The sequence below is a fragment of the Homalodisca vitripennis genome, chromosome X, assembly GCF_021130785.1.
Source record: "Homalodisca vitripennis isolate AUS2020 chromosome X, UT_GWSS_2.1, whole genome shotgun sequence".
Taxonomy (NCBI): domain Eukaryota; kingdom Metazoa; phylum Arthropoda; class Insecta; order Hemiptera; family Cicadellidae; genus Homalodisca; species Homalodisca vitripennis.
The window spans coordinates 118,169,916-118,242,004 of NC_060215.1; the positions used below are offsets into that span (position 1 = coordinate 118,169,916).

At 35.6% G+C, this 72,089-nt stretch overlaps 1 protein-coding gene and 1 long non-coding RNA gene across 2 annotated transcripts; both read left to right on the top strand.

Moving 5' to 3' along the window:
• The first annotated feature begins 21,517 nt into the window (after window positions 1–21,517).
• On the top strand, window positions 21,518–31,805 carry LOC124368582. Its single transcript, XR_006922968.1, has 4 exons — window positions 21,518–21,565; window positions 23,868–23,923; window positions 27,865–27,903; window positions 31,772–31,805. It is a non-coding gene; the product is annotated as an uncharacterized LOC124368582 (long non-coding RNA).
• A 4,058-nt stretch (window positions 31,806–35,863) lies between these two features.
• Window positions 35,864–51,708, top strand: LOC124369576. The gene is made up of 6 exons (XM_046827608.1): window positions 35,864–36,004; window positions 41,123–41,191; window positions 45,924–45,992; window positions 47,622–47,687; window positions 50,383–50,451; window positions 51,604–51,708. The coding sequence occupies exons 1-6, from the start codon at window positions 35,864–35,866 to the stop codon at window positions 51,706–51,708; spliced, it is 519 nt and encodes a 172-aa protein (XP_046683564.1).
• The last annotated feature ends 20,381 nt before the right edge of the window (window positions 51,709–72,089 follow it).

The window sequence follows — 72,089 nt, forward strand, 5'->3', positions numbered from 1 at the left end:
AGAAAGATTTATTAGTTCTTCTAATACCAAACTATCCTTTTGCAATTTCTGCTCTAGGAGGCCTGGATGTGTCTCATTGATGTGTTGTAGTTGATTTAAATAAAACACTAGCCACCGGCTATAATTTTGCTGATTGAAGTAAACAAATAACCTCACAATTTTTTCCGAGGACATAAAAGTACAGATCTAAATCTCCAACTCTTATACTTCTAATAAGTAAATGGTAAAGATTCACCACGCACAAGCCTCTATGGCCCATGTGGGACTAATTTCATTTATATTATGTGTACTGTGCTTGTTTGCAAATTTTGAAATAAAATTGATTTTGATTTGATTTTGAAAATAAAATTGATTTTGATTTGATTTGATTTATAAAAAAATGTACATGGCATAAAATTGTGCCGTTTTACCGTGTTTACCTTCTAAAGTGTCTGCTGTATATTGATCATACAATTGGAGAAGAATTTATGTTTCTCGATGCTGTACTTGAGGTGCGTCAGTTTGATGCTGCGAGAAAGCGGTGAGGTATTCAATTACAGATTCTTGGACTATTAAATTTTTGTTTTCCAAAAAAGAATGGAAGTTAAATTGTTGTAGTGATAACGCCATAATAGAATGTAATCTTTTACACCTATTATAATTTTTTCCGGTAATAAAACCTGAAACTGAACCTTCAGCAATCAAGTCTGATTCAGTCATGATATTGGTAAGTCCGCAATCTTCAATAAACGAGCCAACTGCTTAAAAAAAAGCCATTTCGATATGAAAGGCCCCCATGTGAATAAAAATGTTGTCAAACTTTGGAGATTCTTGGGTTTGAATGCAATAACTCGTTCGAGCTATATCCTCAGGGGTAGTCGGCTTTCGACTACACGGGAGGCCTCCCCTTTCTTCTGGGAGGCTGGCGACCCCGGGGTTACCTGAGCCTAGCTGTGAGACTCTCCTCACAGTCCTTCTAGAGCTAAGGTCTTTATTCTCTCTTTCGGATCTTAGCTCGACATCTTTTATCTTTTCTGGGCAAATCTCGCCCACCTCTTCTATTCTTCGATACCACGTGGGTGTCATTTCCTCCTTCTTTTCTACCGGCGCATACCGGAGAACCCGGGGAGTGTCCCTGAATTGTCGCAGGGACTGATGTGTGCTTTGCACTGCCGATGGTGTTTTCTCTGGTATGACGCCAGGAGCCAGCCCCTTCGGGCCCTAGTCAGGAAGTGCGCCATGGATGCAGAGGTCGGACTCTGAATTGCTACGGTCGGCCCCCGGCACGTCTGGTTTCCGGTGCTGGGAGTACGGAGGTCGGGCCCCAGGGAACTGGGGTAGAGGCTCAGTCCTCGAGGGTACACCCGTTCTCGATTTTCCGGGCCGCCCTTGTCGCACGATGCGCTGGTAAACTTAAAGTATGGAATCGCAAAAACCCATCGACAACGATACAGAGAAGTTGAGGAAGGAATTCCCCCCTCTCCCTTCGTCTACTGCAGACCCGTTTGCTAAGAGTAGTCGTTTATTGAGGTCCCCTCCTTCGCAACCTCATAGCGAGACTCCGCCTTCGGCATCTCTGCAGGCCATGGCTTCCTGTGCCTCACAAGAGACGGGTACACCGGTTATCTCTGACGAGTTTCAGTCTGAGGAGACACCAGTCAGAAGTCAGGAAATATCTTTTCCCTTGGTTTCCCCCGATGGGAAGAACATGGAGTATGCGGCGGACACCATCTTCACAGAGGTAAAGAGGATGAAAGACGTTCTTCTCGACATGCGAGCAGCTACTTCGAGACAGAAGAGCCTAAGCACGGCAGTCAGGAACGGCATGATCTCTCTGGAGTCGTCTCTAGATCTGATCGATACATTTGGGCAGGTCTGGAAGATATCGATGGAGAGACTGCAGAGAGAAAGCCGCGAAAAAGAGACTCAGGCCCCATCACCATCTATGGTGGCAGCAGCCTCTACCACGGCTGGGAAACGAACGGCCGGAAGTCCCCCTGAACATCCAAGGGAGGAAAAGCGACAGAGAGACGCCGGAGAGCCTGCTTCTGTCGACGCGACAGAAGAGAGCGAGTTTCGCCCGGTAGTCTCAAAAAAGAAAAGCGAAGGCCGTAGATAAGAGCGGGAAGAGGCAAGACCTACCTCCACCTCCTCCCCCACAAGTAAAGAATCCGGAGAAACTCCCGCGTTCCAGGCCTGGGAGGCAGATGGTGATTGTCAAGCCTAAAGCTGGCAAGTCATACGCCGAGATTCTTGGTGCAATGAGGGCTGGAGTTACTCCCGAAGAGTCGCTCACTGTGGTACGCCACATAAGGAAGACTGTCACTGGAGGAGTATTACTGGAAATAGCAAAATGCGACGACAGAAGGAAACTCCAGGAGGCGATACAGAAGGCGGTGGGCGACAGGGGCGATGTTCACTCCATTGTTCCTAAGGCAAGGCTAGAGATCCTAGATCTGGACGCCTTGACCACCGAAGCCGACATCTCGGACGCCCTAAGCAGGGAGTTTCCTGTCCTTGGTGGCGAAATTAGGGTTACCCTCTTCAAGCCTAATCGGCAAGAGCAGAGGAAGGCCGTAGTTGAGCTTCTCGAGAGTGACTCCTTGACAGTACTCCGAAAGGGGAAGATCAAGGTCGGGTGGGTCGTTTGCCGGATTCGGGGTCGTGTGGAGGTGGACAGATGCTTCCGCTGTCTCGGCTACGGTCACACCAGGAGGAACTGTTCCGGACCGGATAGGAGCAGTAACTGCTGGAAATGCGGCAGCGCCGAACACAAGGCGGCTGTTTGCACGCGGGCTCCTTCTTGCGTCTTATGTACCGGAAACCCTGGAGCAAAGACGGATCATGTTCCAGGATCAGGTGCCTGCGGGGTTTTTCAAGAAAGTCCTGGACGACAGGAAAGCCCGTGCTAGGCCACGTAAATGATCCGGTTTATCCAGGAAAATCTGCAGAGATGTCACGCTGCGGACGCAATCCTTGAACAGCTGGCCTGTGAGACCAAAGCCCAGATAGTGATCGTCAGTGAACCCGTCTGAACCAAACCCAGCTCATCTTGGTTTTACGATGGACTCGGCACTGCGGCTGTTTGGATCGCAGACAGTCGTGGGGTCCGTGTACTGAGTCATGAGTTCCGGTGACGGTTATGCCTGAGTTAAGTTGAACAGCGTTACCATTTACAGTGTGTACCTCTCCTCCAATTACTCCGCGCGAGAGTACCTGGAAAGGTTGGAAGCGCTGGAAGACAGTCTCCGAAACGTCCCTGGGCGTGTTATAGTGGCGGGTGACTTCAACGCCCGTGCGGTCGAATAGAGTATGCCCGTGACTAACGTGAGGGGAAGACATACTTTGGAGATGGTCTCGAGACTCGATTTGGAAGTCGTGAATAGAGGGACAAGGCCGACCTTCCGAAGCACTCTCAGTGAGTCAATACCAGATATTACGATGGTATCGGCCGATTAACATCCTTTAGTAGCGGAATGGCGAGTGATGGAAGTCTACACTGCTAGTGACCACGAGTTCATCGCTTTCCATCTTATCGATAATCGGCTGCCGCGGCGAGCGAATACCCGAAACACTCTTGGCTGGAATCTGGCTAAGCTGGACAGGGGAAAACTCGTCGAGCAGCTAGATCGTAGTGTCGAGGCTGGTGTTCCGGGGTTTCCCGAGTCCACTGTAACAGCTGAGGTTGAGGCTTATATCGACTCTTCCATGAAACTGTTAGAAGACGCTTGTAATTCGTCAATGCCTCGGAAACGACCTTACCGGGGCCGTCGCCAAGCCTTCTGGTGGACGGATGAAATCGGCGAGCTCAGGAGAACTGCACTAATGTGCAGACGTAGAGCGCAGCGAGCTCGAAACCGGCCTGAAGCTATAACTAGGTCGGCAGAGCAGAAGGCTGCTAAGAAAGCTCTGAGTGCAGCAATTCGTTTGAGCAAGGCACGATGCTGGCGTGAGCTCTGCCAGGAGGTGGACTCGGACCCTTGGGGAAGAGGATACAAACTTGTAAGAAAAAAGCTCGGAGGAATAGGGAACAGCACGGAAATGCCTGCTGGAATGATTTTGGCGATCGTGGAAGCTTTCTTCCCAAGTAAGGCGGGAGGAGAGAGTAGCGAGACCAGTTCCAGACGTTCCCATTTTTACGGAGCAGGAGCTTGTAGCGGCGGTGTCTACCATGCGCAACAACAAGGCTCCAGGACCTGATGGCATTCCAGCTGAGGTTTTGAAGATTGTGGCGGCGAGTTATCCACTCTTGCTGCTGAATATGTGTAATGCATGTTTGGTAGCGGGTGTGTTCCCGTCGCGCTGGAAGGTTGCTAGGTGGCGCTGATCAGCAAAGGCAAAGGTGATCCGAACTCCCAGTCGGCATACAGGCCACTTTGTATGCTTCACACCGCGGGGAAGCTCTATGAAAGGTTGCTGAAACCCAGGTTGCAGTCGTCCATCGAAGCCGCCGGAGATCTCTCTCCCCTGCAGCACGGCTTTCGAAAGCGACACTCAACTCTGAACGCCATTACAGAGGTGATCAGTGCCGTCCAGCAAGCCGAAACAGCTTGTCACCAGGCTCGGCCGATTGTGCTGTTGGTTACCCTTGACGTAAAGAACGCGTTTAACTCGGTGGGAGGACATGCTAGAGGCGTTGCAGCGGGACTTCAGCGTGCCCGACTATCTCCTGGCCATTGTGCAGGACTACCTGAAGAACCGTCGGCTGTTGTATGAAACCATAGACGGAAGGAGAACAAAAGAGGTCACTGCCGGTGTGGCTCAAGGGTCTATTCTCGGCCCAGACCTATGGAATGTTTCATACGATGGTTTGCTTCGCCTTAAGATGCCCCACGATGTCTACCTCGTGGGTTATGCTGATGACGTGGCTGCAGTCATCACGGCGAGGACTCCGGACGCACAGTTACGCCTTAATCAGCTAATGATTCGGGTCAATGCCTGGATGACGAGCCATGGACTTGAGCTGGCGGTCGCCAAGACCGAAATCGTTATGCTCACTCGACGGGGAATCCTCACTCTGATCTCTATGAATGTGGGGGGTGTCGAGGTTCGGACAAGGACTGCGGCGAACAGGGGCGGCCCGTGATATACGCGAACTAAGCGGCCGCGGGTGGCGCCGCGAGGAGAGGGGCGCCGTGGGGGCGCTGTGCACGTGCGCCCTGCACTGACTAATGCACCGCTAACCCGATACACACGCCCCACCCCTTACGCGAGTGACATGGAACCGTCCCGCATGACTCATATGTCTATTTCTGTTCGCAGTCTGAGTCTCGCAGTTACGTTACGGTCACTGTTAGCGCCGCTTCGCAAGCACCTCGCTGTGACAGCTGTCCTGTCCTACTATTTTTATATAATTACATTGATGTGCGTTGTACTGTAGTAAGTTGTAAAATTTAATGCCGTTTTTAATTAACAAGAAATGTCGAGCAAGAAAAAAAACATCTGGAGCATTTAACCGCAAAGGAAAGTTGCAGCAACCTAAAGAAGATGAAAAGCAGTGTGTAAAGCACTGCAAAGGTTTTTAAACAAATCCACCATTATGTGCGAGTGCATCAATAAGCGTAGAGACAACCGAATTAGATCAGGATGTTTGACAATAATTTACCAATAACTGAATCTGAGGTTCTGCCTGGACCGTCAACCAGTCAATTCCATAGTTATCTAGCTACAGAAACACCATTTCCACCATCAAATATTGATTGTGACGATTCTGTAGCCGCCACCAAAGTTGTGGATGATGAATTTATTAGTTGATACAGTGATGTCATCGTCATCTTCATCTACGTCTGTTCTTACGCATAGTCAAACAAGTCATTGAAAATTGTAAGTTGACTTATTTAACTTACTTAGCATTTTTAGGATAAATAGGTCCAGCAATAACCTCGGCCAACTTAGTTTGGATTATTAATCATGAATATGATATGATTAGGCCTACCGTTTCAATATGGTGGCCGCAAACAAAAAACACACACAAATGTTTAAGGCCCCTTATTTGACTTTTATTTAAACCAATTTTTATTTTATACCACCATAACATAGATAGGTGTAAAAGATGTTTTAAAAAGGTTTTACTATATTTTAGTTAAACCTAAATAGGAAGGCCTATTTATTATAGACTATAATAAAATATAGATATAAATATTGCATTAAATATTTGAAATCCTGAAAAGGGTAATTTAACAGAGTTATCACACATCATACATCTCTTGCGATTACACCACGATGTCCAACTATAATGTTTTGTTTTTGTCTTCCAGGAACCGAACAAGGACACAAACACATTACCTGTGATTTTCAAATGATTGTGGGAAGTGGCCACCCAAAATAAATGACGAGGTACGGAAAGTGCTTGTTGAACGAGGGCCTCAGCAAGTCACTGACAAAGAGTTTCCTGCGGACAGTAAAGGTAGGAGATTTTCTTCAAATCATTACACAAGGAAGCTGTGCAACGGAGAACAAGTTCACAGAAATTGGGTACTATACTCAATATCGAAAAATGCAGCATTTTGTTTTCCTTGCAAACTGTTTGGAAACACGAATTCTCTTCTTGCTAGTGACCAAGGGTATTCTGACTGGCAAAACCTACACAAGACTTTGACCAGTCACGAGAAATCCTCTGCTCATGTTAAAAACTGTACGTTTTGGCGTGAGCTCTCTGTACGTTTACGATTAAACAAAACTATTGATGAAGAACATGAAAGACTTATCCATGCTGAAACTGAACATTGGCACCAAGTCCTGAAACGATTACTGTGTATAGTACAGTTTTTGGGGACACAGGGGTTGGCCTTTCGAGGGAAAAAGGATGTTCTTTTTGAACGTAACAACGGAAACTTTTTAAAATTGGTAGAACACATAGCAAAGTTTGATGTTTTTATGGCTGAACATGTGAGAAGGATCAAATCAAAAGAAACAGACGTTCATTATTTGAGCAAAAATATCCAGAGCGAGTTCAATTCTGTTCTTGTCAGCCAAGATCCAAGATAAAATCTTGCAAGACCTACAGCAAGCCACATATTATTCGATAATATTAGACTGCACTCCCTTACGTTAGCCATACTGAGCAAATGACGTTTGTGATAAGATTTGTGAAGATTACTGAAAATGAAGATGTGGTAATTAAAGAACATTTTTTAGGTTTCCATTCCTATTAAAGATTCATCAGGTGAAGGTCTCACAGAAGCATTATTGAAAGAACTAAAGGAACGAGGAATTCCTTTAAAAAACATGAGGGGTCAGGGCTATGATAATGGTTCGGCAATGAAGGGAAAGCATGTTGGAGTTCAGAAGAGGATCCTTGATCTAAATCCTAGAGCATTTTATGTTCCATGTGGAAACCACTCCCTGAACTTGGTAATTAACGATGCAGCTCTGTCTTGCAATAGTGCAGTAGACTGTTTCAGCACCATACAAGAAATATATAACTTTTTTTTCTAGTTCTACTCAAAGATGGAGTATTTAGCTGAAAAAACGTTTCGAGTCTAACAGTCAAACCACTCTGCAACACTAGGTGGGAAAGTAGAATTGAGGCATTATTACCCTTGAGGTACCATATTGAAGAAGTATATGATGCATTATATGAAGCTTCTCAAGACAAGAACCTTGATGCATTTGGTAGACATACTGCCGTAGGACTAGTAAAAAAACTGCAAAGCTTCAAGTTTCTGTGTTGTATTGTAACTTGGCATGAGATCCTGTATAAAACAAACATGGTTAGTAAACTGTTTGCAAAAGGTCACAAATGATCTTCAAAGTTCAATAGATCTTCTTAAGAGTGTAAAATCATTTTTGGGAAACTATGAGATCTGAAGAAGGACTAAACAGCGTCATTACTGATGCAAAGGAACTTGCAGAAAAAATTGATGTTGCAGGTGACCTTTGAACAAGAAAAAACAGTTTAGACCAAGAAGAGTTAAAAAACAATTTTCTTACGAGAGTGAAGATGAAGCTGCAAGTTCTGGTAAAGATTTGTTTAAAGTAAATTTCTTCTTTGTTGTGCTTGATAGAGCAATATCCTCGTTAAAGGAGAGATTTGAACTGATGGAAAACCATAGTGAAGGTTTTAAATTTCTCTATGATATTGCTAGCTTAGGAAAAGCATGGAGTGAATCAGAGTTAAAGAAAGCCTGCAAACACCTTGAAACAGTTTTGAGCGGTGGTGATGGAGATGACAAACCAAAAGAATATGACATTAACGGAGATGAGCTGTTTGATGAGCCTTCAAATCTTTGGACCAATGCTGCCCCCCCTACAAGTCACCCAGCTGGAAGCGTTTGTCTTTTATAACCAAACGTGGTTATGTGGATACTTTTCCAAATAATTTTTGTAGCATTGAGAATCTTGTTAACGCTGCCAGTATCCGTGGCCAGTGGCGAAAGAAGTTTTTCCAAATTAAAACTGATAAAAACTTACCTACGATCAAATTTGAGCCAAGAACACTTAAGTGGTCTAGCAACCTTGGCGATTGAAAATGATGCCCTAAATGAAATGGAAACGGACATTCTACTGCAAGAGTTTTTCAAAATTAAAAAGCCAGACGAATTCCTTTTTAATTGCAACATTGAGTATCTTAATTGTAATTATTTAGGCTATTATTTTTTAAATTTGAAATTGTCTGTAATACAACCTGACGTTTAACAATGACTTGTACACACAATATTGATTGTAGTCGGTTTTGTGTTTTCCATCATACATCACATAACTTATTGTAGTCTACAATGTGTCACTGTATTTGTAAATGAACACTGGTAAATAAACATAAACTCTGGTTTGTCAGCTATTTTTTTTCTCCTAATTTGTTCCCCTTTGTTTACTATTTAGGTACAAGGTATGTGACCATTTACCGTTCTACGGTGTAGTGTATGACGGTTTATCGGGGGTGGGGGGGGGGGCGCCAAAACTACTGTTTGCTTACACACTATAAAATTAGCTAGGGCCGGCCCTGGCGGCGAAGTATCTGGGTGTGTTACTCGACTGCCGTCTTCGGCAGCGTATATCATCTTGTCCAATAGAAAAAATTGCGAGATCATTTTTTTCATGTTTTATTTCACGTTTTTTCCGTGATAAATGGGAAACATTACCCAAAATAAAAGTTTCCAAAAAGCACGTCTAAAGTTGTGGCACATAATCACATTCACTTTTAATTAAATCTTCAGCAGTGCAATCTTCAGGCAATTTCGTTGTCGTCGAATTTAGAGTTTCTTCTCGAAGTTGTGTTGCAACTAAACGAATTGTTTCTTTCAGTGACATGATTTTAAATAAATCACTGTAGTCAACAATATTGGCTGAGATTGGAGCAAGAAACTTCTTTCTTTCAACACAAATAATCTTCATCTTCTTCGCAAAAGTTTCCATTATCTTATTTTCCAAGTGACGATCTAAAAATGAGGTGCTCTTTACGGATTCTGATAATAACTTGTAATGTTCAATTAGTAATCTATGGTGTTCTTTCTATACATGTTCAAAAAACAAGCATTCGTTTTTTTTTTGACAACGTATTCCTCCAAAATTTCGCATAGTCATAAGCTGTGCTGAAAATCATTCGTTTTTTGACAAATTCACCATCTTGTTTTTCACCAATTTCACGCAAATATAGATCTTTGCAACATTTATAATAGGGAATTTTAGAGCTATCAGTAAAGGAACTGAGTTTTTCCAACATTTCGATGTCATTGTGTTCGGTAGCTGCATTTTTTAATGATTCTATTGTTCGAAATTTATTAATTGCTAATGGCACTACGAGGCCTTGACGTCTTTTCCTGGATTTTTTAACAAATAAAACATTCCATGAGTAGTAAATCCTCATTATTAAGTGGTACATCAGCGTGCAACTGGCCATCACAATCTTCCAAGTTTGGTTCAGGGTTGTTAGATGGACTGCTCTGAGGAATTTTGCCATAGTTTCAAAATAAAAATAATTAATATAGTCAAATATCTGATATTAGTAGTTCGCCACAAACTTAGACCTGGCAATTATTTTCCGCAATTATTTACATACGAACCGTGATGCTTGGCACTCGTTTCTCTCTACCTACCTCTAAGAGATTACTACAGTGAAAATATTGGTGAAATAAAAAAAAATTAAGTGGAAGCTATTTGAAATTTTATATTAAAAAATCTTATGATTTTAACTGTAAACTAATATATAATTAATAAATATTACATAAACACTTACTTGTCTACAATTGTACCAACAGTCTGAATTGTGGAAGTGCTAGAAATATATAATTCGGGTCTTTCTGCAGCAAGTTCTGGTGCATCATTACATTCCTGTGTAATTTCATTTTGCCTTTGAAAATCAGATGGTACTTTTATTGCTGTAAAAAGTTTATAACACTGGACATGATAGCCATCGTTTAAAGATGTTTCATTAGAAATTTTGACCGTAGCATGAGTTGCTAGATTTCCTTCGAACCGGTTTTGCTTTACGATACTCCAAAACAGTTATACATTTTTTTAGAGTTTCAGTGTAAACTTTATAATTTTTTCACATGTTTCTTTTCCACAAAATACACATTTCACACTTATATCACTCATTATTGTAATGTATATAAAACTTATTGCATTAAACAATCAAACAAATAAATAAAAGCGTACCTCTACAAAAACACATTGTTATTGTGATCAGCTGAGATGGCATTATAGTATCAGATGGTAGTGTGCGGATGGTGCGAGAGAGTGAAAGACAGAGAAAGAGTGAGAAAGAATGAGAGGTGCGGAGTGGGAAATATACAGTTCTCAGCAGCTGAATGCTCCACCCTTTATTTATGGGTTTAGCTACCTCACCCCATGAAAATCGTCAGATTATATTTTTCCGTAATCCTTAAAAGATTTCTTTCAAATAAAAAAAAGTTCAATCGAGCTTGAGTATTTCGAGGTAATGTATTTTTTTTACACCTTTGTGACTTGCCTATTTCCTTATACCACGCTTAAATTGTCAGATTATTGAAATTTACACGGTTCTACATGTACTTAACTTGCCTTGTCTACATATGACGCACACAAGTTTTTCTGAGGATCAATTTTTTTAAAGTCTGATGGTCTGCCCTCAACGCAGACCCCTATATTAAAGGTTCATATGTGGTATGGGTGCATTACAAGGTACAACATTTCTCCCCATATAATTTTCTGACACGCTCTAGTAACACGAAAAATCCCCGCTTGGGCTCCCCTACTATGTGTTTTTATCTGAACTACATAAATAATATTGCTGGTAAAAATTAGTCTCAGTTTGAACCCCATACTGGGAATTAGGCGTACAGTAACAGTTGCCAGTGACCTTAACTATTAAACCATTCAGAATGGCAAGATAACAGCTGCAGTTTGTTTAAAGTTAAAGCTGTTTGACATTTGTCTGGTAATAATCTAGTGTGCCTGTTCCTGTTTCCAAGTTACTAGATGAATCAGACTAGTGTTTAACTTCCTGTTCAGCCACTAATTAATCAACAAATATTAATTAAGACAATTTTTATTTTTACTTATATCTCACTTGTAACTTTGGATATGATAAAGAATAAAGTCTTTATTATACTTTTCATCTCATAGAGTGCTTCATTGTTTTAAAAAAAACTCCAATTAAAACTGTGCTTTGACAATGCCAAAACTGTAAGTATTTTTATTTCTAATACTTTCTTTACTGATAAAAGATAATTGAAACCTGGTACTTGTACAGAGTTATGGTGTCTATTAAACTGTAGTTACCCACTTAAAAGCTATCCCAATTACATATTTCGCACCTAATCATAAATCAAAACTGACACTGAAATCATGAACACTTCCACCTCATATCACCTCTTGTGGAAGCTTATTACACTTTTATATGAATCCTTATATTTATCATCTCCATTTCTTTTGTTTGTTGCTAAATAGTACGCAACATGAATGTTTCATATATTGTCATCATGACATATCTTCTTGATTATCTCTTGTACTATCAAAGGTGGTAGGCTAAGAGAGGGGCAATACGCTGGTCACATTTGATGGGAAGAGGGATTTTCGAAACAGTACATGGGAGGATGATTTCCAAACCCGTCTCTGTAAATCCATTATATATTTCATGTAAGTTTAAGAATTTTCCCAGTGTTGCATTTAACATGTCATATATATTATTGTTTTTGTTCTCCCCAATAGATTGTTTATGTTTGCCCAAAGAGGAGTAGTTTAATTTTTGTAATTTTCAAAAAAACTATTTATAACTATAATTTTTAAACTTTATTGTATTAGTTGCTCTATTTCTCAACGTTCTAAGTATATCTCTATATCTTTTATTTGCAGGTTCTCCTTTCTACAATTCTCTCCATGTGTTATGCAATCTTTAATAAATACTCTTCCTGGTATGGTAATTTCTGAGTCACAATTTATCTGATTTATTTCAACAGTACAATTTCAGATATCCTGTGTCATGGTGTGAGAGGTAAATGAAATATTAACGGTAATTAAAAAAAATATTCAATAAGCTTATACACTTAATACTGTTTTAATATTTTTCAATATAGTCTCCTGCATAATCTACATACTTTTGCCACCAATTTGGAAGTTTGAGAAATCTCTGGTCATAGAAAGTTTGAAGATGAGGTGTAAGCCTATTTTGCACACAAGCTCCTAGACTTCTTCATTGCTCACAAATAGTTTTTCCTCCCACTGATTCCTTCATAGGCTCAAACAATAGTCACAGGGGGGCAAGTCACAATGGTTATAAGGAGGGTGTTTGGGGGTTTTTCCAGCCCTTCAAGTGTCTTCCAGTGTATCTCTTGTGAAAATCATGTTATAACCCATGGCATTATCTTGGAGGAGCATCTCAGATGGGACCGTCTCGTTTTTTGTTTTGATATGCGGCTCTCTCCAACCGTAACAACTGACAGTAGTAAGCCGCATTCACTGTACGTTTGCCATTTAGAAAATCAACCAATAAAATTCCCCTAGAGGCAAAAAAATTGTTGCAGAGACTTTTCCAGCAGAGAGACTAGTTTTGGCTTTCACAAGGTCACCTTTATTCTTTCTACCATCACTCCTTATTTGCCATTTTTTACTGGAGGTGTAGTGATGTACCCATTGAGCACTAATTTGTTTGAAACCGAGTTGATCAGTGATTATGGATTGAACACTTCCATAGCTAATATGAACTTCTGATGAAACTTCTTCTACGGTTAACCAGCAATCATGCTCTATAAGCTCTCCAACAACATGAATATTGTCATCTGTAAGCCTTTTTCTTGGATGTCGATCACATACCTCTCTCAACAGAATTTTCATCAAGCTGTATTTTAGCAGTAATCATACATTTTCTTTCAAATCATGGAAGTAAATTTTCTGTTCATATGCTCATTTAGTCTATAAAATATATGATCACTGTTGGATAGGACGTTTATCCATTCTGAATTCTTCCCTAGTGACATTCCATATTCCTTGCTCAGTGTCCCAAGCTACAGTGGCTTCTCATTCTATTGCGTGTTATCATTATTTTTGTCTTTAAATTCCCTTAGTCTATAAAATAATAAATTAACATTCGTCCTAAAAACCTTTAAGCGTAATATCCAGTTCTTACATAGCGTGAGGAATTGTAAAGCAACTCATGGATGGGGGAGGTCTATAAAATGTGTGGATTATAAAACAGTAAGGCACTTTTGACTCACATAACTCTAGCATTCCTTTAATGTGTCCATAAGTAGTAATGTGATATAAAGTAATTGGTGTAAAATGAAGCTTCTACCTTCCACCTTCCCCTTTTCTCCCTTTCCTAAGCTTGAATATGCTTGTAAAATATTCCATGTTGTAAAAATAAATCTCATTTTCATTGTATGAAACTTCTAAGAGTTTGATAAAGCTATATTTATTTCTAAATTTATTGTGTTGTAATGTTTTCTAATTAATCTTATGTCTAGATGTAGAAGGTTACTGAATGAATGTTTAGACCAGTAGACATTTTATTAGTAATGAGATTTACATGTTTGTCTCAAGCTAAATTCTTATCTATTATAAGTCCTACAAACTTTTTGAGGTCTTCTTGTTTAAATCTGTCTCTAACAAAATGTTGAAATTTTATCTGGGTTGTATTGTAGAAAAGGAAATATAATTAGATTTGTCTGAATTTAATGAAACATTCATATTATTCTCTCCATGACTTCTGATCCATCTCTAAAAATATTACTTAACATGTTACAAGTAACAACTTTACTCAATCCACAGTATACACATAATTAATAATATAATAAGATAATAAAAGGAGTTACAAACAACAAAACAAAAAGTTTTGCCTGTGAACAATTAAATTTAATGTACCGATTTAAATATAAGTACAATAATATTCTATTACAAAGTTAATACATTTTTTAACTTTATACTCTAAATTTCCTTGAAGTTAATATGGAGAATCAGCAAGACTTCCAGGTAAACACAGGATTAGGAGTAGTTACGAGTTTCTGCCACCACTCTCTATGTTGTTGCTGTTCGATAGTGTGCTGATGTTGTCCTGGGTATACAACAAGATGTATATTAATATACATTTATATATTTTGAAATAAAAAAGCATAAAATGCTTATAAAACAGTAAAAAATCAGTTGCTAATATTGAGTTAATAAGTCCAGCGGAGGACTAAAAAAAATAGATGTGTCCATTTATAAAGAACTCTGCTAACAAATATGTATAGAGTTATAAGGGAATAAATTGTATCCTTATTTGACTCACCTTAACACATCCAGTTCCAAAAAAATATATAATATACTAAGATAAGTAAGTGTTCATAGGAATTCACATGAGCACTCAACTTTTTCGCAAGAAAAGGTAACAGTTTATAAAATGTCAAATAACAAAGAGCCTACCTCTATTCTACAATTACAACACGAGGGTTTGGAAAAGTTGGTAGTACCTCAGGATCACATCGGCCTCACTAAGGTACAGCCAGTCTTAATGGCTCCCTGTGGGGGCCTCCATGTAATGTTTTGGTTTATGGTAAAACAGTGAGATTTTAAATATTGTTCAAAATAACTATTTCTCTGTATTGTTATATAACATTTAAATTAACACAATAATTAAGAAACCTTGTTATGTCTATATAAATTAAATTATTAGGACTGAGTGGTTGAGGATGAACATTGTCTGACGATGAGTCTGAGGTTATGTTCTCAACTGATGAAGAGTAGTTTCAATCATCCAGCGATAATGAAGACAGTATCTTTTGTACCAAACGGAAGAAACACATAGGGTTGGATACCGCTGAGGTCCTAATAATGAGTACTTGATTTGCAAAGTTTACTTATATGTTTAATTGTGGCAAATAAACATAAAAGCGCTACTTCTAGATGTTAAAAATAAAATAATGTATTGCCACGTTGCTGCCAAATAGAGTGATAATGAACTAAATGATACCATAGGGGTGGGTCTAATGGTTCCAATGTTCTATGAGAATTTTGCATACAAACTTAATAATTATAAGACTTTAAAATTGACTTCTCTTCAAGTTGATGTTGACTTACAAGCACGGGTGTCAGCATCTTGGCTCGACATTGCAGCTATAGTTGGAAAATGTGAGGATTAGTAAACTAGAAGTTGAACAAAATCATGACATGACAATACTGTATTAGACATTTATCGAGATAACTTAAGATTTATGACCAGGTCTTGTCAGAAGGACCTCACCACACTATTATCAATATTAATCTGCCAAATAAAACATCAACCAAGGTAAGTAACTTTATTATTTACAACTTTACTTTATATTACGTTCAAAATTAGATGTCTCGAATGAAAGAAGGGCTAATTTATAATACGAAAATATAAATTTTACTTATGGACATGGTGTGCAAGGTGTTTCTCGGCAGCAAGATGGTCACCAATAAAGTTCCTAAGAGAAAAAAATAGTATGCGTGCCAATTAGGTTATTAATTTACCAAGAATTTAGTTCGAAGAACATCGGATGTAATTCATATAAGTAATTTGTAAACTGAGAAAATACAGAATTTATATTAACCAGTTACAGGTAACAGGGTTGTGAAGACATGTATTATATAAAATACAACTAAATAACGGTACACTTTAATGAAGTCACACCTGAATGGTCTCCTGTCATACATATGTGGGCAGAGGCAACTTGATAACAGACAATTGAGGCTTATTGTTCGATGTTCTTGGTAAGGGTACAGTTGGAGGAATTTAGCTGCGCTCTTAGGGCCCAAATACTACCCTTTCAACAAATAAACGCCATCTGTGTGGCGGGTTGCGTTTAAGTGCTAGCTGCTGAGATGAAGGCGCAACAATCTCTTTAACGACTTTAAACTCACGATTTCTATTTGCAGATTAGTAATACTAATTCAACAAATACAAACAGACAAATATGTTATTTTCAAAAACACGTTAAACAACAATGTAACAACTGAAAAACAAGGATAAGTCCTATTATTACTATTATTTGGTATTCTCTTATTCAGAGCTGCAGATATATATTCTTCCAGGGGGGGCAAGCTCTAAATTATTTGCCGCCCTTTTTCACCACTCAACATCAGCTGTAAACCATTTTTTTTGCTGTTTCTAAATCAGCATGTAAATAATCTATAAGTAATTAATAATTGTTATTATGTTTGTTAGAAGCAGTTATCCACGGCTTTGCACGTAATTTTCAAGATCTAAGAGCGTCCTTTTTAGTGAAATCATTTATGATGTAGTCTTATGAAAATTTTTCACTCAAATGTAGGCATATATCTGGTAGTTATAATTTTAATGCCTGTGGTTAAGAGATTTAAAAGTCAAATAACATTTTTAAAATTACTCCAATTCTTGACATTACAGTCTATTTTATTTTTGTTTTACTCTATGAATACAAATGTCACTTACTAAAATCTCAAATTATTGTACATAGTTAGTTTACAAATGTATTTATCCTGCTATTTTCTCGTTGCCATAATGGTTACCTATACAACCGATGTAAAAATAATTGCTAACCCTCAGCCAAATCTCATGGAGTGACAGACACCATAATCTAACTCTGTTTTTGCTAATATTAAAACGAATTTTAATGTAAAATATCAAGAGTATAGGTCAGTTTGTTTTCAAGACATCATGCGAACAGATAGACAGACGATATATATTTCCAGCCCTCGACTGATAGGCTTCACTAACGCTGCGCCATCAAATTACTTTCTTAAATAAAAAGTATACAATATATCAACGCACATGTCTTTAGGAGGGTTCACTTCTGGTTATATCACTTAAATAAGGACAATTTGTGAATATCCAGGAGCAGCAGCACATCATTAACCCTAAATATCTAGATATTAGGATGCAAGGGCATCGATCATAGCTCTAGTCTACTGCGGTAGATGACTGTGATAAATGCAGTCATAAGCTAGACTAGACATAAGGGAGTGCTTGCTAGCTCTGTCCGCTTTGACTGCAAAGGCTGGTACAGAGCTGGCCTCCTCTTACACATTCTGAATAACCTGTCATTATGTAAGCAAGCTAATTGTAATGAGAGGTTTCTCAGCGTTTTGTGAAGAACAAAATTTGAATGTTAAGTCAAGTTTAAAATATTTGTATATATAAGGATAACAAATATTCTAGGAACATAAAGAATAAAGCCCAAATGTTATTGGGTTTTATTCTTTATAATAATATTGGGTTAAATAAAGAATTAAATCCAAATTGTTATTTTTTATTCTTATTACCTATAAATATGTATAAAATATTTAAAGTTTCTTCAAACATCAACATTTTTATATTTTACAATTTTAATTACTAGCAATAATTTGAATGAATTTGAAGACAGGATTATAACTTCTGAAATTTATCTTGACAGAATAGAGAATCAGTGAACTTTAAAAGGGATTTTTGTTATCTTATTTGTATTGCTTAGGGCGGTGTTGCTCCGGTAGTCTGGCGGTTTGTACCTTCAAATGAGCAGGCGACGGCTGCCGAACTCTGTGTTAAAAATTAAATGTTTGAAATAGCGATTATAAAATTACAGCCCGGGATAGTAACTTTAAGAGCTCCATTTAACGTGATTAAAGTAAACTCTTTTGAACTGCTCGGTCATTAGTAAAAGTTGAGATGGTATTTTAATAACAAACGTTTTAATATAAGCCTAAAAGTACATACTAAAACAGTACACTTGTACCTATCTTGTAAGAAAATTTGGTCTTAATTGGGGAATCTCAAGTTTCAGAGTTATGAAATTTTAAAGTTGTAATTTGGTTGGTAACCACCAAAAACTGTTACTTACTTAACTCGAACTTCTTATTCGTAAATAATTCATTTTATATGGATAAATGCAGAAATTAACAATCTAAATTTAAATTAATTCGCGCAATAAATTGACAGTCATACGTTTTTTCAAAAAACATGTTGAACAACAATATAACAACTGAAAAACAAGGATAAGTCCTATTATTGCTACTATTTGGTATTCTCTTATTATTTAATTTACAATCACTTCAATAATATTTAGTTAGTTAAAATGCTAGAATAAATATAATTTTCTAACAACAATTATTACTTACAATGATTGTTTTTTCATTGGAGTTCTTCAATCCCACTCAAATTGTCCTCCTCCTCTGGGTCACTGTCATTGCTGTCTGTATCCGAACCAACTGATATAATAAAGGATTCTATAATATTGTCAATCTGGGGTTATGCGGCTGCATATTCCTTTTCGATTTTCCCTACGCGCTTGCACTTTACTGACCACTCTTCTGTGCCCATAATTGATATCTTGTCTTCGCATAGAGCTTTAGCTTGAGACATAGTAAAAGATGTGTTTCTCATATCTACATAACTTTTGATTTCGGCCCAAATTTACTCAATGGGATTGACGTCTGGGTGGTAGGGCGGAAGTCGTAAGATGTCATAACCCTCTAGTTGAACAGTTTCGTTCAAGGCATTCCAAAAATGACTTGGTTTATATACCTGCACAAGTTTGTACAGTTCAGGTAAAAACATATAGTCGCAGAATGATATTCCGTTTTTTGAAAGCCACACCTTCATACCTTGCTTCCTACTTTTTGAAGTATGAGCTTTTTCAGTTTGTATGTTGTGGTAGGGAGCGTTATTGACTACTAGTACTGAATTTGGTTCCAAATTCGGTAACACTTTTTGCTTTATCCACTTCATAAATATGTCCCCTTTCACGTTGTCGTGGTAGTCTCCACTGTGGTTGCTTGCTTTCCAACAGGTAAAAAAAGCATTGGGCAAGAAACCTTTCTCTCCACCCGTATGGATAATTATTAGTCTCTCGCCCTTGGAAATCGGCACGTGTAACCCTTCATTTGAGCCATCCGACCAAGTTTGGTTAAATACGTGAGACGATAGTATATAAGATTCATATAAATAAATTATTGGGCGTCCTTGCTCTCTGTAATTTTTCAACGCTCTCAAGTACGGTATGTTATTCTTTTCTCTCAGATTTCTGGCTTTTCAATTAATAATTTCCTATTGTTTGCTGTCCTTCTCCAAGTAAATCCTAGGTACTTTAATACCCACCTCAAACTTTTCTCATAACCCTGGAAATTTATTTTGTCCATTAGCATCTCCCTCAATAGTTTTGCAGTCAGTATTCGATGTACTTCAATATGGAAATTGTACACTAGTCTTCTCACTACACATTTATTGAAGTCATATAAATGAGTAACTGTTCTACGTCGTTGACGGCTTTTGTTTGGCGTAGTAAAACTTGCCTCACACAGGTCACTATCCTTCAACTTTTCAAGTTACTGTTTATTTTAGTCACAATTCGCTCTGACACTCCAGTTGCTGCAACAGTTTTTTGGCGAGCCTTTGACAACGGAATATTATCAGTTTGATGGTCTGCCTCTTCCTTCATAAATGTATAAACATTACTCACAACTTAGCGAGCCTGACTATGAAAGGTTCTGCCTTTTACTTTCGATTTTAACTCAACAGACATTATCGGTAAAAGCGAGGCACAAGCTACCACCACACTTAGCACTGTCACAAAACAAACTGATTTTAGCGAGTGTGATAAGTTATTTGGGCCAATACGATTCCTGAAAGGAGGGTATTACCCATGAATCACAGAAAATGTTTTCGGGACGCAGCGCATAACGGTACCCCCGCCACCCCTCCCGCTTATCACCAAACACTCAAGGTCACGCGCGCAGTTAAAGTCCTCGAACTGTACTATGCTAACCTATACTTACTTCCATGCGGTATCGGAGCTAGCGGTCTCACCTAAATAACATAATTAAGGGGTTTGAAAAATTATTATCTTAATTTATTAACAGGATTTGAGAATTGGACAAATTTAAAGTAAATTATGTTATAACTCTAAGAAAAAGAAATAAATATTATATTTCTGCAATGTGACAATGTAGAAATGACAATGTTGTCATCATTTTATTTACTTCTTAAGTCATGTCTGTGGGAAGGGCGCCAAAGCTACGCGCTTGCATCGCTTGCACCAACCCAATATAAATACACAGCATTCTAGAAGGACAGAGCGAGAGAGCGTAAGCATCGGAAGTTCGATTCCGTTCCTCGATCTTGTTAAAAATTTACCCATTTCTTCCATTAAGCCCTACTCGCATTACAACCCATCGACCATTCTAATGGCGTAATGTATTGTCGTTGTTATGATAACTTGTACTCATGAGGATTCTATACATGATCGATGTCCATGACGATTTAATCTACACGATGACAAGTGTGTAGCCGCTAGTGTAAATTCTATAGTGGTAACGCTATAGAAACACCCACCTGATGCAATTGAGGGGAGTTCTTTGTGCTCTTAGCAATCAGTAATACACGCTGGACAAAACCTTCGTGGTAGATCTTAGAGAAAGTTCCATAACTTGAAAACTAGAAATGTCATAAGTAAATAACTAACGGGCATTCAAACCAACATTGGGAATTTAAGGGCACTATAAAAGCTATAATACCAAACATATTAGTTTGTTTGTTGTACCTGGGTTGTAGCAAAAAACGATTTAGTACTCATAACCTTGAGATATATATTGTTTAAAGTTAGTATGAGTATATAAGAGTAGTTTCTTGCGATAACTCTAGTAGGCTATTAACATTGTAGTTGATATCTCTTTAGATTATAATATTTATATTATTATTATTATTATATTATAATTATTTAGATAAATAATAAAGCCAAACGGAGGGCTTGCAATACTTCTATATCGCGTACTTTAGTAACTATAAACAATTTAAAAAATGCTCAGGATTTTCGGAAAATGCAGTACTAGAATATTATTGTGGAAAAGAAGCCACAAATTCAATCTCCTTGTAGCTTTCTCACCGTAATGCTTTATAAACGGATTTGAGTAGAGAATTGCAGTTTTTTATTCGTTGGTAACCCGTTTATTACATTTTACGTTACATTAGTTTACATTCTTCACACTCTACTAAATTACTTTAACATTTTACTGGCGTTATGATGTTTTCTGATACAATAATAGTTATGAACAAAAACATTATGACTTCTGACTGAAGGCTGTGATGGTTATCTTCATACCGGAAGAGAGTATAATATAATCTGTACGAAACGGATGAAAATGACCCTTCAGTTGGTTTTGTATGCGTTCGCCATTCTGTCCACTGTTTGCAGGTTTATAACCCTTCAATCATCTTTCTGCTGTAAGTATACCAGGAAATTAAGTAGTACTTAAAAATATTTCAATAAATAAGTGGTAAATATGTATAATTAATTAACTATTTTATTGATATGATCCATGTCATGGTTGATTTTTTAAAATTGAAAATGCTTTCTAATATGAACGGGAAAGGAAGTAAACCCTATCAAAGAGTAGAGATAAGCAGACATGGATTTTTATAACGCTATTGACATACAATATTAGTTAGCTGTAACCATCGATATAAACCAACTGACGCTGACTTTTTAACAATAATACACTTGTATAAACTATAAACACCTTTTCAGATAGTAAACGTCCTGTATTTTATAGACTATTTTTATAATAGCAGACAGCCGAAAGCTCGAGTAGTGCCGTGAAACGAAGAAGTGGTGTATCCTGCTTGCAGATAATCTTTGTGAGTATTTGTTTGTACAGAAGAAAAGTGTTCTGAGGAGGATGCTTTCACCAACTTTTTGAAAGCGGTTAATGATTGCTACCCAGGAGAAAATATATAAGTAGTTACTGTAGTTATGAGTTTTTCCAATAGGGAAAACAATCCAGTTCAGTAAGAAATGTCCAGTTCTAATTGTGTATTTGGTAGTTTTAGTTGCTTTATTATTTATGATATTGCCATTACATGAATTATATTAGTTATTTAAATTTCAAACATTACTGTTATTATGACTATAGATACGTTGATATCAATTGATAGACGATATATGAATATTATGTATCGATGATTGTACTAACTAATATAAAAAGTTGAGTCTTCTTATTGTACTCTAACCCAATAAAATTGTGGAAAGTCGTACATATTTGCCAAAATCCCAGAAAAAGGATATAGGCCTAGTAGTCAAACCAGCTGAGATTAAATAATTCCATGCCTCGGACTAATGGTGATGAGCGAAAAACATCCCCCAAGATAGTACCTACCTATCAGTAACAGGTTAAAATTCTAAGTTTGATCACATATGTTTGAGGGATCTAACAATTTTATAAGCATGTCTAACTCTAATTTTCACAGTATTGAATATTCTGTAAAACTGTGATCACTTATCTCACAATTTACTTTTTTAAATGTTACGTACAACATAGTAAATTATTTTTTTTATTGAACCACATATTATGTTCGTTTCATTTCAGACATTTTTATTCTTCCTCTGAGAGATTTTGATGAAACTAGTTAGGCCTAACGTGTTTACATTAACTGGTTTTTGTAAACCAACAATGGAATTTGTTTTACATCACTTTTTATAGCTCCTAACCTGACTATTAATTTTACTTATTGTTGTATTGTGGGTTCTTTTTCGTTGCTGTTTAACTAACTTGTAAATGGTTTTCCCGTTGGAATAAATAAATGAATAAATACTATAGCCCAGACAGGCGAAATAACAATGAAAGCAACGATACTGATATGACTCGCATCACTGTTTACTCTACTCTCATTACAATATTCGTTGATTTAAAAAATTTTAAATGCTTACTTTGAAAAGAGAGAAAACAATATTAAACTCCAGCCCAAAATAAGATCTAGGGCTAGTTGGCCCTAGTGTTTGAACCACCTGAGGCTAAATAAGTTAACTCCACACTCTGGATTAATGGAGACAAACAAAAAACATTCCTCGAAACAGTACCTATCAGTAATTGGTCAAAATTCTTGGTCTGATCACAGATGCTTGAGAGATTTAAAAATATAATTAATTTGTCTAACTCTAATTTTCACAGTATTGAATCAAGTTCCGGAAAACTGTGATAACTTTTATCACAATTTACCTTTTTCTGCCAGTTAAAATTTTCATATTTCGCACAGCAAAATAAATTTCTGTTTTTATTTAACTACATATGCTCGTTTCATTTCAGATATTTCTTATTCTTCAGAACACATTATGATCTTACAAAAGTGTGTAGGCCCTACAAGTTTTCTTTACTCTATGAAAATTAATGAAATAATGAGTTATTCCAAAAGACAAGGATCGTAATAAAAAAAAAAATAGATGTTTGGAAATATTCTGATCATGTTTCAAGTATCATGGCCAGTCCAAACGTAAATGTTGACAAGTTCCTACTAGTTTTCTTTACTGTGAGAAAGTTCAATAAAACTAGTTAATATGTTTTCATAAGCCAACATAGGAGTATGTTTTATATCATTTAAGATCTTTAAATTACGTATACCATGTTTGTTCTAGCAAATACCTTAACAATATAATAATGATGTAAAATTCAAATTCAATATTCTTTGTGTCATATAGTTAGGAATCTATATGGGTAACAAGTAACATTTATACGTGTTTTACATGTTTCAGTTAAAAAATTGAAAACGATGTCTGAAAAAGAAATAAGTGGTCTTTCTTCTTTACAAGTGAGTGAAATATACCATTGTTATTATGACTTTTTTTGTTAAGTTATTGACAAGTTAACCTGTATTTATGCCAAGTATTTCACAAGGCACTGAGACAGGTGGGGCAAACCTGATACAAGTGTCTGTCACAACAGATAATGACACACTCATTACAAATTTTGATACTGTAACCCTTTGGTCACCATTATCCGAATGATCAGGACAGTGAGAGGTTCAGTCTAAGAACACCAATTTACAACTAATCGGGCAGCCTAGGTTCAGACCAAAACCGATAATGTCTTGTTAATCAGCAATTTAGGAAAATGTATTAAAACATTTTTATTTTTTAAAGTTATAGTTTGTTAGGAATTTGTTGCTCTTTTTTTGGAATAATTGCAATTGCCAGTAAATCATTTTTGTGTAGGTAGTGTGACCTAATCGCATGTTGTTGGTTTTTAATGAACAAAATTGCTTTGTCTGCAATAGAGAATTTGTAAATTCTCTAACGCCCAGGGGTTAAAAGGAAAAATCAAGGTACTTTTGCCAAAAGTGCCCTTTATATTCCTATACATACATTGTTAAAATATGATGTGAACAAACTTGTATATTATATGTAAACAATATCTTTTTAGATATGTATTTTAATGATGACGCAAATTTAAATGTTAGCTTCTAACTTTTAGATGGGAAAAACGCAATTTATGACTAAATTCCAAAGATTAACAAAAATGTTTTGCAAATGTTACTAAGTGTCCTTAAAAAATGTTCAAAAATTAATATTGTTTTTTAAAAGATACTGGCTAATTGTGGAAATGTTTTCAGTAGGAATTTAATCCTCACACTGGTAATGGTGCCATGCTGTACAGGTTGTACTATTTTTATAGTCTGCCACATTTCATAATAATCTAATTGTAAACTTACATGTGCCAATTTATCCACAAGGATGTTGGAAATAATATAATAACAATAATCATGGTTTCCATTACATCAGATGTTTTTACCTTCCTTAAAATTAAATAATATTTATAATTTTCAAACAATCGTTTACTATTCCATTGTCTAACTGTTTAAAGGTATATTTTACACTAATTATATAACTTTTTACACTTTGCGCTGGTAAAAATGATGTATAGGTTTTTTAATTTTTATATTTTTTTAACACAACTTCATAATAAAATGCACTGTTACTTTTCCGTAAAACATACAAATGACGTACAATCTATATGAGCAAACGTAATGGTACAATGCCAGTATTTATTTACATAAACATTAAGTTACAACTAAAACAAAATAAAATACTAAATTTGAAATATGACTTTATCCAAAATATATACCTTATCATTACACTGTATACTAAATATATTGTTTTATATATATATTTATAATATATTCCTGTAAAATATTTTTGTATTTATTCTATTTTGGATTGCCCATAAGACCAATTTAAAAATGTTTGCTAACAATCAGTCAAATCCTATTGAGTGACATGCAATATCATTGAACTCAAGAAATGAAGCTTAATCCAAAATTTCAAGTTGAGTTATTGTGTACACAAACAGACAGAAATGACATTTTTCCTGCCCCTTAAGTAATAGCCTTTACTAAAGCTCAGTAACAAGTATATTTTGATATAATATAACATAGTGAAAACATTAACATTTTTGTTAACTGGAAATTTTGTTACAGTGTTTAATTTGTAACTGATTTAATGAAAATAAACTAATTGCCCCCTCTTCAATATTTTTGATATTTGTTTTTGTGCTTTAAAAATCAAGTTATACATTACTATTTTTATTTAATTGTTCTTATTAAACTTTTAATCAACATTCCATGCCCAAAAGGCCTTAAAATTTGGTTATTGAACTGTGTTTTATGGATATAACAGAGTTATTTAGATAATTTACTTTTACTTATTAAAACTTGAATGAACAAATTTCAAACTTAGTCTGGAATGTAGGTGCTACTTCTCTTTTATATTGTTAATAATTCGCACCTAGGTGGCCTACCGTAACGCAAACATAGCATTTTCTCTCCTCATTGTTTACCTGTGCTGCTTTGAATTGTTTCCTGGGCTGTGGACTTAATTGTTTCTGGTTACTTACACTTTTGTTTTCTAGACAGGCTTTTGGTAAAATACATTCTGCTCCTGAATGTAGATTCTATTGAGGTCTCAAACGTTTTCGGGTTCTCAAAAATTACCAGCCTAGATATAACGCCTGGTAAAATTCCAACTTTTATTATTTCCACCAGCTTGCCTACTGTATGATTAAAAAGCTGCAATTTAGCCTTCTCCTTCACACTTAATACACATTGACTAAGCCTTTCAGCAGGTTATTGAGGCCTATTTACTAAATTTCTTTCTAACCTTTCTCTGTGTCTAATTGTAATTAAGAAATGAGTAACTTTTTGTACAATGGACCCATAGTATAACCTATAATAATGTTTACAACTCAGAGTTAAATAAATCTGTTTCCTCGCTAATTTGGAACATGACTTTTACAAATTTACGCAATTCAATTACATTTAAACATTTGTAGGCTTGAATAAATTTAAATACCTTTTGACTGGGTTTGGAGAAATTTAATAACAACCAACTAAGTTCCTTTTCCGGGTTGGTAGCAGTAAGAGGGGTTTTCAATATTCTTACCTTGTTTAGCGAGTGGCATCTGTGTTTTTTAGCTCCTCCTCAGTGGCAGAACTATCTAAAATATTTTCTATTGCTAATGATACATCTATTGTTCAACTAGGCTCATCTTTTAATATCCATTTTGCAGATTTTAATTTTTGTAAAATAACTTCCATCGAATTAATCGCCTTTTCATCAAGTGCGAAGACTTTTGCCAGGTATTCTAACCGCATTCTGTAGTGGTTGGCTCTTGTTCTACACTGCAGTGCTTCCAAAGGCACTCAAAATTTCATCAGCCTTGACCTCTAACAAACCTACTTTGCTCTGTATGAGACCAGATTCTGCTTTTAATTCAATGGCACGTTTCAAACTTTCATAGGCCGGTTTTACTTTTAATTTCAACAAGAATTCATACATTTTTACACATTACAGCGACTGTGAGGTGACTATGAAAACCCACAAACTTTCAATTCACAAACCAATTTTTTTGTAGTTGACAAAAAATTCAACTCCCGGTAGTTCCATTTGAAATATATAAATCAAAGCCAATATATTATAAATAAATGTTCTAAAATTTTATTTTACAAACTTATTTACACAATACCTTATCTATAGCACTAAATATTCTACCACAATTATTCCTGTCAATATTTACGTGGAAATATGCAGGAAAATAACTTTACATCAATTTCCAGGAATATTCACATTATTGTGTTCATACAAGTTTTCTTCTAGCAAGTATCCACAATCTGCTTCCAAAGTTTAATAACCGAACCTTGGATATAAAATTATATTTAAGGATTCATGGATGTCATTACTTGCTAAATAATTAAAATAAATAATTCACTACTTTACTAATCTAAATATTTAATATACATTAAATCACAGGTTATTTAATTTTCCATTCAAATATATTAGAGATTCATTACAAAAACACAAATCTCATAAAATGCCCTGCCTGTCTGCCACTGTTGTCGCCCTATTAGTTTATCGAGCAAATGAACACTCTATTATTTAGAGCTCCCTCTATAACTAACTATAGACCATTTTCCTTCCATTCTTTATAGTATTTATGTATTTTTACTGTTTTACACTTGACTTAATTAATTGCATGTAAATGTTTAATGGTCCAATAAAATCAATCAAATCTCTTATTTCCTTACTATTATATTAATAATACAAAACCAAATTCCTAGTTACCATATTCAAAATGGTTAATTTTATTATTACAATACTGTAAATTTTAATGTTATGGACATCTTTTTCCACTTTAGTCAAATATTGTTTATTATTTCGGAGAGTTAGTTACTTACAAATTTTATATTCTGTTTAACAGCTCGAGGATACAACCACCATTACTGAACCCGTACCACCAGTAAGTAACTATTTTAAATTATGATTTAATAATTCTCTGCAGCCCACCTCTGGAAGCAAAATTATAAGTAATGATTATTTATTTTGTTGAATTTATCTCAATTTTTGAAATAAATATTTTAATAATAAAAAAATACACTATTAATAGTTATGAAATTAGTGTAATTTATCATTATTTTATCGTCAATCAAAATTATTGTACTCAATTATTTTCAATGGAGAACAGAAAAATAATAGTACAAATAGGATAATTATCATAATTGTACATCTTGTAACACTAATGTAGATCCAACTAGCAACTGCTAGTCGATGCATGTCAGTCAGTTAGTGTGATTTAAGAAAGAGATTGGTTTCTAGAAGAGTCTACATCAGTGGTGTAGTGGGGCCGGAGCGGTGCTCCGGCACAGCTTTAAGAAGCGGAGCGTCGCTCCAGCATAGCATCTAGAGCCGGAGCTGGGAACTGTAAAAAGTGGTAGGCGGGTGACGAGTCGCTGGATAATAAAAATGCCAGAACAAACCCGCATCACTTGTATGTCCGTTGAGTGGTATCAAGGTAATTGTAGGCGCTGTGCAATAGACAACTCTAATGTTGTTGTGAGTGCTTGTATCCTAGTACGTGTATTCAGGGCCTAGTATCATTGTATTAAGCTGTTATCGTCGAAAGTCTTAGTCGTAGTGGTTGAGTTCAAACAGCGTACCGTATATACTGTTAGTTTTGTTTGAGTTGAGTCCTCTATAATACAGGATAAACTCAACGGAAGGTAAATTAGGCTGTAAAATTTGTTTTGAAGTCGGTAATTTGGGAGCCTACAAAAAAGAACATGTTTCACTTTCTTATGAGTGGTGTTCGTACAAAGTTTGTTTTTATGGCTCAAATAGAACAAATCAACTCAAATCTTTGAGGAAAAAGATTATTGACATAAACAGTCGAAAGCTCACAAAATCGCTCAAACAATTATTGACAAATCAAATAAACTTTCGATGCCACAAGTAATTGATCACATGAATCAAGCTCAGCTCGATTCAACTAAGGCTGTGTTTAGATCGGCATATTTTATTGCTCAAAACGACCGTCCGTACAGCGACCATTTCGGATTGCTTAAACTACAAAAACAAAATGGGTTAGATGTCGGCGTAGGCCTTCTTTCAAGGTATAGCGCAGTCGAAATAATAGATCATAATTTCAAAGGAAATGAAAATACGCATTTTGAAACAAGTAAAGGAAATTTCTGGAAAACTGTCAATAATCATTGATGAATCCACAAGCATTAGTTCTAAATCCGTCCTCATTGTATATTTAAAATGTGAATTTAGCAAGGATAAACCACCAAGTACTTTATTTTTGGACTTATAGTCGAGCTTTCTGATAAAAAAGCTGAGACAGTTTTTAACAATGTTCACTAGTGCCTTGAAGGATATGGTTTTAATGGAGAGTACTAAAAACAAAACTTGGTTTCCTTTACAAGCGACGGGGCGAACGCCATGTTGGGAAAGCACTCAGGTATAGCAAGGAGATTTTTATCTGTTTACTCTAATATTATCGTATGGCACTGTATGAATCACAGACTGGAACTGTCTATTGGGGATGCCATAAGTGAAGTAGCCGGGGTTAACCATTTCCAGTCATTTATGGATAAACTTTATTCATTATACAGCACATCTCCAAAGAATAAGCTAGAGTTAAAAGAATGTGCACAGTAGCTCGATATTCAAATGAATAAAATCGGCAGAATTTTAAGCACGAGGTGGGTAGCAAGCAGTTTTCGTACTGTTTCAGCCGTGTGGTTTGGTTATCAAGCCTTAGCCAGCCACTTCTCTAAAGCAATGGATGATCCTGAGAGAACATCCACTGATAGATGCAAATATAATGGTTTATTGAAGAAGCTTCCCATAAGTTATTGTTAAATTTAGCATTTATGTATGACATTCTTGCTGAATTGGCTTTGTTGTCTGAAAGTCTGGAAAACAGAAGCACGTCCCTTGTATTTGCAGACAAAACTGACAAAACTGATTCATAGATCAATCAGATATCTGGAATCTTTGAAAGAAAAAACCTGGGACAAGAGTTCTGGAGGCACAAGTCGCCATGAGGGAAGGCTGTTTTGCTTCTGTAAAGTTAAATGAAAACCCTAAAATCGTATCATTGAATGGTGAGCAGTTGATTTCTAGTGTAATCAGCAACTTAAAGAAAAGAATGTTTACCTCTAGCTTAGGCGAAGAAATTGTCAAGAACGAGGAGTTTGTAGAGCAACTAAAAGTTTTGGAACCCGAATACTGGCCTACTAATATTCAACCTGGGTTTGGCCAAACTCAAGTGGAGCAGCTATGCAAACGCTTCAAGTTGAACATCAACAGAGCTGTGACTGCTTACAGGGATTACTTGGACAACAGCAGGCGGGTACCTGATGGACTGCAAGAGCTTATAAACTGCACTAAAATAATAACCTGTAGTTCCGCTGACTGTGAAAGAGGGTTCAGCAATATGAATAATATACTCACACCATTAAGGAACTCATTGACAGTAAGTCATGTCTGAGCCCTACTGTTTTTAAAACTCCAAGGTCCCCCGCTCCGCAGATGGAAGCCTGACCCCTATGTCATGACATGGCTAAGAAGACATCGTTCAGCAGCCGACACCCAAACAAGAATAGCAGAACCTCCAAAGAAAGGAAATGGGAATGGAAAAGAAGAGGAATTTTGAGACATACTTTAGAGGTTATCGCACAATATTCATATTCGTGTTACCGTTGAAAATATGTAAAAATATTACTTTTACAATATTATGTAATAGTTTTTACAATGCATTTTTACGGTACCGTATTCTTTTTCAGGTTTCAATAATGTATTAGCACGACAGCACAGTATTTTTTTCAAAGTAGGCCTATGTCTAAAATCAAAGCTTATCTGTTTGTCATTACAAATTGTGTTAGCCTAGTTTACGAAGTAAAATGTCCTTTGTTAATAATCAAAAAGATTTGTATTGCTATACACAGCAACTCGCTACTCCCATGGTGTAAGTATAATATATTTATATTACAGTTTTCACCATGAAATAACTACTGTTATAAAGTATATTTAATAATGAACCGGAATATATAACATGTATTACAATCACTCTAGTTTAAGTGGGTAAAACGACAGTTTAAGTGGAAGTCTGCAAATGTAACGCCGCCGTCGGAACGCCAAGCTGACCACACATGCCCGACATGGTCGAGGGGGGCGGGGGGAATCTGCGCGGTAGCACACCTAGTATACTTACACCATGGTCGCTCCGGCACAGCTAAATTCGGCACTACACCACTGGTCTACATGGTCACTATGCATAGTGTGATTTAAGAAAGAGATTGGTTTCTAGAAGAGTCTACATGTGGCTATGAATAAGAGAAGGGGGATCTTCTAGAAGGGTCTCCACCCTCCCCTTTGTTCTAGTGAATTCTGCATCATTATAAAGATGAGCTGCCCACCCGCTGCTAGTTGATCAGTATTTATTTTAGTTGAATGGTTGATGTTTACTAAGTGTTCTTTTAACAACCAATTTTTTTTAAACTAATTCCAAAACCCGTTTTTCGATTATACTTCCTGTTGATTACATCATGTTCTTAAAAATCTGGGTGGGCCCAGGCCCACCTGCTAAAGCCGCCACTGTTTATTGCATATAAATGTTTAATGAACCAAAAAAATAATCAATCAAATCTCTGATAATAATCATTCAAAACCAAATCCTTTGTTACCATATTGAAATTGTTAGTTTTATTATTACTAAAATACTGTAAATTTTAATGAAATGGAAATCCTTTTAAACTTTAGTCAAATATTATTTGTTATTTTAGAGATTTAGTACCTTACAAATTTTATATTCTGTTCATCAGGTTGAGGATACTACAACTGAACCAGGGCAACCAGTAAGTATAACTACTTTAAATAATGATTTAATTTAATTTTTGTTGAAGAATACAATTGTAATAAATATATGCCAACACCATTGAAGCTGCTATCATTGTTAATAATAGTGTCTGTGTCTGAACTAAGGTTGTTGGGCATTTAATACTTATGCTGTAAGGTTGGGATTATTAAGTTTAGTGACATGCTTTTGAAGAGCTATTACTTTGTTATATTTATCTTTGTTTTGCCGTTGCAGAGTACAGTAACTGTCATTTCAGCAGTTTCAGGTTTCTTGGAAGAATTAATACTGGTATACTTTTTCATTAATTGACATTGTCACAAAGTAAGGGATTTAAGCCTTGAACAATTGATTATAATATTATTTGGCATATTAGGATCATATCTTTGGGAAATGGTTATAACTTCTGTATTGAGGGTGAATGTTATATATAATCTTGGTTGTTATATCAGTTGTTAATTTGATTTTCTTATTAAAAATGTAAGTTTTTGTTACATTTTGTGGTAACTTTTCTATTCCTTTAATGCCACATACAACAAATGAGGACTACAATATGGAAGGATTGCTGATCATAATTTTACAACATTTATTGACATTCTTATTCATGTTTATAATATTTTGCTTAACACAAAATCAGCAAAACAATTTTAACATAAGACTATAAGAGTAATAAGTTTTGGTATAATAAAATCCAAGAAAACGCAGGAAACTTGATTTACTATATAACAGTACTACATAATTATTAATTCACATAGCTACAAATCCAAGGCTATCTAGAAAATTGTAATCAAGAAGTATTACTTGAGAATGGCATAAATACCCTCAATTCACAGCTAATCAAATCAAATCAAATCAAATCAAATATCCTTTATTTCCATCAGACATGTAACATGCATTGGATTGCGTCATAAATATTAAAAAAAAAAAAACACATGTACAGTTTTGTATCTATAACATTATTATTAATCAATTATTAATATTTATATATTATAATTAATCAATTATTAAAACTAATTAATTTTACATCATACAGACTATTTATTTCCAATAAAATCACTGAGGGTGTAGAAACATTTTTCTATTAAAAAAGCCTTCAGTGTTCTCTTAAAGACCATTATATCATTTACATTCTTTAGGTCCACAGGAAGAGAATTATAAAAAATTACGGCATTATAAAAACAGTGATGTTTGAAAAAAGAGGTTGCATGGGGGGGAATATTTAATTTGTTGCTATTCCTGAGACAGTGTCCGGACTGCGGAATTAGTGACTCGAAAATGCCCTGGTTTTGCTTAAAAAAGACCAATGTGTGGTAAATATATATACTTGGAAAAGTAAGCAGATTGAAGTTCTTAAAGTGTGATTTGCAGGATTCTGATTGACGGATGCCAGCAATAGCTCTCACCGCTTTCTTCTGCAAAAGAAAGACATGGTTTGTTCTGCAATTTTCAAAACCCCAAATTTCAACAGCGTATGAAAGGTAGGGATAAACTAATGCAAAATATGAAGTTAGAAGCACATCGGTGCCCGTGAAAGATGAAAGTCTACGAAGAACAAAAATACCAGCACAGACTTTACGTGCGACATGATTTACATGAAAGGAGAAGCTAAGATTCCTATCGACAATTAGGCCTAAAAACTTGACAATTTGCTCAGAACAAACCTCTGTATCGCCAACCCAAACACTCAAAGAGTCATTGCGTCTTGATGAAATTGAAAAATCTAGCAATGTAGTTTTATCAGTATTCACGGCCAAACCATTACTCTGAAACCACTGGACTATTGAATTACACTGAACAAACGTATTTATCTCCATATTGAAACGACAAGACTCATCAATTACAAGTGATGTGTCGTCAGCAAACAAACACAACAAGCCCCTCGAAACACAACTGCTGAGGTCATTCACATACAAAATAAAGAGGAAGGGTCCAAGTATGGAGCCCTGTGGCACACCCGTCTTGACAATCTGCTCGTCAGAAAAGCATCTTTTCCTAGTATTTACGTCAACGTATGGAATTTCCACAACTTGTCTACGCTGACTCAAGAAAGATGACAGCCATTGATTTGCCAAGCCACGCACACCCACTCTGTCAAGCTTTTGCAAAAGAAGTTCATGCGAAACCATGTCAAATGCTTTTCTCAAATCAAAAAAGATACCAGTAGAAAACTGTCCTTCATCAAGAGCTTTAACAACTTTATCCAAGAGAGCAAACATTGCCTTCACAGTTGAGCCTCCCTTGACAAAGCCAAACTGTTTGTCAAACATAACTTTATTACTCTCCAGGAAAGCCGTTAACCTTATCAAAACTGCCTTCTCAAACACCTTAGAAAATGTCGATCCAATCGAAATAGGCCTGAAATTATCAAGTTCCTCAACCAGTCCCCTTTTATGTAACGGCTTCACTATAGACAACTTTAAAATGTCAGGAAACAGGCCATTTTCAAACGAAAAATTTATCAAATGAGCAAGTGGCCTAACAAAATACTCCGTACATGATTTAAGAAGCTTCGATGATATATTGTCGAAGCCAGAAGAAGCCTTTGCTTTTATAGATCTGATGATGTCAGATACTTCCACTTCAGAAACAGGTGAAAAGAAAAATGAAGACACCCCTGCACATGATTGTTGTTGAAGAAGAGACAACGATATGGAAGATGAACTTGCATTCGACACATTAATGAAGAAATCATTGAACAAGTTAGAAACGTCCTTCGGATCCCTAATAATGACTCCTTTACTATCCTTGATGGTTCGAGGGATATCTGCCAAAACTCTTGCCTTACCTCTATGCTCGTTCACTATGTCCCACACAGTCTTAACTTTATTTGAGGAAGTCTGCAGTAAATGTTTAACTTTAGATGACTTAGCTTCCCTCACACTAGCCCTATATTGCCTCTTCAAAGAAAGGTATTGTTTTCTTCTCTTATCAGAAGAACTCAGGTCTTTAGTTTTATAATACCAATGCGCAACCAAATCACGTAGCTCAATTTGCTCCTGGGTTAAAGACACTTTGGCATTTGGAGAACGCCCACGAATCCGAACCCTTTTCTCAGGAAAAGCCTGAATGAAATAAAACTCTATAGAGGACATAAACAAGCTCATCTTATCATCCATTGTTCTAGCTGCGTAAACATCATACCATGTTTCCCCACCCAGAAGATGTCTAAAAATACGAACATTATCTTCTACAAATGATCGCTTAAGCATAAACTTAGGGCAATCAGGACTAGATAAATACCTGACATGTGAGATTTGTGCATGGTGATCGGACAGTGCATTTATCACGACAGAGCAACTGAAAATGTCTTCAGAAAGATCAGTATATACGTGATCAATTAGGGACCGGGAGTTTTTAAATTCCCTCGTAAATGAATTTACTTTATTGCTTAAATCGTGAGATGCCATCATGGATAGAAGACTATCTACTCTCATGTCAGCAACAGAGAGATTAACATTGAAATCACCCACAACAACAGTTCTAACTTCTGGATTTATAATTTTTTGGAGGCAATCGGATAAACATTCATAAAACATCTCATGTTCTTGCACTGACGCTGAAAAAGGTTTCGGCTTATAAGCGGTAACAACAAGAAGAGGAAACTGTCTAAATTGAAAAATCGCTGCCGCAAGCTCACACCTACCCTCCTGACAAAATCGGGAGACATCTAAAACATTGTGTTTTATTGAGGGTTTACTAAAAATGCAAACACCTCCCTTTTGATAAATTTTCCTACAGAAAGCTGTAACACCAGTGTAACCATGCAGTGACAAAACCTCAAACTCAAAATCTCTCAGGTGGTGTTCAGATAAACAAATTATATCTACATTTTCGGCGTCAATAAAAAGTTGAAAATTATCAATCTTGTTATTTATACCCTGAACATTTTGATGAAGAATCTTTACAGTATCAGGTGGGCTATCCAGGTGTCCAAGATTTGCCACTGCAGAGTCCCCGGGGGGACCACTCATAAAAAATCTGTGCAAGGGGTCAACACCTTTTCAAAACCCTCAGACCGCTGCAATGCCGCAATGAAAACAGACTCAAAAAGCGTAGCTAGATGAGTTATACCTCTCCTATTGAGGTGTCGTCCGTCTCGGGCCAGGTCACGCCTCCCTACAGAGCAGTTAGCCTCCACATAAGTGACTCCAAAGTTACCACACATCAGCTCAATTTGTTCATTAAAGTAAAAAAGGGCCTTGTATGAAATGTCAGTTCTAGTCAGTACACTGTTTACAAAAACTTTGGAATTTGGAAACTGAGTCCTTACAGTGTACAGCAAATCCGCCATGCTGTGAAGTGCTTGACGTTTACCATGGCCGCCATTGTAGCCAGGCCCCCCCTTGTAGCCTCGTATAAGATTGTTTGTGCCTACATGTAAATAAATAACAGAGAACTGCCTGTTAACTAGCTTCAACAAGTTCTGCTTGATATCATTAATTTTAGCCCCAGGACAACACTCGACATGACCCCCTTTTTGTTGAGTACTTTTACCTGCATGTCGTATGATTGAATCTCCAATCAATAAAACATTCTTAAAATTCAGGCTGTCGCCACTTGAAAGCTCTAAACAAGCAGAACCCGTTGAGGTTTGACCAGAAACAGAGGGGACGGGCAGTAAGGCATCCATCTCCCCCCCCATCCATAGACTCAGACAGTTCAGCCATAAGATCGGGAGAACCAACATACCTCGCCCCCGACAGCACCTCCCCCTCCAGTCTTACAATTTCACTATTTAAATAATTAATGTTAGCTTCCAACACCTGTACGGTGGTCAGAAATCTGCCACGTTCTGCCTCCATGTCAGAAATCTTGACCTCCAGTTCCGAAATTACAGTGTTTGTGTTGTGAGTGACATCAGACCCAGAACACTCCTTTGACTTAGTACCACAAATACAGCCAGTTTCTACACTATTCACTTGGTCTCGTAAAATAACATTTTCTTGCTTACAAAGACTTAGTTTATTTTGGAGACTTTTTATTTCAAGATCACAGTCATCTTCTATAGCATCACACTCGTTACATTTATTCCTATAACTAGAGTTGAGATCTGTAAACTTAGTCTCTACAGTTTGTAATTGATAACAAAGACCTTCATTTTCAATTTTTAGATCCCTACAGAGCTTTTCTGTAGAGTCTAGTTTGGCCATAATGGCAGATATGTGAGGTACAAGCTTTTCAACAATGTCATTACCAAAATTGCTCCCTACTTTTTTAAGTTCAGAGCAGAAATTAGAAGCCAGTTCAATTACTTCATCATTTAAATGGTACAAACCATCCGTGCAATTAAGCATACCACTACCTCTAGTTACTGGTGGCATGTTGTAAGTAATTAATAAAATATACGTGGTCACTAGTTAATTATACAATAATATTTACAGCACAAATAATCACAGAAAATCAGTAATGTATACAAGAAATAAGCACCTTTAAATTAAAGCTGATTTACTACACTTAAATACAAAGTAACCCTTAACTATACAATAAAAGCAGCTTATCAATCAAGAGCAGTTCGTCCAAGCGATGCGCCGAACACATGAGCCATGAAAAACAACAGTCAGTAATATTTAGTAAACACAAACTGCAGGACAAGGCCGTTAAAACGCCCTCAAACAAGAATCCGCAAGGCCGGCAATGCAGGAGAGTGTTTTCATTGCAGTACAAAATTGAAGGCGCACCAACAAACACTCGCAGCGGTCAGTTAGAGCCGAGCCGGTCTGGTACAGCATTAGTCACAGGCGGGATAATTTGCTGCGGCGAGCAGTGGTGGCTAATGATGTAATTATTTTTTGTACATATTATTTTGTATAAATATTACTGGAAACCTAGTTCATCAGCTTACTAATAGGTTACAACCTAATAAAGCCTATCTTAAACAAATTAATAATAGGACTCGTGAGAAATTTGAATTTGACTGACTAAATGTAAAAGAGATTACCTGGGCAGTCAAGGTTCTCAAGCCCAAAAAGAGGTAGGACATTTTGGTTTTTTATAATACACTGGTAAGTGACAATAGATTTTTACCAGATTCCTCCCACTTTTTTGTTTAATCACTGAGCAAGGCAGGGGGTTTTCAAATGTATTGAAAACTTCTAGGGTTGTCCCTCTGTTCAAGAAGAGAAACTGGTGTAACTTAATAACTATCTCCCAATCACCATGGTACCAGTTTATTCAAAGATTCTCGAGAACATAGTTGGCAAGAAGTTGATGGGTTAATTTGGAAGAAATGGTTTTGTTATTAAGGAACAATTTGGATTTACTAAAGATCTATCAACCACAACATTGCTGCTGATATCAAAGCTCACTATGAACTTTTGTTCAATTCACTAAATATGAAGTCATTTTTCACCTGATATTTGTCTAAGAACCGAATAGAGTCACAGATTGGTCACAAGAAGTGTTGTACCCTGTCATTGTATGAGAAATAAAAATCAAATAAACATCCCTTCAATAGACTTACTAAATACAGCAACACTTTTGAAATAGTTGCATGTAAGTTAATGAACAAGTTACCAATAAATGTCAAAATTTAAGTAATAATGAGTTTCAGAGGGCTGCTATTAAGTTCTGTAATGATCATGACTTACTAAAGAGAACAAGACTTTATAAATTTTACCTGGACAGAAATCCTCTTTTAATATTTACACGAGATTAGTTTGACATGATTTTATATTCTAGAATATGTTTGAGCTGTAAATAAAATCTCGAATCTTGAATCCAATCAGGCCTGGGATAAAAATTATACTATTAACTATCCTAAGTAAAATATATTGCATTGCTTTTGTGGTAAATTTTATTTACCTGTTTTTCACTTACTTTTCAACTAACTTTAATTTTTAAAGTAGATAAACATAGAATTGTATGTACCGATTAAAAGAAAACATATTTAATTAATAGGCTAATAAAAAAATGTCTATACATCTTTTGTATTTAAAATTTGAAAATAAACACTTGCATGTAGTAGATTTGTAGACAGTAAATTCTTTTGAATTTTTGACTTTTTATTTGAAAATAGGTTGAATAGTTCAATGAGAACCTCCATTTTCTATAGTGTTCAATATTTATCTCAAGCCAATTATGCATCACTGTTGCCACCTGGTAGTTTTTTAATGTTACATAGTACTATACTGTACAACTACTCAATTGTGATTTCATGGTAATAAAGTGTAACTTTGTTAGCACCCAATCCAGTTTAAAATAACATAGTGTTAAGTTTCAAAATAGATCAAGAAAATCAATGGCCAAAGTTTTAAAAATGCCATTAAATCTTGTTTTCTTACAGTCATTAAATACAGAGAAGATAAATGTTCAAGTCTATTAAAAAAACAATGTAGTTTAGGCTACTGTGTTTAAAATATTTAATAATAACAGAAAACATTATTATGTAAATAAAGAGTATTTCAACAATAAACGATTTTATTTCAATTCAAAACTTCCAATGTACTTCTGCCGGAGACCTGGGAAATTTACCTCATTCTGAAAATTACATTATTTATAAAATAATTTTTTTTGCTATTGCAAACATTGTGAGCTAACTTTAAAATGTCTAAGTTTATATAAATGATATTAATACACGTTTTTATTCATGTAATAAAAACTTAGATTAACTTAAGCAATTCATTATTTATTATTAATACAAAAACCAAAAATAAGTAAATTACATTAAATTAAGTGTCTGTTTATTGTATTGCCAATCCTACCATTGACCAGGTGGTTGTAATATGACATTGGAGACATTAAAAACCCCAAAAAGTCAGCTTACTAGTATTAAGTTTTTACATTGTGAGGAAGTTCTAAATAAATGCTTTTGTTTGCAGAGTGACATTCCAATTCCAATACAGTACCGTCGGGGAAACCGCCGGGGATACCGCCGGCTTCGATACATTGATGATACTAATACTGAGGTATGACATAAAAGTAGACTTTACTTAACATATTATTAGCAGTGTTATAAAAAGAAACTCACCATATATAACAAGTTCTTGAATTTCATCTAGTTAAAAATATAGTTAATAATCATTGAAACTTTTCGAAAAGGTCTTGCATGTTTTTGTTATTTTGAAACACAGCACATGGAATTACCAATGTTATCAGATAAGTTAAAAACCCATTCCATTTTAAAGTAACACAGTGTCAAGTTTTATAATGCTCTCCTATTTAGTCAAAGTTTAAAAAATGCCATTAAAACTTCTTTCCTTACAATCACACACACACATATATGGCTCTATTTTGTAAGCCTTTAAGTATAATGAAAAATAGCAGTCAGCTGATTTTGTCAGCAGTTGCCCTACTCGCCAATCAGCTGGAGATGGTGCCCACAACCTGGTGCGACTGACTGGTGTGAAACCGTGTGTGCGTTGTGTTTTACTTCTCAAAAACAAACACGTAGTCGGTACTGGTGCCCATTTTGTGATTGTGGTGTTCATCCTGGTTGCTACAGTGCCTTAGAACACTTCAGGAGGCCTGTAGGGGGAGGCAGAAGAAAGAGGGTAGCGCAGCAATCAGAATCTGGCTCTGACTAAGTTTCTTTAGTCAAATGTAAATATGTATTCCCCATTATACATATTCTGTATATATATATGTATGTATATAAACGAAAGGACCATAATAGGATTTGTTTACTATTCATAATTATTATAACAGACATTTAGCTTTTGTGAGGTTATACATACATCCAAACAAATATTGTTTGAGGTGTTTACTTTGAATGTGTCCATTGTGCAAATTGTGGTGTGCGGAACATTTTTTTAGTGTTTATATTTTGGGTGTGTAGTTTTTGTTCAAAAGGCTATGAAGTGACACTTTTATTGTTCACAATGAAATTTGAAACAATTTGTATATTTTGAAATATTTATAAACATGTTTTAAAACACATTTATAGCCTCACCATCTAAAAAAAACAAAAAGAAAAAAGAACTATCTACTACTCATCAAGACTTTTTTTAGAGAAAAGTGGTAAGAGTTTTGAATTATCTTTATTTCCTAAAGCATGTTTTTCTGAAAAGAATGATATATAACATATATAATGATATTGAACTTTGAATGTGTATATTTGTATTTAAAAATTGGCTTTTTAATAAACCATGTATATTGCTACGAAACAGCCCAGCACTTTAAAGTGATTTAATTACCACTTGGAGGGTTAAAATGTTTAAATATATATAAATTATATTTCTACATGATTTTCTTACTTTACGAAAACAATTAGATATCCTTAAGCAAATCTCAATTATTAATGAGAAATTAAAAATATCTGCAAAAAATATGCACTATTATTATTCTGCACATTATGATAAAGTTTTTGTGCATTTTTTTACAGATTGACTTTTCTATTCCACCCCGCTATAGAAGAAGAGAGCATAGATATCACTCTGAAGTTGGAACTTCGGTATGAAATAAAAGTAGAGGAGACTGTTGTACCATGGAATACTTTTCACGTTTTAATTTTTATATTTTTTTCATTTGTTATTGGAGAAAAAAACAAAATACAACATCGTTGATATCTTGGCTTAATGTTTTTGAGATGGTTTTTAATTTTCTAACTGAAATTTTGTAATAATAAGTATATTTTTATCACCCTAAAGCGTTTCATGGTACACAACCACAATTTACCTACCATGTTCTACTTTTTAATTTTTAAAATTAAATGTAATAATAAATATATTTTTATTGGAATGTAAAGCGTTTATGATACATTACCATAATGTACCATGTTCTCTTGTACCTGGAACACAATGAAATATGTATAAATAAGTCATCAGAACACAATAACAAGAAAAGTATAGTTTATTATATGTGAATATTATTAAGTAACCTTATGAATACCTAACTGAAAACAAACTAGCTTATTGGTAAAAAAGACATGAAAATATTTCATTTGACAATGACCACAACAGTCACAAATATGTACTTTGTAACCTTCTTTACTTCCAGCACAAAGCTCATGGGTACATCTTATGCGAGAGGAACAACATATCCATTGTTCTCGATGAATGTTATTCTTGAATGGTTCAATTAAAAAAAGGCATTCTACATTGTTACTGTCTTCATCATCAGTGCTTAACAGTGGAACTACATAATCTTTTTCATCAGAAGATGAAATTTAATCTTCTTTTTTTCTTTCTTATGCATCTTTTCTTTAATATATTTTTCTTTTGCCTTCATTTGTAGATCCATACACAACTGGTGTTTAACCAAGCCCCTTTTTTCAATTTTTATCCACTCTTTTTCTGGGGTGTCCGTTGCAATCTTAGTTTCCCAATGTTTTCTCCCCTTGTTTGTAGCTTTTCTAGGTTTTGCTTTTGGGTAAGGGACAATGTCCTAAGGTAATAGGGTTAATTTATTTGATTGCTCTTTTGGTACGTTCAAATTTTGTTGACTTGGCCCTGGTTAACTTAAGTCCATACTGATCACTGCCAATGCTGCTATAGAGTTGTTCTTAGGTTCGGTTTCTAATTGATTGAAATGTTGTATTACGCCACTGGTCCAGCCTTCATCAGCATTTCTGCTAGTAGACCTTGGATTTAGGCCTATCAGTTGCATATGATGGCAAAAGATCTTCTTTGGAGATGTTCCTGTCAAGAGGGATGATTCCAGATTTTCAGAAGCTATTACAGGTGTTATCTTGAAAGTTAGCTGTTGGGTATGATTTACAAACTACTTGTCCAACAGCAAAAATATCAAAAGCCTGGCCAGGATTGTTGACCAATCATTCTGTCACTATCTGATTGTAGTGGAATTTAAAGGGCCTGTAGACTGACAAGCTGCAACACTGCAATTTATGAGGTGTGTGGGGGGGAACGTAACGATGATAATGCAGGAGTCGGAATGAAAATTAAGTGTTTTTAAGGATAAGTGACTTTCATGGTTGTCCATGAACAAAAGTACCCATTCGGTTTTTGATGATTTCACACTTTTAATGAAGTGAGTGATCAAATGGAAGAGAGTACTTCATTTGAGTGCCCTGTTTGAGTAGCAGCCCCAACAGACCCGGTGGAGCACCGCTTAACATCCTATCTTTAAGGTTTATAGAAGAAAAGATTAGCATAGGACCTAAGCGGTTTCCAATTCCACTTACTGGTGTGATAACTACAACTAAATTTCCACGTTCAGCGGATGTTCTTTCCTGATGTTTGTACGGTGCACATACCAAACTCGTCAATATTCCAGATCTGCTCAGCTGGAATGGAGCCAAAGTAGTTTTGCACACTTTCAACATTATCAAAGAAAGCTTTGATGTTTGTTTTATTGAAACTGATTGCTCTGTTTAAGCTAGTTGCCTCTGGAGTCCTTATAGATAGGTCTGGGTGGCGCTTCATGAATGCTCTCATCCATTCCTCACCTGCAATTCTATTCTCATTCTATGAATCTGAGTAAGCTTTATTATTCACTGCATCGAACTTGAAAGCGAGTTCCCTAACATTTTTCTTTGAGATTCCATAGTAAATTTTTGCTACTGTTATATATGTAGGCAATAAATTATCTTCATAATAAAAAAAAGTTTTTGTTAATTAATCTTGTCTCATGCTCTAAACAATGATTTTCTGATTTTAAAAACTGTGAATGGTATCTTGATAAAGTTGTTAAATTGATGCAAAAGGTTTTACATGCTTCTCTCAAAGATATTTTATTTTCGCATTTTCCAATACTGTGGAATCAACAGAGGTCATTCGATGCCTTGTTTGCTGGGTAGCATTTTACACAACATAAAAAGTATGAAAAAATAGCATCATATACCATGGAATATGTTGTACGGTACAGGATGGTTTGTGTTCCAAGGTACAAGAGGGCGTATTTCTGGAAAAAATCGCTTCCTGCCCTATACTCTAGTGCAAACCTAATATTTAAGTATATGAAACTACTCACTAGATGATGAAGATTTTAAAGTAATTATGAGATCCACAGTCAGACATGCACTTCTAAATAAAAACACAAACATGAAATGAAACATTTTTACTTTTACAACAGAAAAACAAGATTTGCTCATTGAAACCATTAGGTGATTGGCAGGAAACTCACACTGTTGTCAGAGAATTCTGCCAGTAACCAAACAAAGTAGGTTGATTATCAAGGTTGATAGATGTCAACACTTTCCAGAAACTATGTGTTCCAAGGTACACTATGCCCAAGGTACAACAGTCTCCCCTATACTTTAGATTATCTTGTGTTAAGTGTTTCATTATAGAACCACAGATTTCTTAATGTGATTAGGTATCATAGTAGATGGCCCTAAATACTTCAATTCCACATGCATGCAATCATTTACTGCCTTTTCCCTTTCATATCCTTCATACAAACATCATCATGTCTAACCGAAAACAATGTTTATTGCTATTATCTTTGAGCATTAGATATATATTAAAAAGTCATTAAGTACTTAAGAATGCAGAAGCAAATTCTTCTAAGGATGAATATTTATGTATTGGTATGGTATGGATAATTTCTTGACTTGATGACAAACTTCTATTTAAATCACTAGAGCAGTTCGCTTAAGTTTTCAATGATATTCATTAGAACATGTTAATCTGGTTTTTTTAATAAATCCTTTTACATTTTTGAAAGGATAGTTTCCTAGTTCATAAATAGCAACAGACTTCAAATAATATTCTCTCTCAAATGACAAAATTTCTTTAGTTTTTGGAGTTCTTTGGTTAGGTCTTACATAGTTAATGTCTTTCTGTTTAGAAACAGTTTAAAAGTTTTGGAAACTTGCTCTTCTCATGTGATTGAACACACTTATCTTTTTTCACGAAAGATATGTTGAAGAATTCCTTCAGAAGATTTGCCCCATGTTCTTCAAGCGTCAAAAGACAAGACCATAAATTTTTTTCTATTATTTTACCTTTACATATGTTATATAAACTTGATATGCAAACTTGTTATGTAAAAATTGATTTCTTTGATAGACTCATAATTAACCTCACATGTCCGCATGGATGATTGTTCATTTCACAAAATGACAGTATTTATTTCCCAATTGCATTTGTTAGTTGGGTAATGCCAATTAACCCACTAGTAATGGCTGATGATCATATCTGTAATTGCTCAACAGTGAGATCCCATGTTAGTGCATTGAAGGTACCAGAGATCTTCTTGACTGACAAAATCACTCTTCTGAGATGTACTCCGCCTCATTAGGTAGTTGTTGCATATCTTGTAAGTACATTGTGATACCAGGAACATAGTTGTGGTGGTTTACTGAAAGGAAATAATGTGTCATCTTTTTTCTTTGTTATTTTTTAACAAAAAATAATGCATGTGTACTGCAAGTCCATACCTTTATGATTTGTATATCCACATTGTGGAGCAAAACTTGATGTTGAAGAACTATTGACGCTTTCATTCTATTCTGAAATATCCATCTACTTATCAAGTACAATTTCTCTTCTCCTTAAACAAAAAGACTGTGTGAATAGTTTTACATACTTATGTTTATTTTGGGTCCAATCTTTAGATACCTGGTTATTAATCTGGCCATTAAAAAGTGGATTTATTTCAGAGGTCTTTCTAGTATCAAACTAGAAACTTTATTTTTAGTACCTGTGACTCACATGGAGGAATTGAATTTGTTCCTGGCATTATATGCATCATTACTTGTGGTTTCTTACAATATCACTTTGAAACCCATCAGACATAGATTACATTAAATTTGATATGCTGGTTTGACCTCTTTTATATATATATATATATATATATATATATATATATATATATTAATTATTACATTATCATATGACAATGTTACCTGTTTCTATAGCAATGCTATGTATAAACGTTTATGTAACAATAAAGACTGATTCTGATTATGATACTAGTTCTGAAATCCATCAGACTCACAAGTTTGTTTTGGAAATAAAATTAACCAGTGAGGATTTTCTGTAGTTCAGTTGTGAGTGATCAGTCTTTGCCTACTTTACATAATAAAAAATAGGTGAATTGAAAGCATATATTTCAATCTGAAAAAGTTAAATAAATGTAATTTTTTGTTAGATATCAAAATTATAATGTAATATATTGCAATATAGTTTTCTGTACTGAGGGTGAATGTAATACAACATATTGTCTACTATTATTAAGTCTTTAACTTGATATATTAATACTTTTTATTACATTTTTTGCAGTTTTTCTACTCATTCAGTAGATTGAACAACCAAAGACGGGGTTTTGAAAGGACTCCTGACCAACATCAGGTAAGAGATGAAAAGTATACTATTGATTATCTTATGTTAAATATGTTATTCTACTGAATAAAACCTATTATATCATATTTTGGCATACAATACATGTGAGTAATGTTAACAACAACTTTTATTTAGAAAAACATTGTAGCAAAGAGAGGGGATTAATGAAAGTAAATAAGTATAGTAACATAGTGAAAATAGTGGACAGTAAGAAAAATGTTGAGACTTAAGTATCAATCTAGTATCAAGCTACTTACCACTAGTATAACACTGTTCCTAAAAATATAGTATTATGTTATTTAATGTTAAACTTCATTAAGTCTAAACATACTAGAAATTCTTAAGAAAATATATGTGATGGATGGCATTACCTCTGTGGCCAACTTTATTTACCTATTCACTTTCACTTACTTTTCAACTGCTTTTAACTGTTGAAAAATAATTTGTTAAGTAGATAAATATAGAATTTGATTTAATTACATTTGAACACATAGACCAATATTTAATACTTTTATTTTTGTGGGGCCTTTCGATAGTAAGGCTATCTTCGTCAGACACATCACGCAGATAACCTTGCTATCGAAAGGCTTCACAAAAATAAAAGTATTAAATATTGGTTTATGTGTTTATATGTAATTAAGTTAACAGTAACCAATATAATCTCCATCTTCAACATAGAATTTGATGTATAGATTCATAGAAAATTTACATAATTTATAGTAAGAAAATTACTATACTATATAATTTGTATTTAAAGTTTGAAAATAAAAATTTACATGTAGTCATTTTTTGGATAGTAAATAATTTTTATAAATTTTGTAGTTTTTACTTTTAAAATAGGTTAGTAAGTTCAATGAGAACCTCCATTTTCTATAATGTCCAATATTTATCTCAAGCCAATTATGCATCACTGTTGCCCCTGGTAGTTTTTTAATGTTACATAGTACTATACTGTACAACTACTCAATTGTGATTTCATGGTAATAAAGTGTAACTTTGTTAGCACCCAATCCAGTTTAAAATAACATAGTGTTAAGTTTCAAAATGGATCAAGAAAATCAATGGCCAAAGTTTTAAAACTGCCATTAAATCTTGTTTTCTTACAGTCATTAAATACAGAGAAGATAAATGTTCAAGTCTATTAAAAAAACAATGTAGTTTAGGCTACTGTGTTTAAAATATTTAATAATAACAGAAAACATTACTATGTAAATAAAGAGTATTTAAACAATAAACGATTTTATTTCAATTCAAAACTTCCAATGTACTTCTGCCGGAGACCTGGGAAATTTACCTCATTCTGAAAATTACATTATTTATAAAATAATTTTTTTTGCTATTGCAAACATTGTGAGCAACTTTAAAATGTCTAAATTGATATAAATGATATTCATACACGATTTTTTTCATGTAATGAAAACTTAGATTAACTTAAGCAATTCATTATTTATTATTGATATAAAAAACAAAAATAAGCAAATTACGTTAAATTTAGTGTCTGTTTATTGTATTGCCAATCCTTCCATTGACCAGGTGGTTATAATATGACATTGGAGACATTTAAACCCCAAAAATCAGCTTACTAGTCTTAAGTCTTTACACTGTGAGGAAGTTCCAAATAAATGATTTTGTTTCCAGGATGACATTCCTACTGGAATAGAGTACCGTCAAGGAAGCCGTGGATACGGTGAAGCTACCACTGAGGTATGACACAATAGTATACTTTAGATTATTCTGTGTTAACATATTAATAGTAGTGTTTCATCAACAAACCAACTATATATAAGAAGTTCTTGAATTTTATATAATTGAAAATAATAATTTAAACTTTTATGAAAGGTCTTCCTTTTTTTTGTTTGATTGGAAAATAGCACATGACATTCATTAATGTTATGAGATATCGTAATATATGCTTCTGAAATCTTCAATTACAGATGCATGCAACCTTTTACCCTCCTTTTTGCTTCCATATGCTTTATACATACTTCATTATACCTACAGAAAACAATGTCTTTAAGCATTCCATATATAATAAAAGTCATTATGTACTCTTAGAACGCTGAAGCAAAGTATTCTAAGAGTGTGTAATTTACATGTTTTCTAAGTTGAATAATGTACACAAGTGCTATTCCACCAAAGGAATGGATATTTTCTCACTTGATGACAAAAATTTGTTTAACTCACTTGGCATTTCACTTGGTTTTCAATGATATTTATTAGAACATGTCAAGCTGGTTCTTTTCATAAAACCTTCTAAATCTTTGACAGAGCATAATTTCCTAGTTAATAAACAGCAACAGACTTTGAATAGTATTTTCTCTGAATAGACAATATTCTTCAGTTGTTGGAGTTCTTTGGTTAGGTCTTTTATAGTTAATGTCTTTCTGTTTAGGGACAGTTTTAAGTTTTGGAAATTTGTCGTTTACATATGATCATACACACTTTTATCTTTTTTCATGAAACATATATTGAAGAATTCCTTCAGAAGATTTTCCCCATGTTCTTCAAGCGTCAAAAGACGAATCAGCACACCTTTTTCTACTACTTTACATTTAAATATGTTAGGTTTTGTTTCTTTTAGTAACAACTAATGCATGTGTACTACAAGTTCATACCTTTAGGATTTGTTCAATCACGTTGTGGATCATAACTTGACTTTGAAGAACTATTGATGCTGTCACTCTCTTCTGAAATGTCCATCTGCTTGTGAAGTACAATTTCTCTTCTCCTAAAAGAGAGATTCGCAGAGAAACTGTGAATAGTTTTACATACTTATGTGCCACTATGGCATGGTTTGTTTTGGGTCAAATCTTTAGATACCTGGTTACTAATCTGGGCATACCAAAATGGATTTATTTCAGAGGTCTTTCTACTATCAGACTAGAAACTTTATTTTTAATATCTCTGACACACATGGAGGAATTGAAATTGTTCCTGGCATTATATGCGCTATTACCATTACCTATTGGTTTCTTACAATATCACTTTGAAACCCATCAGACTGCCAAGTTTGTGTGCTTTTCTTGGAAATAAACTTAATTATGTATGCTTTTCTGTGGTTTACAGGCAAGTGATAATTATCAACCTTTTCTATAATTTATAGACGAGTGATTTTGATGGAATTCATAATTTCTATTACTCGTTTGTCAAATATCCCGGAAACTATCTTATTATTAAAATTGTATTGTTTATAAACATGCTTCTAGTACTCCACACCTAGTACTTTGTGACAGGCTTCACTGAGGCTGCATGCAAAATTTTAAATCTATAACTGATACATTCTTGAGATGTCCTGCACGCAGATAGATAGACATATATTATACAGAACAGATATTTACACCAAAATTGTGCTTAGCCAAATTCCATGGTTGAACATACACCAACCAAGAACACCTTCTAATTTATTTAGAAATGAATTTCATGGAAAATTTCAAGTCCACAGTTAAAATCTTTTTTGGGATACCTTGCCACATGATACATTTACAGTTTTGTTCATTAAGTTATGTTTCATAGCGGTTTTCAAATAATGAACGATTTGGTGAACAAGGGAGAGTACTACTACGCAATACTGTGCTAAAATCAAATGTTTGATTTTAGCACAACTAAGGTTAACTTTCCCCTTTATTATTTTTAGTTTTATTCTATGAATAACAATGTCTCATGTTAAATTCTTGTGTGATTGTACTCAGTTTGTTTACAAATTTATTTATTCTGTAATTTCTCAATGCTATCATGGTTACCCCTGAGACAATGTAAAATTACTCTCTACTAGCGCTCAGCCAATACTGATGGACTAACACGCACCATCATCGAATTCTGTGTTTCTTCATATTAAATAAAGCTTCATGCAAACCTTAAAGTCAATTGGTCATTTTGTATTTACGATATTGTGTGGACAGACAGACAGGTAGACAGTTAGAAATGAAAATTTTCAGTCTCTTAAGTGATAGGCTTCGCTTAAGCTAAGTCAATATTTTTTATTTTGCAAGTTAAAATAATTTAAAATGAGAATAAATGAATAAACATTTATTTTCATATTACATCTTACAAGACCCAGCTTTGCTGATAAGACAGAACATAGTCCATAACACATCAATAATAAGTATTAAACAAATATTATTACTGCTACTTAATATAACCTAATATTTATTATATATTTAAAATTATTAAATATTAATAAAATTCACATAAAACCAACTTAATCAATTCTTTATTATTAATGCAATTAAGAAAAATAGGCAAATAAATTTAAATATGGTGTGTTTAGTGTTTTGTCAAATTTTGCATTAAGTAATGGTTATAAAATGACATTGAAGACATTAAAATAAACAAAAAATCTGCCTACTTTTAATTAGTTATTTTTGTGATGAGGTTTTTATAAAACGTTTTTGATTTGCAGCATGGCTTTCCAATTCCAACACGCCGTCCAAGAAGGGAACATCGATTCTACAGCCAAGCTGGTGCAGCTGTATGTAATAAGAATATACTTTAGATTATCTTACATTAATGTATTATTAGTAGTATTTCATCATCAAACTTACCAGACATAACAAGTTCTGGAATTTCGTCAAAGTGAATGTAATCATTTACACTTTTACAAAAGGTTATATGTTTTTGTTAGTTTGAAACACAACACCTGGAATTCTTAATGTTATTGGGTATCCTAATAAATGGTCTTAAAATCTTCAATTCCACATGAATGCAACCATTTACTGCTTTTTCGCTTCGATATTCTACAATGAAAACAATGTCTATTGTCATTGTCTTTGAGCATTGGATATATAATAAAAAGCGGTTATATGCTTATAAAATGTAGAAACATAGAAATGTCCATCTGCTTATCAAGTACAATTTCTCTTCTCCTTGAAGAAAAACTGTGTGAATAGTTTTACATACTCATGTGCCAATATAGCCTGGTTTATTTTGGGTCCAATCTTTAGATACCTAGTTACTAATCTGGGCATTACAAAGTGGATTTATTTCAGAGTTCTTTCTACTATCAAACTAGAAACTTTATTTTTGATACCTCTGACTCACATGGAGGAATTGAAATTGTTCCTGGCATTACATACATCATTACTTGTGGTTTCTTACAATATCACTTTGAAACCCATCAGACATAGATTACATTAAATTTGTTATGCTGGCTTGACCTCTTATATATATATATATATATATATATATATATATATATATATATATATATATATATATATATAATTATTACATTATCATATGACAGTGTTACCTGTTTCTATAGCAATGATATTTAAAAACGTTTATGTAACAATAAAGACTGATTCTGATTATGATACTAATTCTGAAATCCATCAGACTGACAAGTTTACAATAAAATTAACCAGTGACGATTTTCTGTAGTTCAGTTGTGAGAGATCAGCGACTGCCTACTTTACATCATAAGGAATTGCTGAAATGAAAGCATATATTTCAATTTGAAAAAGTCAAATAAATGTAATTTTTTGATAGATAACAGAATTATAACTTAATAGATCCCAATATAGTTTTCTGTATTTAGAGTGAATGTAATACAACATATTGTCTACTATTATTAAGTCTTTAATTTGATATATTAACATTGTTTTTATTACATTTTTTGCAGTTTTTCGTCTCCATCAGTTTTATGTACAACCGAAGAAGACTACGGAATGAAGGTTACCCTTATATTCTACAGGTCATAGATATAATTATATTATTGATTATCTGATCTTAAATTATCAATCTAGAGTTAAGTTTACACAAAGACTAGTTGACAGTTTCTAACAATAGAATAGTATGTTAGTGTTTCCTTTAAGTGCTTTTTATTTATTTTTTATTAAAAAATAATTTTGTTTGAATAAACATTATATGTATACATCACACATTTAGTTACCTATCTAGTGGTATATCTGAGTATTACCTATATATAATACCTTGTATTTTTTTAAAATATTGTCTTCTGTATGCTGCAAAATGGCCACGCAAATTCAAGCAAATTGATATAAATTATATTCCTAAATGATTTTCTTATTTAATGAAAACTTGGATTAACTTAAGCAACTCATTATTTATTATTGATATAAAAAACAAAAATAAGCAAATTACGTTAAATTTAGTGTCTGTTTATTGTATTTTCAATCCTTCCATTGACCAGGTGGTTATAATATGACATTGGAGACATTAAAAACCCCTATAAAAATCAGTTTACAATTATTGTCTTTACAATGTGAGGAAGTTTAAAATACATTTTTTTGTTTCCAGTTTTGCAATGTTAATCCAACCCAATACCGGCGAGGATTCCGTCAGAGATACTATGGAAGATACCGTCGTCATTGATACAGTGAAGATGCACTGGGATGTTAAATTAAACTTTAGTTTATTGTTTGTTAACATTTTATTAGTAGTATTGTATCAACAAACCCACAATTTATAATAAGTTCTTGAATTTTGTCTAGTTAAAAATAATCATTTACCACCTTTTGAATAGTTCTTAAGTGTTTTTGTTAGTTTGAAACATATCACATGGAATTCTCAATGTTACTATATAAGTTTAAACGCCAATCCTATTTAACTCACTAATCCTTATAAACCTAAATCCTATTTAAATCAAGGAAATTTATAGTCAGTTTAAACAATGCTATTGAAACTTCTTTTCTTACACCTGGTAGTTTTATAATATTGCGTAGTTACTACTATACTGTACATCTGCTCAAGTGTGATTTCATGGTAATAAAGTGTAACTCTGTTAGCCCCCAATCCAGTTTTTGAAATGTATAATAATAAAATATTACGTTGTTGTGTAATAATAATCTGTATTTCGGACAATAAATAATTTATTTGAGTTTTTGTTTTATTTATTTCATTTGAATTCATAACTTCCACTGCACTTCTGTATGGGATACAGGACCAAGAAAATAACCTAACATAAAAATCAAATGAATTATTAAATAATATTTTCTTTTAATTTTGCATTTAGAACATTGTAAGCTGACTTTGAAATATAAATATAATAATACATATAACTAATTATTTTACTAAATGATATTTTACTTGTTACAAACTAGTAAATCAACTCAAGCAATTCATCATTATTAATAAAAAAAAAATTACAAAGCAAGTTAAATATACTGTGTGTTTTAGTGTACTTTAAATCATTACATTTATTGGTGGGTGGATATAAAATGACATTGGAGACATTAAAAAATTTACAGAAAAATTGTACCATCAGTTTCAGTGAACAAAATTTATCTCTCATATTAAAGATCTACAACATAACTCTAATAATGATGTTGCAGTGATATAACATTAACATGAAGGAGTCTATTATTGATGTGTAGGCACGCACACGTGCACACACACAAACATACACACAATATTAACACTAATAAAAATGTCTTCTTTCAGACAAGACTGTTATTTTAATCACTATTCTGAGTTAAAGGTCAGCTGCTACTTATTGTAGATAATAGATGTACAAGGTGGGGTTTTTTGTATATTTAAGGATCATTTAGCTTTTCAGTTATTGGAGATGTATTTATAACTGCGCTTTGGTATTTGAAGCTTTATTTTTGGATTCATCCTTGTATGATCATATTATTTCTTAATATAGAATACCAGCTGAACACATAACTATACAGAGTTTGCATTGAGGTTAGAGTTACTTTTTTTAAAGTCCAAACATAGAAATAAAAAGAAGAGAAATGTACGTGGCACCTGATTTTAACATTTAAATTCAAATAATAAACAAAAAAAGAGTTTCAAAGGGAAAGATTTATATAATTACTTGATAATTATGGTTTCCCAAAATGTTTTGGAACCAGCAAGTGTGTCATAAAAAATAAAATTATGCCTAGTTAACATTTTAAGTAGCAAATATACTACAAGAAAAAAACCAACGTTAATTAACATAGAGTTAGGAATGTCAGATCACTGAGCACTCTTAATTTTTTATAATAGATAAGAATATGATACACAATACATTTACAAAAATATATTAAAAACAATTGTTCTCAAATAAAAATTTACACAATATTAGTAACAACTAAAATAGAGTGGATCAAAATTAGCATAATCTCTGACAATCTGAGTTTGCAACCAAATTTAAAATATTTTTTTAACAATATCATGTTATTTTTAGTTTGTGTTTCCATTACATGCTGTGAACAGGAATGAAAACCAAAAATGCTTAACAAACAAACAAAAGAATCAGTATACAAAGCACAAAAAGGCAATTTTGTACATTGGCAAACAAATTAAGTGACCCAATTAAATTTCAAACATAAAAAAAATATAAATCAATATAATATTTAAGACATTCAACCCCTTTAACACACCATCTAAACCGTATACTGCACTGTATACTGTCTCAGTCCCTAATAGAATTAAATGGTGCCTTTCAGATTCATTAAACTTTAAATTTAGAATAATTGATTGTTTCTTTATTAGCAAAGTTGAATTCATATTTTAGATTGTATTTGATTCTAATAGAGAAATACCAAAGACTATTAAATAAATGTGTGTAGAATAGAAGAAAAGTAAAATAGAATACCTTATTGTACCAGGCGAAGTTAGAGCTAAGAGGTCCTTTCTAACACTTCACCTGGTGAGCAACAGCTTAAAGGTGACTTCTGAACGACCACCTTACAAAATACACTCACTCTCTTCAGAGTATTATCTGTGCATTTGACATTCTGTAAAGGCTTATTGTCCATAATACATCCACAAGTTAAGAAAATTTACTCCCTCAGCTTTTATTATAGAGACTTGTTAGGATATTTTTATTTCCACAATGGTAGGTGTTAAACTCTATTAAAATAATTTTGCCTATTTATTATATGCGTGCTGGTGTAAAGACCAGTGCACACAGCAGCAGACAGATCGCTCTCCAAAAAACAGATGCAGCCTATTAAATGTTAATGCATGAAGAAATCCATCCGTCTGTATGCATATGTTATTGAATAACTTTACTTTGTGGACGATTTTTAGAATATCTTCAAGGAGACATTTTCCTTCTAGAATATGTAGACAGCAAGCAGCCATCTTGGAAGATATTGTTACCTACAGTTAATGTTTGCTTCTTTATTATGTTTCAATGAACTGTTAACACTTGTTGAATTTTTCTTCACATAATAAAAAAGAACTTTAAAGGTTTGCTCACCCTTATTCAAATCTTGCATAAGGGGGTTATATTTTACTTTTATATTTATTTAGGTGGATATAAAGTTTTTTTTATTAATTGGATATACCCAATATGGCATATTACAATATAAAAGTGGTAACTCTTCACCATTCAAATCATTGCCATCTAGCAATGAAATACTTTATAAAAAGTTCCCAACACAGCAAAAACATTTGACGCCATTGTAAGATTACTGAAGATGAGCAATAGACAGGTTAAGCAATAGACTTGCATCCGTATGTGGCAGTATGAGGAGACCTAACATCCATCACCATACATATGTCCACCTGAAAGATTTCTGAAGATGAGCAGTAGACAAGTTGTGTTCTGACCCAAAACATAAATCTATCTCCAGCAGTGTGTGTAGACATAACATCCATCCGCATACATATATCCACCTGTAAGATATCTGAATATGAGCAGTAAAAAGGTTAAGTTCTGACCCAAACCATGCATCCATCTACGGCAGTGTGTGTAGACCTAACATCCAACCGCATACATATGTCCACCTGAAAGATTTCTGAAGTTGAGCAGTAGACAGGTTGTGTTCTGACCCAAAACATGAATCCATTTGCGGCAGTGTATAGACACATCATCCATCCGCTTACATATGTACACCTATTTGTGAAGATGACCAGTAGACAGGTTAAGTTCTGACCCAAAATATGAATCCATTTGCGGCACTGTATAGACCTATCTTCCATCCGCATAAATATGTCCACCTGTAAGATTTCTAAAGTTGAGAAGTAGATATTTTGAGTTTTGACCCTAAACATGCATTCATCTGTGACAGTGTGTAAAGACCTAACTAACATCCATCACTATACGTATGACTATTTATAAGATTTCTGAAGATGAGTAATAGTGGGTAGTGCTACAAATGCTTCAGATACAAACATGTGGTAAAGTAAAGTGAGTGTCCTAACTGAGCAGGAAGTGAGACTGTGGCCATTATGGGTAGTGCTACAAGTGTGACAGATACAAACATGTGGTAAGTTAAGTGAGTGTCCTTTGTCATAACTGAGCAGGAAGAGCGATTGTCGCTACTATGGGAAGTGCTACAAACGCTTCAAATACAAACACGTGGCAAGTAAAGTGAGTTTCCTAGTTTGGCAGCATCAGTGCCTGTCGAAACAAATTCAAACACATAGAAAGTAAAGTGAGTGTCCTAGCTAAGCAGCAAGAGCGACTGTCGTTATTGTGGGTAGTGCATCAAGCGCGACAGATACAAACATGTGGTAAGTAAAGCGAGTGTCCTAGCTGAGCAGCAAGAGTGACTGTTGCCATTATTGGTAATGCTACACTAGTGACAGATACAAACATGTGGTAAGTAAAGTGAGTGTTCCAGCTGAGCAGGAAGATCGACTGTCACTATTATGGCTAGAGCTACAAACTCTTCAGATACAAACATGTGGTAAGTAAAGTGTGTGTCCTAGATGAGCAGCAATAGCGACTGTCGCTAGTAGCGAACGGGTAGTTCTACTAATGCGACAGACTCAAACATATGGTTAGTTAAGTGAGTGTCCTATGTGAGCAGGAAGAGCGACTGTCACTATTATGAGTAGTGCTACAAACGCTTCGGATAGAAACACATGGTATGTAAAGTTAGTGTCCTATCTGAGCTAGAAGAGTGACTCGCTATTGTGGGTAGTGCTACAAGCGCGACAGATACAAACATTTGGTAAGTAATGTTAGTGTCCTAGCTTAACAGGAAGAGTGACTGTCACCATTGTGGATTGTGCTATTAACGCTTCAGATACAAACACATAGTAAATAAAGGGTGTGTCCTAGCTGAGCAGGAAGAGCGACTGTCGCCAGTGTAGGTAGTAGTGCTACAAACGCTTCAGATCCAAACATATGGTAAGTAAATAGTGTCCTAGCTAAGCAGGAAGAGCGATGTTGCTATTATATGTAGTGCTACGAATGCGACAGATTAAAACACATAGAAACTAAAGTGAGTGTCCTACTTTGGCAGCATCAGCAACTGTAGCTATTGTGGGTAGTGCTACAATTGTGACAGATTCAAACACATGGAAAGTTGAGTGAGTGTCCTAGATGAGCAGGAAGAGAGACTATCGCTATTGTGCGTAGTGCTACAAGTGCTGCTGATACAAACACGTGGTAAGTAATGTAAGTGTCTTAGCTGAGCAAGAAGAGTGACTAACATTATTGTGAGTAATGCATCAAGCGCGAAAGATACAAACATGTTTTAAGTAAGGCGAGTGTCCTAGCTGAGCAGCATGAGTGACTGTCGCCATTATGGGTAGAGCTACAAGCGTGACAGATACAAACATGTGGTAAGTAAATTGAATGTCCTAGCTGAGCAGCAAGAGCGATTGTCCATATTGTAGGTAGTGTTACAAGCGCGACAGATAAAACACGTGGTAAGAACTGTAAGTGTCTTGGCTGAGCAGGAAGAATGACTGTAGCTATTGTGGGTAGTGCTTCTAGCGTGACAGATACAAACAAGTGGTAAGTAAAGTGAGTGTCCTTTGTCCCAACTGATCAGGAAGAGTGATTGTCGCTTCTGTGGGTAGTGATACAAACGCTTCAAATACAAACACGTGGTAAGTAATGTGAGTGATCTAGCTGAGGAGCAAGAGTGACTCTCGCTATTGTGGTTAGTGCTACAAATGCGACAGATTCAAACACGTGGTAAGTTAAGTGAGTGTCCTAGCTGAGCAGCAAGAATGATTGTAGCCATTGTGGGTAGTGCTTCTTGCATGAGAGATACAAACATGTGGTAAGTAAAGTGAGTGTCCTTTGTTCTAACTAAGCCGGAAGAGAGATTGTCGTTATTGTGGGTAGTGCATCAAGCGCGACAGATACAAACATGTGGTAAGTAAAGCTAGTGTCCTAGCTGAGCAGCAAGAGTGACTGTCGCCATTATTGGTAATGCTACAATAGTGACAGATACAAACATGTGGTAAGTGGTGAGTGTTCCAGCTGAGCAGGAAGATCGACTGTCACTATTATGGCTAGAGCTACAAACTCTTCAGATACAAACATGTGGTAAGTAAAGTGTGTGTCGTAGATGAGCAGCAATAGCGAATGTCGTAGTAGCGAACGGGTAGTTCTACTAATGCGACAGACTCAAACATATGGTTAGTTAAGTGAGTGTCCTATGTGAGCAGGAAGAGCGACTGTCACTATTATGAGTAGTGCTACAAACGCTTCGGATAGAAACACATGGTATGTAAAGTTAGTGTCCTATCTGAGCTAGAAGAGTGACTCGCTATTGTGGGTAGTGCTACAAGCGCGACAGATACAAACATTTGGTAAGTAATGTTAGTGTCCTAGCTTAACAGGAAGAGTGACTGTCACCATTGTGGATTGTGCTATTAACGCTTCTGATACAAACACATAGTAAATAAAGGGTGTGTCCTAGCTGAGCAGGAAGAGAGACTGTCGCCATTGTAGGTAGTAGTGCTACAAACGCTTCAGATCCAAACACATGGTAAGTAAATAAAGTGTCCTAGCTAAGCAGGAAGAGCGATGTCGCTATTATATGTAGTGCTACGAATGCGACAGTTTAAAACACATAGAAACTAAAGTGAGTGTCCTAGTTTGGCAGCATCAGCAACTGTAGCTATTGTGGGTAGTGCTACAATCGTGCCAGATTCAAACACATGGAAAGTTGAGTGAGTGTCCTAGATGAGCAGGAAGAGAGACTGTCGCTAATGTGCGTAGTGCTACAAGCGCTACAGATACAAACGCGTGGTAAGTAAGGCAAATGTCCTAGCTGAGCAGCATGAGTGACTGTCGCCATTATGGGTAGTGCTACAAGCGTGACAGATACAAACATGTGGTAAGTAAATTGAATGTCCTAGCTGAGCAGCAAGAGCGATTGTCCATATTGTGGGTAGTGTTACAAGTGCAACAGATAAAACACGTGGTAAGAACTGTAAGTGTCTTGGCTGAGCAGCAAGAATGACTGTAGCCATTGTGGGTAGTGCTTCTAGGGTGACAGATACAAACATGTGGTAAGTAAAGTGAGTTTCCTAGTTTGGCAGCATCAGTGCCTGTCGAAACATTTCAAACACATGGAAAGTAAAGTGAGTGTCCTAGATGAGCAGGAAAAGAGGCGGTCGCCATTGCGGGTAGTACTTTAAACCCTACAGATACAAACACATGGAAAGTAAAGTGAGTGTCCTAGCTAAGCAGCAAGAGCGACTGTCGTTATTGTGGGTAATGCATCAAGCGCGACAGATACAAACATGTGGTAAGTAAAGCGAGTGTCCTAGCTGAGCAGCAAGAGTGACTGTCGCCCGTGTTGTGCCATTGTGGGTAATGTTTCTAGCGTGACAGATACAAACACGAGATAAGTTAAGTGAGTGTCCGAGCTGAGCAACAAGAGTGACTGTCGCTATTGTGGTTTGTGCTACAAACACCTAAGTTACAGACACGTGGTATGTAAAGTGAGTGTCCTAGCTGAGCAGCAAGAGTGACTGTCGCTACTGTGGGAATTGCTACAAACGCTTTAGATACAAACACGTGGTAAGTAATGTATGTGCCAAGCTGAGCAGCAAGAGCGACTGTCGCTATTGTGGTTTGTGCTACAAACACTTAAGATACAAACACGTGGTAAGTAAAGTGAGTGTCCTAGCAGAGCAGCAAAAGTGACTGTCGCTATTGTGGATAGTGCTACAGACGCTTCAGGTAAAAACATGTGTCCAGTAAATTGAGTCTTCTAGATGAGCACGAAGAGCGGCTTTCGCTATTGTGAGTAGTGCTACAAACGCTTCATATACAAACATTTGGTAAGTAATGTTAGTGTCCTAGCTGAGTAGGATGAGTGACTGTCAATATTGTGGGTTGTGCTACAAACATTTAAGATACAAACACATAGAAAGTAAAGTGTGTGTCCTTGCTGAACAGGAAGAGCTACTATTGTGGGTAGTGCATCAAGCGTGACAGATACAATCATGTGGTAAGAACTTTAAGTGTCCTAGCTGAGCAGCAAGAATTACTGTAGCCATTGTGGGTAGTGCGTCCAGCGTGACAGATACAAACATGTGGTAAGTAAAGTGAGTGTCCTTTGTCATAACTGAGCAGGAAGAGCGATTGTCGCTATTGTGGGTAGTGCTACAAACGCTTCAAATACAAGCACGTGGCAAGTAAAGTGTGTGATCTCTACAAGCGCGACAGATACAAACACGTAGTAAGTACTGTAAGTGTCCTAGCTGAGCAGCAAGAATGACTGTAGCCATTATGGGTAGTGCTTCTAGCGTGACAGATACAACAGTGTGGTAAGTAAAGTGAGTGTCCAATGTCCTAACTGAGCAGGAAGAGCGATTGTCGCTATTGTGGGTAGTGCTACAAACGCTTCAAATACAAACACGTGGTAGGTAAAGTTAGTGCCTAGCTGAGCAATAAGAGTGACTGTCCCCATTGTAGTTAGTGCTACAAATGCGACAGATTTAAACATGTGGTAAGTTAAGTATGTGTCCTAGCTGAGCAACAAGAGTGACTGTCGCTATTGTAGGTGGTGTTACAAATGTGACAGATTCAAACACGTGGTAGGTAAAGTGAGTGTCCTAGTTTGGCAGCATCAGCAACTGTCGCCATTGTGGGTAGTGCTACAATCGCTTCAGATACAAACACATAGTAAGTAAAGGGAGAGTCCTAGCTGAGCAGCTAGATCGACTATTCCTATTATAGGTAGTGCTACAAATGCGACAGTTTCAGAAGAGTAGTATATAAAGTGAGTGTCCTAGCTGAGCAGCAAGAGTGACTGTTGCTACTGTGGGTAGTGCTACAAATGCTTTAGTTACAAACACGTGGTAAGTAAAGTGAGTGTCCTATGTCTTAACTGAGCAGGAAGAGCGATTTTCGCTACTGTGGGTAGTGCTACAAAGACTACTAATACAAACATGTGGTAAGTAAAGTGAGTGATCTAGCTGAGCAGCAAGAGTGACTGTCGCTATTGTGTTTAGTGCCATAAATGTGACAGATTCAAACACGTGGTAAGTTAAGTGAGTGTCCTAGCTGTGCAGCAAGAGCAACTGTCACTACTGTGGGTAGTGCTACAAACGCTTTAGATACAATCGTGTGGTAAGTAAAGTGATTGTCCTACCTTAGCAGCATGAGCGACTGTTGCTATTGTGGGTAGTGTTACAAACGCTTTAGATACAAACATGTGGTAAGTAAAGTAAGTGTCCTAGCTAAGCAGGAAGAGCGACTGTCGCTATTGTTGGTAGTGTTACAAACGCTTTAGATACAAACATGTGGTAAGTAAAGTAAGTGTCCTAGCTGAGAAGGAAGAGTGACAGTCGTTATTGCAGGTAGTGCTACAAATGCGACAGATTCACACACGTGGTAAGTTAATTGACTGTTCTAGCTAAGCAGGAAGAGCGACTGTTGCTATTTATTGTTGTTAGTATTACAAACGCTTCAGATACAAACATGTGGTATGTAAAGTGAGGGTCCTAGGTAAGCAAGAAGAGTGACTGTCGTTATTGTGGGTAGTGCATCAAGTGCGACATATACAAACACGTGGTAAGTACTGTAAGTATCCTAGCTGAGCAGCAAGAATGACTGTAGCCATTGTGGTAGTGCTTCGAGTGTGACAGATACAAACATGTAGTAAGTAAAGTGAGGGTCCGGTTCGACATAGAGGAGATAGGGGAAAGATACGTGACCCACAGGGTTCCTAAATCGACCAACTGGAGAGGTTACAGAGAGTCCCTGGCAGAAGAGTTGGAAGAAATAGGACCCTTTCAGAAAAATGAATTTGAATTAGAAAGGTCTGCACAAATAGTAGAGCAAGCTATAATAAAGGCCTACGAGAAAAACTGTCCTCCCAGGCAAAACCGGTTGAAGAGGGATGTGCCGTGGTGGACTGGGAGGTTGGAAACATTAAGAAATAAAACGAGGAAATTATTAAAATGGGCAAAAAGGACAGACGATTGGCTCCCTTATCTACAGGCCCAAAATGAATATAAAAAAGAACTTAGAACGAATAAAAGAAGAACCTGGAGGAATTTCTGCAAAAAATATTAACAGTCTTCTCAAGGTATCCATGCTTCAAAAAACTCTCCAAACGGAGCATACAAATCTTATGGGGACTCTAGTAAAGGACAATGGAGACCTAACAATGAACAGGAAGGAGACCTTAGAACTACTTCTGGAGACACACTTCCCGGGGGGTCAGCTAACTCGTAATGAGGATACTTATTCTCTATATGGGGGGGGATCCAGTCGGGAGGTGGCGAAAGCCAGACAGTTGTCTAACAGACTATTCACACACGAAAGAATTAAATGGGCGATAACATCCTTCAAGCCATTTAAATCTCCTGGGGCGGATGGAGTTTTTCCAGCCCTTCTTCAAGAGGGGCTGGACATTCTATTAAATACCCTTAGCATTCTATTTAGAAGCAGTTTCGCCCTAGGATATATACCAAAGAACTGGAGGATAGCACTAGTGGTGTTCTTGCGAAAAAATGACAGGGATCCAACAAAACCCAGTTCGTACAGACCCATAAGCCTAACCTCCTTCATGGTGAAAACTATGGAAAAAATAATAAATAGACACATAAGGGACGTAATATTACTGGAACACCCACTTAGTCCCACACAACACGCATACATAGAAGGAAAATCAACCACCACTGCTCTCCACAGTTTAGTGAGAGAGGTGGAGAATACCTTCGAAAAAAAGGAAGCCCTAGTCAGCGTCTTTATGGACATTGAAGGAGCTTTCGACCGAGTAGCATATCAATCCATGAAGACTGCGATGGAACGTTTTGGAGTTTCCCCAGACGTAGTCAAATGGATAGTAGCCCTCCTAAAAAGCAGACAGGTGAAAGCCAAGTACGGGGACGAATCGGCTGCGATCATGGCCCAAAGAGGCTGCCCCCAGGGGGGAGTCTTATCTCCTCTCCTGTGGGCGATGGTAGTGGATGATCTCCTAAGAAAAGCAGAGAAGAGGGGGATAAGGCTACTATGTTATGCGGACGAATTAGTGCTTATGATTAAAGGGAAAACATAGGCAGGCTGGAACGCCTAATACAAACAGAACTGAACTTCATAAGCAACTGGTGTCATGGGGAAGGTCTGCGGATCAACCCATCAAAAACTAATATGATTACTTTACCAGGAAAAGGAAATTCCAGCTAGCAAAACCGGTCCTGGAGGGAATCAGCATTAACCAAACAAAAGAAGTGAAGTATCTGGGTTTAATCCTGGATGAGAAGCTCACTTGGAACTCCCATATTAGAAACAAGACATCCAAAGCAATAATGGCCCTTGGGGCCTGTAAGAGACTCTTTGGATTTAAATGGGGACTTAAACCCAAAATGATATATTGGATTTATGAAACCATAGTAAAACCAATGGTCACATATGCTGCTCTAGTGTGGTGGCCGAAGGTCGAACAAACAACAGCTGCAAGAAGGCTACAGAGTCTTCAGAGGTTAGCTTGCTTAAGCATCACGGGAGCAATGAGCTCCTGCCCAACACTAGCAATGGAAGCGGTTCTGGGTTATACTCCTCTTGGCCAGGAAGTGATGAGAACAGCTGCGATGAGTGCAATGAAGCTTCTAGGAACAAAGGTAATAAATGCTACCTCCCTAGAAGGCCACATGAAGATATTGGAAAATTTTTCTGAGGCTGAAATGCTAACCAAAGTATCTGATACTATGGTTAAGAAATACTCCTTTGAAAAACCATACACGGTCTCTATCGGAAGTAGGGAGGAATGGATTAAAAGGGAGGCCTACCCAAAAAAAGGAGTCCTGAAGTTTTACACCGATGGTTCACTCCTAGACTCAAGGGCAGGATATGGAATACATGGACCTGGAGTTGACATGGCTGTGCCCCTAGGAAGACATGCCTCAGTTTTTCAGGCGGAGGTCATGGCAATTGATTCATGTTCTAGAAGACTCACACAGTTGGGGACAAAAGGATTATCATACCTAATACTCTCTGATAGTCAGGCTGCACTGAAGGCACTGGATACCTGTTCGATTGATTCGAAAGCGGTCTGGGAATGCAGGAATGCAGAGCAACAATAAAATAATAAATAATAAATAACAGCAACAAATAACAGAGTAACACTCGGATGGGTGCCGGGTCATGAAGGAATTCATGGGAACGAAAAAGCGGACATCCTCGCCAAAAAGGGAGCAGAATCCACATTGGTGGGGCCTGAGCCAGGTTGTGGAATATCCTTCTCCAGCATTAAAGCTCTGGTTAAAGATTGGGAAAAGAGGACAAGATACAAGAATTGGAGCAGAGCCTCGGGTTTAAGAATATCCAAAATGTTTATCTCTCCTTATGCAAAAGGGTGGACAGCTCTCCTAGACCAGAATAAGGAGGATATAAGACTGATATTAGGAATGTTGACAGGACATGGCCCTCTGAGGAAGCACCTTTTGAAGGTAGGCCTTAGTCAGAGCAGCGAATGTAGACTCTGTGGAGAAGAGGAGGAGTCAGCAGAGCAAATTTGGTTGGATTGTCCTGCCATCGTAGAGACTAGGAAAAGATACTTGGGAGCATATCTCCTCAGCCCCAAGGACATCAGAGAACAGGAGCCCTTAAATCTGATTGGTTTTTGCAAAAGCCTCGGTTTTTGAGGGCACAAATAAAAGTAAGGGAGGCGCAAAGGTCCTTTTAGGACTAAATGCGGGGACAAAGTGTCCTCTTCCCTCAGAAGGAAAAAAAAAAAGTGAGGGTCCTAGCTGAGCAACAAGAGTGACTGTCGCCACTGTGGGTAGTGCTACAAATGCGACAGATTCAAAGTGTCCTAGCTGTGCAGCTAGAGCTACTGTCGCTAAAATGGGTAGTGCTACAAATGCGACAGATTCAAACACGTGTTAAGTAAAGTAAGTGTCATATCTGAACAGGAAGAGCAACTGTCACTACTGTGGGTAGTGCTAAAAACGCTTTAGATACAATCATGTGGTAAGTAAAGTGAGTGTCCTAGTTGAGCAGGAAGAGCAAATGTCACTACTTTGGGTAGTGCTACAAACGCTTCAAATACAAACACGTGTCAAGTAAAGTGAGTGATCTAGCTGAGCAACAAGAGTGACTGTCGCCACTGTGGGTAGTGCTACAAATGCGACAGATTCAAACACGTGGTAAGTTAAGTATGTGTCCTAGCTGAGCAACAAGAGTGACTGTCGCCACTGTGGGTAGTGCTACAAATGCGACGATTCAAAGTGTCCTAGCTGTGCAGCTAGAGCTAATGTCGCTAAAATGGGTAGTGCTACAAATGCGACACATTCAAACACGTGGTAAGAAAAGTAAGTGTCATAGCTGAACAGGAAGAGCAACCAACAGTCACTACTGTGGGTAGTGCTACAAACGCTTTAGATACAATCATGTGGTAAGTAAAGTGAGTGTCCTAGTTGAGCAGGAAGAGCAAATGTCACTACTGTGGGTAGTGCTACAAATACGACTGACTCAATTATGTAGTAAATAAAGTGAGTGTCCTACGTCCTGACTGAGCAGGAACAGCAGTTGTCGCTATTGTGGACGTGTCCCCCTGCGCCCTCGCCTTAAAGGTAAACCGGCGCCCTCTTGAAACTAGACGAAAAATTACGATTTTGTATTATAATTAATTTTAAACTTATACAACGTTCGTAATATTTCCTATTGCGAGATACTGGAGTCTTAAAAGAAGTTTAATTATGTTATTTAATAACTAACATAAAACTATGCCGACGTCCTTGTAATCTAGTAATCGCAAAAAATATTTCCCATGTGAAGAGAGGGTTGGCACACCTGACGAGCTCCTCAGGCCTGAGATTTAATGGGGTGATCAACCGAGGCGGAGAGAAAGAGTGGGGACAGAGCCGAGCAGAGCCGAGCAGTACCGATAAATCCCGAAAATTCCTGACAAACTCTGTACATGCGGCTGATAGCGACCTCAGTTCGGAACGGTTCTGATTTCTATTATCTTACGAATTAATGAGTCGTTTTATATCCGAATTAATGAGTCGTTTTATATCCGAACATATCTGCAAAAGCTATTACATAACTCTTATTACAGATTTTGTAGTGTAATATATTAATTTATTTACTACCAATTAAGGACTCCACATTATAATATGTTGCTTTTGCCCTATTAATTTGAATATATTCCAATAGCACAAAAAGATTATGACATTTTATTCGTTGTGCACCATCTCACATTTTGTAAAGTGTCTTTGGAGTTATAAAGAAAGTTCAATATTAATATAATTAATTCGATAAATTTCTATGTTTTGCAGATATGTTCGGATATAAAACGACTCATTAATTCGGATATAAAACGACTCATTAATTCGTAAGATAATAGAAATCAGAACCGTTCCGAACTGAGGTCGCTATCAGCCGCATGTACAGAGTTTGTCAGGAATTTTCGGGATTTATCGGTACTGCTTGGCTCTGCTCGGCTCTGTCCCCACTCTTTCTCTCCGCCTCGGTTGATCACCCCATTTAATCTCAGGCGTGAGGAGCTCGTGGCATTACGCACAACAACCTGCTGCAAGGCGCGCGCAGGGCGCCGGCGCGACGACGGCGATGGCGGTGACTAACTGATGTCTGCTTTTGCTTCTGCTCAGTGATTCATGATTCTTGTTGATAGTGAGCTTGTGTGGTGTGTCTCTTGTGGTATGAATTTCATCGATTTATGCTGTTGCAGTTTTGTTAAATTAAGGTTAGTAAAATTTTAACTTATTTGCTTAATGCGAAATTGTACGCAAAAATAAACTATACCTACCCAGCGATAGGTTTATGTCAGATAGCTATATTTTGTTTTCGTTTCGGCTAAAGTCTCGTTCGTGAGAAAAGGTTGTCTGTTTGCAGTTAAACACATCTTATAATTAGGTCTCAGTTAGAGTTGTTTAAATTTATGTTTTACTATAGGCTTAACCTCTTGACATCCTGACTTATTATCAATATCACTAAATTCAAGAGTTGATTCAAATATTGTCTGTTATAAAAATTTCGAAGTTTTAGAAATAAACACTTCCTCAACCAGTGTTTTTTCATAACCCTTTACTGTTGAAATACCATGTATATATTCAACCAAAAACATAATTATAGAAATATGACAAAATCAGTTTAAGATCATATATGAGTATATTTTTGGTTTACAATTTTAAACACTTATATTTATGTAAGAAATATTACACTTATATTACATAAATTTTATGTAATACGGATGATGAAAATAATTTAGTCCTACTGATCTCTAATGCTACGAATATAAAGATTTATGATACAATTACAATTACACAAATTTATATAATTTATTGAAGTCTGCCATTGTTACTCAGAAGGCTTAATTAAGTCTAGGCAAATTTCTAACTTTTCCTCCTCTGTGAAGCCTCTCTGCGAGGATTTTTTGATCTTTTTCGTAGAAAAATAACTCCTCTGTTTGGTAATATTGGTATTGCCTGGTTGCCTTCTGTTACACTCTTCTTCCTAAAACATAAATTCGATAAATTTGACAGAATTTTCCGTGGCATAGTTTTGAGATACTATTACTTGTTTTAAATGTAATTCAATTTAAATTTTACTACTAAACAATAAATATTGGTTTAATTAAAACTGGCCATAAAGTGATTGGACTTACCTTAACTGGTATCTGCGAAGTAGTGGCCATTGCTTCTAATGTAGTTAACATTTGTGTGAAATGTTTATCAATATATTCTTTTTGGTCTGAAGTAGTTGTTTGTCTTTTCATGTATTCCATCAGGATGTCAGTTTTTCGTATATTCTCTTTGTGCGGGCCTCGTCATTAGGAGTGTTGATTTTGTCACATGAAATTTCTTTTAATACTTCCTCTTTTAAGTTTGTATCATCATCAATGTCCATTTTCAAATCCCCAGTCTCATACATTTCCAAAGGGGTGAGTCATCGGTTTTGCTACAGAGTGAGCGAGCCACCAAATGGATATGCTTGCACATGTTGTTTTTTATACTATTGTCCATACATATAACTATTGTCCATATATATATATATATATATATATGTGTGTGTGTGTGTGTGTGTGTTGTTGTACCAAATTACTGAAATGTGTTTAATTCAGAGTAGAAGCTAAAAACACAGTGGTACATTTTAAGAGGCTTGTCACATTGATTGCCTGCAATTAAATTGTGCTGCATCCTGCAACATCCAGCTTTGAAAATGTAATTTAAATATATGTATGCTGCACTAAACTACGGAAAGGGGTTTGAAATTACAGTGATACATTTTAATAGGTTTGCCAGGTACTGAACTAAATTAAATTCAGATAAGTACAGAGCGAGAACGCGAGGACTGCCCATTCCACTATTCTAATACACGGGCTATATGTAGTTGGCAGGAGGGGCCCCTCCATCCCCACTCTTTCTCTCCGCCTCGCTTGATCACCCCATTAAATCTCAGGCGTGAGGAGCTCGTGGCACACCTGCCGGAATTACGACGAGCTCAATTTAATTGCAGGCAATCAATGTGACACCTCTTAAAAATGTACCACTGTGTTTTTAGCTTCTACTCTGAATTAAACACATTTCAGTAATTTGGTACAACAACATATATATATATATATTACATTTTTAAAGCTGGATGCTGCAGAACTCAGCGCAATTAAATTTATTTCATTAAACCTTGATTTTAAAACGTAATTAATGGCAGGCAATTACTCTTGTCTACATACAAATAAACCAATACAACGGAGTATCGAAAGACCCAAAAAGACGTAAGGAAGTCTAATGTAACAAAGTAACCTCGTTACATTCAGTGGCGTAGCTATAAAACAGACAGAGAAATATATTGCTATTGCTATAAGACCAAACAGAGGAGTTATTTTTCCACGAAAAAGAACAAAAAATCCTCGCAGAGAGGCCTCACAGAGGAGGAAAAGTTAGAAATTTGCCTAGACTTAATTAAGCCTTCTGAGTAACAATGGCAGACTTCAATAAATTATATAAATTTGTGTAATTGTAATTGTATCATAAATCTTTATATTCGTAGCATTAGAGATCAGTAGGACTAAATTATTTTCATCATCCGTATTACATAAAATTTCTGTAATATAAGTGTAATATTTCTTACATAAATATAAGTGTTTAAAATTGTAAACCAAAAATATACTCATATATGATCTTAAACTGATTTTGTCATATTTCTATATTTATGTTTTTGGTTGAATATATACTCGCAAGTTTCTTTTTTAATCTTTTTTAATACCCTTAGCTTAGTTTATTACAGCTATTACATAACTCTTATTACAGATTTTGTAGTGTAATTATTAATTTATTTACTACCAATTAAGGACTCCACATTATAATATGTTGCTTTTGCCCTATTAATTTGAATATATTCCAATAGCACAAAAAGATTATGACATTTTATTCGTTGTGCACCATCTCACATTTTGTAAAGTGTCTTTGGAGTTATAAAGAAAGTTCAATATTAATATAATTAATTCGATAAATTTCTATGTTTTGCAGATATGTTCGGATATAAAACGACTCATTAATTCGGATATAAAACGACTCATTAATTCGTAAGATAATAGAAATCAGAACCGTTCCGAACTGAGGTCGCTATCAGCCGCATGTACAGAGTTTGTCAGGAATTTTCGGGATTTATCGGTACTGCTTGGCTCTGCTCGGCTCTGTCCCCACTCTTTCTCTCCGCCTCGGTTGATCACCCCATTTAATCTCAGGCGTGAGGAGCTCGTGGCATTACGCACAACAACCTGCTGCAAGGCGCGCGCAGGGCGCCGGCGCGACGACGGCGATGGCGGTGACTAACTGATGTCTGCTTTTGCTTCTGCTCAGTGATTCATGATTCTTGTTGATAGTGAGCTTGTGTGGTGTGTCTCTTGTGGTATGAATTTCATCGATTTATGCTGTCGCAGTTTTGTTAAATTAAGGTTAGTAAAATTTTAACTTATTTGCTTAATGCGAAATTGTACGCAAAAATAAACTATACCTACCCAGCGATAGGTTTATGTCAGATAGCTATATTTTGTTTTCGTTTCGGCTAAAGTCTCGTTCGTGAGAAAAGGTTGTCTGTTTGCAGTTAAACACATCTTATAATTAGGTCTCAGTTAGAGTTGTTTAAATTTATGTTTTACTATAGGCTTAACCTCTTGACATCCTGACTTATTATCAGTATCACTAAATTCAAGAGTTGATTCGAATATTGTCTGTTATAAAAATTTCGAAGTTTTAGAAATAAACACTTCCTCAACCAGTGTTTTTTCATAACCCTTTACTGTTGAAATACCATGAAAACTGAATTGGTGTTTGGTACAGCTTAGTGCAAACTCAAAATGTCAACATGAGCGACACGGGCTGATAGCATGAGTAGGCGAGTAGGCCTAATATTTGCCTTAGTGAAAAGTGGTTATGTTAGTATTATAGTAACAAATCTCTCGTCACTAGAGCGCTCGTGCCATTGTAGCCGCATCAACTGGAGCTTTATGTTTCATTTTTCGGTAATTGGGGTTTTATTTTCCAATTAAATAATGAAAATGCATTTTTCTGTCATTGACTTAATTGATTGGTCTTATATTTATTTATTAGTAGCCTACAATATTTGCTAATGTTGCCTACACATGATCATAAATTATTTACAAGCAAATATTCTTTTGTAAACAATAAATACTAAGCATTAACGGTAAAATTGAATAAAAGTTTTAAGGAATATATATAAATAAAAATGCATATATTTAAAGTACGTATACAGTTGTATACTAAATTTTTTAAGATCACTTCTGCTCATTATTTAGACTAATTAATAGTTTGAGTTGGTTATTCAACTCAACTGCTCTATTCTATTCGTTACTAAAGTAGAAGTAAAACCAGAAGCGGATTGGTAAGTCTGCGTCTTCGGAGATTCTCGGCAACGTTCGGTGACAGTGTTGCCACGTCGCGTCGGGTCGTGCGGAACGCAGAACAGCTGGTAGGGTAGTAGCACGGCGTAAACCGACATGAGCTAAATATTACTGATTTTAGCCCTTTGAGTGCCAAGACCATATATTGAGTTATGGAACTTTTTGCAACAGATGTTATATTCAGGGGTATGTCCTAAAAATGCCAGACCCGGAAATCCCAGTTGTGTAGCAACTTAGTAAAACATTTTTTTAACAGGATTATTTCCATAGAAACTTATCATGCTGTAGATCAAAATGCTTGGTTTTAATTGGGCTATACTTTTATTAGTAAATTTTCTTACAGTTTATTTCTTATATATATATTTTTTTTTTAACACAAAACAAAAAAGTTTTCTTTTTTAACATTTTTTTAAAGTTTTATTGCAGTTTTCACAAATAAAAAAAAACATTTTTAGTATGGAAAAACACTTTCTTTTTCTAAGGGAATATTACTAATAAAAAATGTGCAAAATTTCATAGTGTTATGTTCAAAACCGGGACAAAAAAAAAATTTTTTTAGACCAAAACAGTTTGGAAAAAATACACACATAGCCTCATCATATACATTTGTGTGTAATCTAAAAGAAAACTTATAAAATTTACTCACCACATACAGTATTTCTTATGCTCAAGAATGAAAGAATGAAATTTCAGTTCAAAATCTTCACTAAATGTTTATATACAATTATTTATATACACTATTCACAACAGTTTGTCTTCACTTCACTTGCATTTGTGCTTTGGGAAGCAGGTGCCATGACAGCCTTCCCCACAGTTGGTGCAAACTGTTCTAGACCTCTTCCTTCCTGTTTTGATATCAGGCCCCCCTCATTGTACATACAAAACAAGTCTTTTCTTTTTTTTTCCGGGCAATTTTTCTAATCCCATTTTTCTTTTGTCACCCTCTACGTTTACAGTTTTACCTTGCTGTGCTACCCATTCATCAGAAATACTTTCAATGATTTGGACAGTATACTGGTATCTAGAAAGAGGTTTCCTGTTGTTTTGGACACAATTTTCCCTATATATAAAGTAGGAATTTATTACCATTCTTGCAAAAAGATTAAAAACAACC

Coding starts and splice junctions, on each gene's coding strand:
- LOC124369576 (XM_046827608.1), top strand. CDS start 35,864: ATGAGTTATACCTCTCCTATTGAGGTGTCGTCCGTCTCGGGCCAGGTC. Junction 36,005..41,122: donor TTAAAGTAAAAAAGGGCCTT/GTATGAAATGTC, acceptor ATTTTTTTACAG/ATTGACTTTTCTATTCCACC. Junction 41,192..45,923: donor ACTCTGAAGTTGGAACTTCG/GTATGAAATAAA, acceptor CATTTTTTGCAG/TTTTTCTACTCATTCAGTAG.